Raw genomic sequence first — 72,089 nt, 5'->3', positions numbered from 1 at the left:
GGTGCAGTGCGGTGACGCAGTGGGTAGCATTGTTGCCTTAAAGCAAAAAGGTCGCTGGTTCAAGCCTTGGCTGGGTCAGTTGGCATTTCTGTGTGGAGTTTGCATGTTCTCCCCGTGTTCGCGTTGGTTTCCTCTGGGTGCTCCGGTTTCTCCCACAAGTCCAAAGACAGGTGGTATAGGTGAATTGGGTTAGCTAAATTGTCCGTAGTGTATGTGTGTGAATGAGTATGTATGGGTGTTTCCCAGTGATGGGTTGCAGCTGGAAGGGCATCCACTGTGTAAAACATATGCTGGATAAGTTGGTGGTTCATTCCGCTGTGTGGGAAGGGACTAAGCCGAAGAGAATATGAATGAATGTTCAAACGTTTGGAGAGCTCTCTGCGTATTACCAATAGTATTATAGTATTTAATTTTCTTTGAATATTAATTTATTTGTTTTGTTTTTATTGATTGCTTTATGTACTGTATGATGTTTTACTTGATTTTGTCTTCATGTTTCATAACTATAAACTAACCAGCTGTATATATATATTTTTTTATCTCTTTCAGTGTGGGCTTTGCATCTATTAAACAGAGATTCGATTTCAAAACAGGGTGAAAACATTAAGAAGAGGATATTTCATTCCGTTGACCTTGATTGTGAAGACAAATGAAGGAGTTTTTGATTATCCGTGACCCTGTGGGTGGAGAGGCACTACAACGCTCATCACTAGTCCATATTTTTTTTTTTGCATGGTGTTCTGCAGAGTATATCATATAAGTTTCAACAACAAAAAGTCAAATACTTCACATTAAAAAACTGTTTTTATACCTGTGCCTCTTCACCTTGGGTGAAGCCAAAGCAGACTGCAGATATGTTTCTTCTCCGTCTCCTGTTTTTCTTTTTTTAATCTCTATTTTATGTTCTGTAATTTGTCCATTGCACAGAACTCGAGTGTTGTCTAAAATCTTTCTTACTATACTCTTGTTTTGGTGGAATGCTATTCTTTGTGGCATGAGAGCTTTACAATTTTCTCAAGCGGCTTTCCATTCTGTCATTCGCTCTTTTCTAGTTCTCAATCTAGTGCGTGACATGCAGCATAAGAGGGAGGTTTACACTTGTTAGAAAAGATCATTGTGCTAAAAAGTACACTGAGAATTGTTAGATTAACAAGGACTGAATCCTTTCCGCCGGGACTTCTCAGGGTGGGCTTCTGACTCTCTTGAAATAGTGAAATTTCACTGTTCTTAATTTCACTAATTGCTTTGATAACTACTGACTTGAAGTCAGACTTTAGTCAAAGAAGTAATTTCACTGAGCGACCGCAAGTGTTGCATATGCTTGTTTGCATCATGCATGGCTTTTTTTGTACTGACCAGTATTCCCTGCTTGATTAAAAATAAATATACGGTCATCTCAGTTCATTTTGATCACACATGGCTTTAAATCTGCTGTTTCTTTGTGAGTTTTTGTATTACAGATTTTCTCTTTTCTTGCATTTAAAGATCTTTAAAATGTGGCTGTTATTTTCTCTATCTTTTTTTTTTTTTTGGTAATTATGTTAAGTAACTTATTTTGCTTGTACAAAAGTTGATATTTATTACCATTGTACATATGCCCTTATTTTTTATATATGTATATATCTACAGAAAATAAAAGTAGAGATCAGTTCATAGTGGGTCTTGTGCTTATATAAAGAACTGTTTGTTTGACTTTAAAATGCCACTGAAATGTCAAGTGCTATGTCTGTTTTAAATGCAAAATATAGTGGTTTTCCTATTGCCTCTGCTAAAAATATTTCCAGACTATTGTCCTTTCACACTTGCTGTCTTTGCTCGTAAATTACTACTTAGAGATCAAACAGAAAATGACCTATTTGAACATATTGGTAAATCATTTCTGGATATTTTTTTAAGGTTATTGTTATTTTGGTTATTAGGTTATTTTGAGGAATCTGGTTATTTACCCACTTTAAAGTGTATTGGTTTAAGTTTTGCTCAGGTCATTGAACACTATAATGGAACAGAAGGACATTCTAGTTCTCATTCTATTTGGGAAGGAATGTACTTGTTCAGCAAATAATATTTTATAGGAGCCAAGGAGGTGTCTAATGCTATTTCATGGATTCAGATTTTTTTACGCACAGCTAAAGCCTTTATTCTCTACACAAAAAAAAACCGTAATTTTACGATTTATAAAAAAAGAAAACGTAAAAAAAGCGGAGCTGAGGCAAATTAATGAATAAAAAGAGTGAGGCTGTGGTCAAATAATTAAATAAATGAAAAAAGTGCGACTGCTTAGAGCAACAGAGTCTGGAGCTAGGGACACCGGCCCTCGAGGTCAAAAAAACGGACCGACCCACTGGGAATTCTCCCGGTCCTCCCAATTAGCCAATCCGGGCCTGCGCGTCCATAGAGGCGGCAGAATAGAGAGGGCGGCGTCCGCGACACCTCCCTCACCACCTTCCTCACCAACCGCGTTCTCATCCGCGAATCCCCCGTCGTGATCGTCCTTTGCCAAGAGCGGCAGTTCAGCTTGCTCCGGCCCTGCCTTGAGGACACGCAGCAGGAGCCGCGTTCAGTCACACAAACGAATAACAGTAACTGACGTGCAAAAAAACATAACGACGCTATAGAACATGTTGTTGGTCTATAAAATGGGGAATATAACTAAAACACTTTTTCATCACAGAAGCTTGAGGTGTATCCTTCTCCGAAGACTGACTACATTGAGGTGTGTGTGTACAAGAAATGGCGTTTGCTTCTCACGCTGTTCGCGCTGAGATTCTTGCTCCCATAATGCAGTGCGTAACCGAAAATACGGGTAAAATTGCTGTAAAATGAAAATACGGAAAGTTCCTTCACAAATATACAGTAGTTTTCCCTGTATTTTTACGGATTTTTTTACAGTGAAGGGATGGCATAAAAACAATGGCATGGGGGAATGGCATATTCTTTAGGGGGAACTGTAAAAGATTTTAATGCTATATCAGCTTTAAATATTTCAGTATTTCCATTTTTTTGTCTTTAGCAGTTTTTCCCTGGTCTGACTGATTAGTACAGGCTAAAACATGACAACTATTGATCATTTTTAAACTGAACCGGGTCATTTCTGATCAATTAGTGTATACATATATGTGCTAATTTAGTATACTAAGTTGAAAACTCATAAATTAGCATGTTATAGCTCTGTTTCGAGCCTTTGCAAATAAACATGACAAAACTAGTAGCCTACAGATTTCTTATCTTCACAGAAAACGTAATAAATGAGACTATACAATGCAGATACCATAATTTGTACATTTTCAAAGGATAAATCCAACAAAGGCGAAAGTGGAAAAGATAATGGTATAATTCTCAAATTATGCTGAAGTGAGTGGCATACTTTTTTGAATATGAAGCTAGCCCGTGAAGCACATTCAAATGGTATTTTCCAAGCTGGTAGATGTTCTGCAGGCCTGATTTAAGCGCTTAAACACTAAGATAAGATTTAAGATGCTAATAAAAATAAGATTTTAATGCTATATCAGCTTTAAATATTTCAGTATTTCTATTTTACCTCTATTTTTCACATTAAACTTATATTTTGTGCTGGAATTTACACTTTTCTTCTGTGAACTGTAATCCCTGCCTACTTCTATTTGATTTGACATCGTTTTGGACAATCATCTTGACACTGAAATTTATACCAAAAAATGTAACTTGTAGTTGTTAATCTTTTTTTTTTTTGTCATCATAGCAACAAACAGAAAAGCCCAGCAAGTATTTTTTTGTTTTTAAAGATGTCTAATAGACATCTAATAAATGCCTAAACATAGTCTTCTTGGCTAAAACAAGGCTAAATTTGAGCTGTCAGTGAAAATCTAATAGACGTCTAAGAATAAACCAAAACTAGACTGGTCATTAAATAAACAGAAATGAATGACTACACATATAAAGTCTGTCTAATCTGTCTATTTGATGACTAGTTTAGTTTTTGGCTATTCTTAGACAGCTTAAATTTAGCCTTATTTTAGCCAAGCTGTCTACGTTTAGATGTCTATTAGACATCTATTAAACACAATTTTTTGCTAGGCAGAATCTAGGCATTGGATGATAAACGGTTTTAAGGTATACCGCGGTTTTGAAAAGTCAAGGTTTTAAAACCATTGAAATTTTCTGATACCAGTTCTAAGGTATTTGTAATTTCTTTTTTTTTTTTTTTTTTTTTTTACATGTTTTTTTAAAAATATTTTGAGTTTTTTAAGGGCAACAATAGAAAAGGACCCTCCACTTCACAAGTTACTGGTCAGTCCATGATTCAGGTAACATCTGAAAAACAACTCTCGTATAAACCAACATCCAGCAGGCTGTAGAGCTGAATAGTGCAGAGGCTTACTTTATATTCAAAGAAAAGAAAGATATCCAAATATGCCTTTTCAAGTTGAAAATAAATCTGTGTTTCTGAAACTAATTAAGACAGCAGAAGTCTATGACTTATCTAAATTAATTGGCCTGACATTTATTGTTTCAAAATATTTTAAATGTTAAAAAAATATATACTATGTTCAATGAGGGGGAAATTTGTTGTTTTTTTACCCAGACATTTAAAAAGAACATGTTTTTAGAGCAGTAATTACAATTAGGCATGGGCCAGTATAAGAATCTGACGGTATGATAACCTTGCATAAAAATATCACGGTTTCACAGTATCACGGTTTTGTGATTACTGCTCTAATATATATTCTTTTTAAATGCCTGGGTAAAAAAACAAAAACTTTTTTCCCCATTGAAAACAATATATTTTATTTTTTGAAAGATTTATAATATTTTGGAGCAGTAAACATGTCAATCTAAATAATTCTAATTAATCATTGAATCTTCATTTGTTTCAAAAACACTGATTTCTTTACAATTTAAAATGGCACCTTTGGATATTTATTCTGCTGGAGATACTGTTGTCCTAAAAAAATGTAAATAAAATTTTTTACACATACCTTAGGAATGGTATTACAGAAAATTTTGGCAGTTTTAAAACCTTGACTTTTCCAAACCGCTGTATACATTGAAAACGGTTATTGTCTTATGCCTAATTACAGTATCGTTATATCCTGGAACCGTCATATTTTTACCCAAGGTTATTATACCATCAGAATCTTATACCGGCCCATGCCTAGCAGAATACTCAATCTTTTTTGGAGACAATTTGTCAATGTCTATCCATTTTGAGGACTTTTTCCTCTGAATATTTATGGTAGTCGCAGCTGTGGTTTTGCTTACCTCAATGCTAACCTCATCACCACTAGCATAGTCTCTCTACAGCTCAGCATCTATATTTTCCCCCTTCATATTGTGCATCTAAACAAACCCTCACATGCACAGGTTATGGAGCAGCCACGTGCCGTACCGCAGACACAGCTGTGTGTGGATCAGCAGTCTGGATTGAGTGCATCATCAGTGTCTACACAGCTGGGTTTCTACTTCTAGAAGCATCTCTGAAGCATTATAGGTCACCAGTCAGAGCCGACTAGCAGAAGAGAGAGATCTTGAGGTAACCCTGTGTTAAACACAATTACTGACTATCCATACTTTTATTACATGAGCATAAATGGATTGGGAGTGGTGAAAAAATGACCTTCAGTTATGTAACCCTGCTCAATCCATTTATACTGTGGAAAAAATAAATGTTGCATGAATAATCTGAATATCTGGAAATGGTCAAATGGCTGGAAAGTATCTGGTTTCAATTGCGTTGACTGTCTGCTCACCATTAGAGTACTGTTACTGTTAGATGTACTGTGTGTTCAGTAGTATTTAGGATAATATTAATAATATTTAACATTCTGAGACTCAGAGTCTCTAGGCATCATCGTAGGACACCCGATCAACCTACCAACCTGTTCACTGTTTATGCTCTTACTTCCCTTCCCCTTCATCCCACTGTTCCCCTACCATCCCTACAATAAAGTCTAGCTCAAAAATGTGGTGTGGTCCATGCTGGTGAAAGCCCCCCTAAGCAATTTCTTTTTCAATTGTTTACTGAACAAACCATCATTATACAATAATTGGCCTAATTAAGTTACCTACTTAAGCCTTACATTTTTTTAGGACCAGTTTTGTCAGTCAAACTGCTGTCCCCAAAAATGTATAATAAAACGAAAGAATGTTTACCGAGTGACCCTGTAAAGTCATCTAACAAGCTCCCTGGACTATTCTGGCTCTGCTACCTTGAATCATTTGATAGATTTCCACGGTGTGTGTCTGCAGAAAGTTCAGCCAAACACTTCTGGCTCGGACAGACTGACCTCACACCAAACCCGTGCCAAGCTCTCTGCAGACATTCATCGCTCCATAGGGAACAGAGCTCTGAAATTTCCTCCAGGCCTGTTTCCTGAATGCACATTCTCTCACTGTTCCTCATTCAGAGCGCGTGCAGTACAGTAGCATCCGTCGGCTGCCAGGGTTGTTTTATAGGACTGACATTACAGCATCCTATTGATGGGGATAGCTAAAAATGATGATGATTGGGATTAACGTTTGCAGCTTTTTTATGTGGTACAAACCACTCCAGCCAGCTCAAGCTGTCTTGCCAGCTTCAGATTCACCTGCGCTACTTTTATTTACCGTGACTGTTGGTTGATGCAGCAGATACAGCATTAATCCACCTTCAAAATGTCTTCTGTTTTCAAGGACTGTCACAGCTTGCTAAGGCTTTCGCAGGCGAGATGCGTGGCACTTTAAAAATAACACTGCTTGCTAGACTCCTTTTTTTTTTGAACACTTTCCATAAAAATAATTGCATTAACTTGCATTTTGGATCTCTTTTTGTGTGTGTGTGTGTGTGTGTGTAGCAGAGGCGAGACCAACAGACTTCATTTGTGCATCTAATAAGTCTATCACAGCATGGATTTTATTTGAGCTTGAAACATTTGCATACTGTACATTCAGATGAAGAAATAAATTAACTTATTTTTTCATCACTCAGAATGGGTGCAAGAGCGTATTCACATATTCGCTCTTTATACTGACTTCAAGGCTTCCTGAATGTCGAGACTTTATTTCTGCAGTGCCCTGCTGGCATGAAGAATACATACTGGATTCTTTTCTGTTCGTGCTCCGTTCATTTATTTATCAAAGAACAAGCTTCATAGGATATGCACAAAGTGGCATTAATTATAAAGAAATGGTCCATTCAAAAATGAAAATGCTGTCAGTTTTAACCAGCCCTCCTGTTTGCAAATTCCTAGATGAAATGAGGATAAAAACAAAAGAAGGGCTCTGAATGACAACATTTTGATTTTCAATTCGGAAAAAAAGTCAGCAGTGATTAGTTTACAGAATGACACAAAAGAAAATGATGAGCATAAGATTGTTTATGTCTTAGTCCCTTTATTTATCTGGGGTCGCCACAGCAGAATGAACCGCCAACTTATCCAGCATATGTTTTTACGCAGCTGATGTTTCACTGGGAAACACCCATACACTCTCATTCACACACATACACTACAGACCATTTAGTTTAACCAATTCACCTACAGCGCATGTCTGTGTCTTTCTACTTATGGGGGAAACCGGAGCACCTGGAGGAAACCCATGCGAACACGGGGAGAACATTCAAACTAGGGTTGCACGGTTTACTAGTGATACTATGGCTCCAAAATACTGGCGGTGCCACTGTAGTTTGTAAACCTTACTATCATCATTAATGGTTTATCCACAAGAAAATTTTTGAAAAAAAACAGAAAAACCCATAGGGTTTTGGAAAAGTCATGGAAATTACATTAACATTTAGTCATTTAGCAGACATTTTTGTCCAAAGCGACTTAAGCTGCAGTCACACTAAAGCTTGTGCTTGCAAAATTCTGTCGTATGGCGCTGTGAAAAGGGGCGGGGTTAAACAATATGATTAGATATTGCTCCATATTTTCATTTTTTTATTTTAAATTATCTTCTATTGGTCACATGCAATCACCCGATGTGGTTTTGCTGATAAGAATTCACCAAGCTTGAAATTTCGAATGCAATGAAATGCGAAACTTGTCGCACGTACTCGCGTTTCTGGTCTGCCGCATGTCTATGGAGCGAAAAGTGCAGAGTGATTGTAGTTCTACCTACTATTACTAGTTTAACAAACTATTAAGATTCTCTAAAATTAGTTTGACAAATGTCTGTATGCTGGAATGGAGGTTAGTTGTTTTTACTTCTTTTCTTTTCTTGGCCAAAACATTATTAGTGCTGTGTAAGCATCATCTATTTTATATAAATTAAAACTATTGTGTGTTTTATGATATGCTGTAATAAATTTAAACGTTTCTTATGATTTACCATGTATGTATAAAAATTACATGAAACATTAGGTCATGAAAATTGACTTGAAAGTCCTTGTAGTAAAAATGTGTATGAACCCTTTTTTTAATAAATTGAGTTATGAATTACAGTATCGCAACACTACTTGGTATCACGATACTTCAGCTGCTATAGTATAGTGTAGTAAGATCAATTAATGGTATCGCGGCAACCCTAATGCAAACTCCACACAGAAATGCCAACTGACCCAGCCCAGGCTCGAACCAGTGAAATTCTTGTTGTGAGGTGACAACGATACCCACTGCACCACTGCAAATTTTGATGCAGATACAAATTGTTTTAAATTTTAAAGGGACAGTTCACCCATAAATGAAAATGTACCCTCTATTTCTCACCCTCAGGTGGATATAAATACACTAAAGAAAATATTTTTAAACAAAGCTGATCCATAGTGCGAAAAACAAATACTAACTTGACTTCTAGTAGATCATTTGGGAAAGTGGCAGAAGGTAGATTTTTTTTTTTTTGATGAATCGTCTGTTGAACTGCATCCCAATCATCACAAATACTGCAGAAGACCTATTGGAACCCGCATGGACCCAAGATTCTCACAGATATTAGTCAAGTTTGGTACAGGAAAAATCCTGATTTGGGGGCTTGTGAGAGATCTGCAGGGTGGATGGCAACATTAACAGCCTGAGGTATCAAGACATTTGTGCTGCCCATTACATTACAAACCACAGGAGAGGGCAAATTCTTCAGCAGGATAGTGCTCCTTCTCATACTTCAGCCTCCACATCAAAGTTCCTGAAAGCAAAGAAGGTCAAGGTGCTCCAGTATTGGCCAGCCCAGTCACAGGACATGAACATCAGTAAGCATGTCTGGGGTAAGATGGAGGAGGCATTGAAGAGGAAGCCAAAGAGTCTTGATGAACTCTGGGAGTCCTGCAAGAACGCTTTCTTTGCCATTCCAGATGACTTTATTAATGAGTTATTTGAGTCATTGCAGAGATGTATGGATGCAGTCCTCCAAGCTCATGGGAGTCATGCACAATATTCATTCTGTTTCCACTGCAGCACGACTTTATATTCTATACTGTACTTTATTTCTGTTGAGTAAACTAAGCAAAGTCAGAGCTTACTGTCCTAATTAAATAATTACAAATCAAGGCATGATCATATTTTATTTTGGTAAAATAAGCGTAATCTAGAGGTCTTTGTCTTTCATATACGCCACTTCTGATACCAAATGATCAACTAGAAGTCAAGTTATTATTTGTTGTTTCGAAAAATTAGATAGGCGACAAGACTTTTGTCAGCTAGTGTATATATTTAATTATTTGCGTGATCAACAAATGAGATTTTAAAGAAGGAAAGCTTTTAATTTTCAACAAATCACAAAAAAATTTTCGATCCTTTTATATCATCAGAAGAAATGGTTTGTCAGATGTGTTTTCTAAAGGTGTTTCACTCTTTAATGTCAAGGCAATGACTCACAGAAGAGTCTTTTGTCATTCTGTATTTTCTTGTTTTTGTTTTTTGGCCATGTGTTACAGCACATCTCCTGCCATCAATTGATAGGCCGTGATTTTTCATCTGGCGGCTGCTTCTCCTGCTAGATTACTCATTGCTGCAAATTTTCCTCATATTGTAGGCACATTTGCATTCATCCTTTTGTCCAAAGCTTGCAGTGCATACAAGCAGTACATTTTAATCAATATAAAAAACTCTTTGAATTTGAAACGATTTCAAACAGCACATACAGTCACACTTTATTTTGATGGTCCGTTTGTTGAATTTAAGTTACGTTGCATCTACATGGCAGCTAATTCTTATTAGATTATAAATAGACTGTTAGGTTGGGGTTGGTGTAAGTTGACATGTACTTGCAAAGTTTCTTATAGTCAGTTAAATGTCTGTTGAAGGAGCAGTATCAACAGATATTAAGCAGACAGTCTACTAATACTCAAATTGACCAAAAATAAAGTGTTACTGGACATCCAAGCCATCCATTTCTGCCTACCTGCGAAACTGCGTAATGTCAATTAGCTTACTAAAATCTGTCAAAGTAAGGCAAGGTGGCAGTCAATCGTAGGCAGCAAACATACGCATTCAAAGACACCAGACACTTTCTTCAGACATCCATCCACGCTTCGCTCAGTCTCTCATAAGAACACCTCCAGTCAAACAGAGCGAGGGTTTTTTCAAGATCACACGATTTATTTCCTTCGAGATTGAGGCTGTTTGCACTGCCTGCCGGAATATCTTAAGGAATAAATTATGACTGATCAGTTTCGTTTAAAGGAGCTTTTGATCTCGCACTCTGCAACCTCTAAACGGTGTCATTCTCTTGCACATAAACAGATAGCGAATGCAAATGTGCTGTTTGGTGGAAGACTATAATTACAAAGTGTCTAAATAACAGAAAGGGGAAATAATGTGATTATCTGCTCAGCTTTAAAAACCCTGCTAACAAGACAAAATATATCTGCGTATGTGTGTGTTTGTGTGTGCTAAAGTTAGAGGCAAGCTGCTAATAAGAAATCAAAGAGTCGTTCTGCAGCCCAGATTAATGCACAGACATCAAAGAATCGATGTGTGTGTGAAGGGGGGGGGGGGGGGGGTTGGATATAAGCTACAAGTTTTCAACAATATTTGACAGAATTGGGCTGCGCGGCAAGAATGCGTCAAAGAGACGGTGAGTCAGCCATAGCTGTCACTGGAGCCAAATTAGTAGATATCAGCGACGCTTATGGTGAAAGTCGATGCTAAACCAATTCTCTAATTTTGCATGATGTGTGTCAAGCCTTCCTGCACCGCCTTCTGTCACATCGCTAACTCTTAGACAAGTCGTGTCAATAAGATGCGCTTTGCAAGTTTGCTTTTTAAATGGCAAGCTGTCATTATATCAGCTTGGCTGTCAGATACTGTAGAGTTGGAGGACAACAAATCCCAACTGACAGTGCGAGTACAATGAAAATAAGAAAAATACAGCAATCCAGTATCATTTAATTGGTTTAAAATAATATTTTATAAAGTGTCCATTTAAAAGTCAGGGCATTCATATTTCAATTTTCAAAAACACAATTTGATTATAATATTTAAATGTGACCCTGGACCACAAATCGTATGGACCCTTTTTTACATTTCCGGGTTTCTCAGTAGCGGTAAGCATCATAGTTGGGTAAACTTAGAGTGCAGTGAATTGGAGAGTACAACAACAACAAAAATTCCCAACCCTATTTGCTGAAATAATAAAAGAAAAACTCCACGGTGTTGTTATCAAGACTTTCAGAAAAAGGAAAAAAAATTGTGTGAGACTGAACCGCAGCCAGAGGAGAAAATAATGTTAAATTTACTCTCAGCCCCACAGACGCTGCATTAGAAACGGTAATTATTTTTTGTAATTTGCAGCAAAGATGACATAATACATTCATGAATGCATTTGAATGTTCATACATTTTTAAAAATTGTGAATATTAAAAACGTTCAATGATTTGAGATTATGATGGCCGTTAAACGCGTCAAAACATTCTTGTGAAAAGGGTCCATTTTGCGGAGGTATATTTTTGGCAATTGAAATACCCAAAAAACTTTATTGGGAATAAAGATCATGTTCCATGAACATGTTTTGTATATTTTTCTACATTAAACAAAATTACTTTGCTTTTTGTTCAAACTACTGATTTCAAATAATCTTAAACAACACAATTCTTCAGTTGTTTTGTGGAGGGCAACTTAATTGATTGATGTTCAACCCACTCAAACTTTTAAAAAGGAATAAGTTAACCTAATTCCTTCATGTTGCCTCAACACAAGTCAATTGTGTGGAATCCAGCATTTCTACAGTGAATATTTCTGCTTCTTGTTCAAACTACTTATTTAAAGTTAGCTGAAACAATACAATTCTTGAAGTCATTCATGGGACCATCTAATTGTTTTATATTCCATCCACTTATATTTGAAATAAGTTTTACCTCAATAAGTTTTAACTTGTTTGTGTTCGGGCAACATTAAATGAAATTGTGAAACACAAAATGTTTTACATTGTACTGCAAATTTACCAAAAATACTTTCTTTGATTAGTAATGTGCATTGCTCCTTCACTTCGAAGGCAATTTTTTCCAGTATACATTTTTTAAGGATTTTTTAGTTATTCAAATAGTTGTATCTCAGCCAAATAGTGTCCTATCCTAACAAACCATACATCAATGGAAAGCTTATTTAATCAGCTTTCATGAATGAATTGTGAAATTATGAATCTCAGTTTAAAACAAATGCAACTGGTCACTAATATCTATTTTTCAGTGTGAAATACAAATAAATCCTCTAGATTTGTTCATTAGAAAATCATTTTAATCGTGATTTGATTTTCTAAAATTCAGTAAAATATTTTCACTGAAGTTCTATAACATTCAAATGTTTTTTTAAATTAAGTTTCATCTCTAAATTCAGTTCAATTAAATAAAAACCTGTCAAAATATCTATCTGAAAGTAATCTATGATTTCATTTTTAATATACTCATTTGTAGAAGTCATTTCATGCTGAATAGTGCAGTTTAATTTAATGAATCTATTTACATTCATGTTTATTTGTACATACAGTTGCAGAAAAACTGACTAAGCCGAAAAGAGAATGAATGAATACAATACTTTGTATTTTTTTCTATTTCCCAAGTGCTATGTAATGAAGAGAATATTTTCAACACGTTAACAAAATAAAACATAATAGCTATAATAACTAATTTTGAATAACAAGTTATTTATGTCTTTGCCATGACGTCAATACACAATATTATTTTGACATTTTAATATTATTTTGCAAGAGATAGAATTCAGCTTAAAGTGCATTTTTAAAAGCTTAACTAGTTTATGTTAAGCAAGTTAAGTAATTAAATAGGTTAAAAGTGATTGGATAAAAGAGGTTTGTTCTGTAGCCAGTCGAGAAAAAGAATTTCTTAAAGGGGCTAATAATATCAAACTTTTTCAAAATTATTATTTTTAGTTTTATTCCAGACAAACTAAATGGAAAAAGACTTTCTCCAGAAGAAAAATGTAATAGAAAATAATAATTAAATAATTAAAAATAAAAGGGACAATAATTTTGTCTTCAACTTCTTTTTAATTAAAAACATAACATTAAAAAATAATTTTATGTGACTCTCTAGTCTTGCAGTAAAAGAAATCCAAATATTACACAACCTGTATGCTTAAAAAAATGTATAGTGAAATCATGGACCATGAACCAAATATGAACCACAACAGTTTCCCAAAAGTACTTCAAATAAGGCTTGTTTCTGCAATGACATGAACAGAAAATACACAAGTATAGCACAGCCCCCTTTTTACCATTCCTTTTATATAAATTACATTCAAAAACACACTTTAAAATCTACGACCATAACAGTCCTCTTTATTTTGTGTAGTTATTTTTAAATCTGTTTCATCTCTGCTCTTCACTTTAACGTCTCCTGTGACCTTTGCTTGTATTTGTTTATGCCACTTATTTTTAGCAGCAAAGAATTAGCTTTGATTTTTCATGGCAAAGATAATGACGTCGGGGATGCACAGCAAACAATGGTGCTGTTAAGTCAAAAAAAGGTCAAACGAATATAAAACAACAAGAAAAAAAGCCATCTCTTATTAATTTTATATTTATGTCTGTAATAGCTCCTCATTATGAAATGTCAGTTCTCTAGAAAGCGTTTAAACTGACAGTGGTATTGCCTAAAGCTGCCTCCTGCATGTCCTGAAACACCTGGACCCTGTTTGTGGCTTTCAGCTCTCCATTCGACACAATCACACCAGAATGTCAGTCCATCCACCTGTCAGAGCTCATATCCGTGAGCCCTGACAGACCCTCGGGGGGGTTTTCTGCTCCGCGATCACTAAATGCTGCACATCTGGTAAGAGCCTCCGGCAGCTGCTGAAATATGCAGATCACATCATATGAATTGGCATCATCACTATCAATCATGTGTCCAAATAAGGGCTGGGCGATATAACAGAAATCTTATATCACGATATTAGTCATATCATAACAATATATACCACAGTACAGTAAATTTAGTCAATTGCAGTTTTTCTCAGTGGCTTTGGTGCATTTCTCACAACACTATTTACATTTGCACAACAGTTAATGCATTTCTTAAAACAATTATTACAAACCGCAAAACCTAGTTGATAACCTGCAAAAGCGTGTCACTTGCTCAAAATTGAGAGCTCATTCCTCAAAAGAAAGTATTGATGTCAATCAAAGTGTCAGTGTCATCAAGATGAAAAGTCCTGACACCATTGTTTATGAATAAGATAGTCATATGGCTTTATCATGTTTTCATTATGACTGTTTACTCTACATGTTTTCCAATGCAAAAAAGTCAGATTTTGGTGACACTTCCTGAAAATGCTCAAGACAGCACTGTATGCTATTTGCACAGCCATTTGAAAACTACAGTAAAGTTAGACATCACTGCATTTAGTGAGGTATCTGAGTACAAGGCACTGAACATGTGTGTTTCACATTTTTACTGCAGATGCTCTTTTCAAAAAGAATAAATACACCCTTATTTACAACAAACATAAACTTCATTTGGGTAGAGCTGTGCACAACTGTAAACAATATTGCAGTACATATTGGAACTGAACCTACAACCTACATATTTCTGTAATTCATTCATGAAATTGTTCAATTTAGAAGACATTTTCAGGGGAAAAAAAAAAGATTTAAAAAGTTTTATAAAATTAGCTTGACAGATTTTTGACAACTAGTTGAACATTTTTGTATGTAATGACTCAAGTGATGAAATGAGGGCTATTAGTTTTATACGGAATGACTATTCAGCATTAACAAGTTTAGTTAATTTTGACTGACATGACATAAGCGAATGATAATGTTATAAAACAGCCGAGAGTTGTATGAAAGCAATCGATGCATGTCCAAAAGCATTTGCAATTTGTTGGAAGGAAAGAGAATCTGCTACTATGATGTGCACAAATGACTAATTGTTTTGAGAAATGCATAAACTATTGTGCAAATGTAAATAGTGTTGTGAGAAATGCACCAAAGTGACTGAGAAAAACGAATAGTTTGTATACAGTAGTCGGCATAAATGAGTACGACCCATCACAGTTCAATTCAATTCAATTCACCTTTATTTGTATAGCGCTTATACAATGTAGATTGTGTCAAAGCAGCTTCACATAAAAGGTCACAGTAAATAGGAACTGTGTAGTTCAGTTTGTAGTGTTTAAGTTCAGTTCAGTTTTGCTCAGTTCAGTGTGGTTTAATAATCACTACTGAGAGTCCAAATACTGAAGAGCAAATCCAACGATGCGCAGCTCTACAGATCCTGAACCATGCAAGCCAGTGGTGACAGCGGAGAGGGAAAAAAAACTTCACTAAAGGCGGAAGTGAAGAAAAAAAAAAAACCTTGAGAGAAACCAGGCTCAGTTGGGCATGACCATTTTAATTTCTCCGCTGGCCAAACGTCTTGTGCAGAGCTGCAGTCTCAGTGGCGGAGGCTGGAAGCTGGCCTCAGCGAAGACTCGTCTGTCTCTGGAGCGTCACAGGAAACAGTCTAATGTTCTCCACTCTTCCATGACCATCGCAGTAGTTGCTCAGGATTCGGCCAGGTCCAGGATATGGAAACCTTGGGATCATCTCGTCGTTGGTCTTGGATCTAATCAGTGACTCTGCATAGTCTGAGGGCCTCGGGAAGAGTATCCCGAGGTGGAAATGGAGAATAAAGAAAATAATTAGCGTAGCTGATGTTCACAGTGTATATCAACAAGATGCATAACCTGTGTGGAAGCCCCCTAAGTGGTGCACTAAGTGTATGCTTTACTGAACAGATAGGTCTTTAATCTAGTTTTGAATTGGGAGAGTGTGTCTGAGCCTCGGACGTTATCAGGAAGGCTATTCCAGAGTTTAGGAGCTATAAATGAGAAGGCTCGACCTCCTTTACTCGACTTTGCTATTCTAGGTACTACCAGAAGCCCTGAGTTTTGAGACCTTAAAGAGCGAGTTGGATTGTAGCGAGACAGAAGGTTGGTTAAATAAACAGGAGCTAGATTATTTAAAGCTTTATATGTAAGAAGCAATATTTTAAAATCAATACGAAACTTAACAGGCAGCCAGTGTAAGGAGGATAAAATTGGGGTGATGTGATCAAATTTTCTAGACCTGGTTAGAACTCTGGCAGCTGCATTTTGTACTAATTGAAGTTTGTTAATAGAGGATGCTGGGCAGCCAGCAAACAGAGCATTACAGTAGTCCAGCCTAGAAGTCATAAAAGCATGGACTAGCTTTTCTGCATCTGAGATGGATAGCATACTTCGTAACTTAGCTATATTTCTCAGATGAAAGAAAGCAGTTTTTGTGACATGGGAAATATGATTTTTAAAAGTTAAATTGCTGTCTAATATGACACCCAGATCTTTTATAGTAGAACTAACGCTAACTTTGTATCCCTCTAATTGTAGGTCGAGTTGTGAGATCTGCTGTGTACAGGATTTAGGCCCAATAAGTAATAATTCTGTTTTGTCTGAGTTTAAGAGAACACAGACCTCTCTTTAAATCAATATTGTCTTTGCCAGTGGTTCTCAACTGGTTTGGCCATGGGACCCACATTTTTACATGGTCATCAAACCGCGACCCAAATTTTTAGGAACTATAATATAATTTTAGGAATTATAATTAATTTGTATTTTTTTTGCTAACAAGTAGTGACAGATAAAACATAAGAAAATCACCAAGACTTACAATTAAATAATATTTTATTGCTGTCATTAAACAAAATGTATCAAATTATAGAAATATTACAAGTAAAAACGCCAAATACTGTAAACAGGGTAAAGGAAAGGTTCAGTTACCATGAACTAAACTGAACTGTCAATAAAACATTAACACTGATTCTGTTGTACAGAACAAACCAGCAAATTACAGTAAAATTATTAAAATAATCATAACCATTTTACATAATAGCAATTATATTAGATTAGACAGCAATTATAAACATCTGTTTCCCTTAACAGTAATTTGGGAAGCTAATGAGATGACTGAGGATGTGCTTTACTCCTGACAAGAGTTTCAAAATTTGGGGTGATGGTAGACAGTGCTACCCGCATATCGTGCTCTATATCCAACCTGTTCCTTTGCTTTGACTTAAGCTGCACCAAGGAAGAGAAGTCACTTTCACACAAATACGTAGTGCTGAATTGTAAGATGGATTTGATCGCACGAGTGGCAAGGGACGGATACTGATGGGGAATTCATTGTGTCTTGATGAATTTCTGATTAATTTATTACTCTCATAGAGCACTTGCGTTCTGTTTCATGTGCGACTCATGATCATGCACACCTGCACACTCAGACATGCACCCACGTTCAGTTGCAATGACTTCCAAAATATGATGACCCTAAAATTGCCCGTGAACTTCAGCTGAACTAACAGTTGACAGCTCAAGGTACAGTGATCAAGATATATTGTTGAGCATTGTTTTTGCCGAATTGCCACATTTGAAGTAGGAAGGAAAGACCAGTGTTGGGCAAGCTACTTGAAAAATGTAGTGAGCTAAGCTATTAGCTACACTACTTAAAATGTAGCTTAACTATGCTAAAAGCTACACCCTGGAAAATGTAGCAAGCTAAGCTAAAAGCTACTTTGCAGAAGTAGCTTAGCTACATTTAAGCTATTTTTGCAATTATCCTTTTTAAATCGAAGCAACTTAAATTATTCATATCTTAGTGATCACTAAACCTGTCAGTGAATCATGTGAGGCAGAATTGTTCAGTTCAGTTATTTATTGTAAATAATATTGTACCAAACAGAAACAAATTATAGTATATAACAGCAAAAAACAAAAAATCCATTAAAACCAGTATAGTAAAGGGAAATATTTACAAATAAGCATTAAATTACACTAACTTACACATTAAAGTATTATTAATTACTATCATGAAATAATAGTAATTACCGTAGTATACTTTAGCCTTTACTACAGTAAATTATATATAACTCCTCTCCCTCAGTCATATTTCTATCAAGCAAGTTTCTCATGTCAGCCCTATGATTGATTTGTGACCAGAGCGAGAGGTGGCAGTAACGCACCAAAGTTTGTTGTCAACCATCGTAAAACAGGTAGAAGAAGAAATCGTCATTCTCGCCATCATATGGATTTACCTTCATCGGCTAGATACCGGCCTCACAGCTCCGTGAATTTTGGTGCTGTCACTTATTGATCTGCGTTTGGTAAATGTAACTTGTGTGGACGCTACTTAACTAAAAAAATTGCTTCGCTACTGAAAAGCTATTGGATTTATAAAGTAGCGACGCTACCGCCACACTACTGAGAAATGTAGTTAAGCTAGCGTGACGCTACTGCCCAACACAGGGAAAGACCTTAAATGGTCATAGATAGGATTCCTAAAAAAACCTGTGATTCAATTGGGGGTAAAAAAATTCATCAACTGGCCATGGGTAGGGAGCATCTGGGATATTTGAAATCCTATTAGGGGAGAAACTAATAGAGCTGTGCTAATGTGTAAATTTGGGTGGAGTGTTAAGACAAAAAAGGGTTTTTTAACTGTGTGCTAGCCTATACTCATCAGACACTGGAACGACCTCTCTCTGTTGTTACTGATGCTGTAACAATGACTAAAGACTTCAGAGATCTCAGACTTTGTTATTTTTTGAAAACTTTGACTTAGAAAATATTTTGCAGACCAGAACCTTTTTTCCACAGCAATACTCAGAAAGCACTTTGCGGCTCCTAAACTGAGCGGCTTACTTCACTGAACATATTTTTCAGTGTCTTATCACATGACAGCTCCACCAGCTGATTCTGGAATCAAGGCTTTCCATGTCGATTCCAAAGGGATCGGTTATCCACGGATCATCATCGTGTTTCTCGGGAAAGTAGTCATTAAACCGGACTTGCAGTTTGCAGAGATGTTTCATGATAGTTTTCTTCAGTACAAATTTTCCCACGGTATCTAACTGTTGTGTTTCATTGCAAGTGTTGGGAAACATGTCTAGTCTATTTTGTCCACAGTTCAATCTTCTTTTTGAATGCAGCAACCTTGTCATTCTGTTCAAAAATATTGTGCCCTCTCCCTTGCATTGACACGTTCAGTGTGTTGAACTGCTCGAACACATCAGCAAGATAAGCAACTCAGGCGAGCCAGATTTCATCATTGAATAGATCGGCATGAGGAGAGTTAAAGGCAGCGATTTCTGTTTTAGGTTTGTAAAACCTTGACAAAACTTTCCCCTTCGAGAGCCAACAAACTTTGGAGTGATACAACAGCTGTATGTGTTCAGAACCCAGACCTTTGCACAGATTTTTAAAACACCAGGAGGTTTTGGCACTTGTTTTTATGTAGTTCACGACTTGGACAACTTCTTTTAATGTCTCATCAAGCACTGGCACCATATTCTTTGCTGCTAATGATGCAAAATGCAGTGATTATACATTATTGGGGTATTTGTTGCTGTAATAGGCCTTTTTCACACTTCCTGGTTCCGGTAAGCGAAACGGCGTATCACAACATCCGGTCCCCATGCAACGGAGTAAGATAAAATAGCAGAGTCGTCTCGTCGCTGTTATTGCAGCGTTCCCGGCTGCTCCAGCTTTAAAAAAAAACGACATCCTTACCTCAATTTCCACGAAAAGACAAAGGACGTGAAATTTTACGTGTCAAACTGTATGGTTGTCGCACGCGCATTTCAAAATAAAAGTCCGATTTAAGCAAAATAAGTTAAAAATGAAACTTTTGTTGTTTTTTTTGACCACACATACTCCCACTGAAAATGTAAACACTGGTCTATGCTATATGAGCAATATCACATGAGTAGCAGTGCGATTTGGCTGTATATAAAATAAATATTAAACAACTAAATAGTCAAACATTTATAAGTAAATTAGAAAAACAAACATAGTTTAAAAGGAATGAAGAATAAATTTGATTTAAAACAATCTAATATTTTTTTAACAGTTAACACAAAAACATGATTCAAATTCGTCTGAAAAAAAAATTATACATCTGATTAAACACTCAGAACTATGTAAATTAGTTTAAAAGAATAATATAACATTTCTTAAAATATGTCAATAAATGATGATAATAAAAAATAAAATCCCACACTGCTTTCATAAAATGTGGGGAAAAAATTATAGCTTAAAAGTTTTAAAAGACTTTTTGGATGGTTGCTTGCACACGGAGGATGACCATAATTGAAGGTCCATCCATGACATCTAAAAACAAATGAAAACAACTGCTCCGCAAAATCATGCCAAACAGTACTAATTTGCTGTTATATTGCAAGAATGATGCTTGCCGTAAATGAAATATTTTCAGGACATCTGGTTACTTTTGAATGTGGATCAACGGCTAAACATGTTTTGGCCTGCACACTGATGTAATTATGGCATCTACCAGCAGGGGCTGAAGCACACCAGCCAAACCAATGTGAGATGTGCCACCAGTGTGCAATGTGCCAGCAGAAAACCCATTGAGTTTTTATTGAAAGCAGAAAAGAGAGATGTCTACGTTCTACTCTATGACTGCCACAATAAGGCAGTATGCAGAGAAGATTGTTGCTTTTCATAATAAGACACTACAGCCAGAAACATTGTTTATTATTATGATTTTCCAACATTTGGCTTTTCTTAAAGTGTTTTTTGTCCAATGTAAGGAAAAAATCCACAATATACAATTAAGTTATATTCTTTATTATAGCATAATTTATTTTGTCACACTTATTTTGTTTTGAGTTATTTTTAAGTGTTCAGGTTAGGACTGCACGAGATTGGAAAAATATTACATTGCAATATTTTGTTTTGCTGCTATATGTATTACAGTTTATATATGCTATATATAATTACAGTCACATAAAAATATGATGGAGCAAAAAAAAAGTGAAATCAACAGTGCTTTATGGTTATTTCAGGAGTCTAACAGTATTCGAATACAGAAATCGAACAATCAAACAGAATAACACGGTCATTAAAAAAATAATTTACATAATATAAAATAAATTTTAAAAAGAATATAAAAATAATATCTTTATATTTTAATATTTAATAAATAATATAAGGCCTCATGGTGGTGCAGTGGGTTGCACAATCGCCTCACTGCAAGAAGATCGCTGGTTCACATCAGTTGGCATTTCTGTGTGGAGTTGCGAATTCTCCCTGTGTTCGCGTGGGTTTCCTCCGGGTGCTCTGGTTTCCCCCACAAGTTCAAAAATATGCGGTACAGGTGAATTGGATAGGCTATATTGTCTGTAGTGTATGTGTGTGAATGAGTGTGTATGGATGATTCCCAGTGATGTTTCAGCTGGAAGGGCATCCGCTGTGTAAAACATATGCTGGATAAGTTGGCGGTTCATTCTGCTGTGTGCACAATTTTCAGTAAAGTTTCCCCCCCCCCCCCCCCCCCCCCCCCAAAAAAAAATGTTTATTATCTTTCTTGCTCTCTCTGGTGTATTTTCAGAATTACTGAGCTATGAAAAAATAATAACTTTAAAAATACTTTGCCTAGGAATATAGTTGAAATCAGAATTATTAAGCGTTTGATTTTTTTTCTTTTTAAATATTTCCCAAATTATGTTTAACAGAGGAAGGAGTTTAAAAACAGTAAAAACAATAAATTAAAAAAAAAAAATTTTAAGGTCAAAATTATTATCCCCTTTAAGTTATATTTTTTTCAACAGTCTACAGAACAAACCATCGTTATACAATAACTTGCCTAATTACCCTAACCTGCCTAGTTAACCTAATTAACCTAGTTAAGCCTTTAAATGTCACTTTAAGCTGTATAGAAGTGTCTTGAAAAATATCTAGTCAAATATTATTTACTGTCATCATGGCAAAGATAAAATAAATCAGTTATTAGAGATGAGTTATTAAAACTATCATGTGTAAAATGTGTTGAAAAAATCTTCTTTCTGTCAAACAGAAATTGGGGAAAAAATAAACAGGGGGCTAATAATTCTGACTTCAACTGTATATTGGTGTATATTATTGAAATAATGCCACATTTGCAGATTAAAACCAAACATTTTAGAAAACCTGTTGCAAAAACAATGTTTGCAATTCCTTAAGTAATCATTAATGGTGATAACCTTTTTCTTATTCTCTACTTCATCTCGGGAAAAAAATGACATTTTTTTCAGTACACTTTACAAAATATCTTTCATGTTTATAATTTTTTTTTATTATTGCACAAACCTTCAGGCACATACATACAACAACACAATATAACAGGTGAACGTAAAAAATTCTAAAATAATAATGGTAAAAAATTAAAAAACAAAATCCACCCTTTCCCAATGATGGGTTGCGGCTGAAAGGGGCATCCACTGCGTAAAGCATGTGCTGGATAAGTTGCCGGTTCATTCAGCTGGGGCGACCCCAGATTAATAAAGGTACAAAGCCGAAAAGAAAATGAATGAATGATAAAATCCATCCATAAAGCATAATGTACAGCATTTTCTACAACCTATGATTTTAAGAATTAACAGGGGAATCAATAAAACTATTATAATAATTGGTACATCTCAGATTTGTTTGCTTTTCAACAATTTCACAGTAGAAATCAAATATTCTAAATCAATATTGGCAAATCTAAATTTATTGGCAAATATCTGTTTGTGTATGTGAAATTTTGACAATAAAATTTGTTACCAATGCTTGTTACACTTTATAAAGCATCTCCGTTGAAGTACACATACCGTGACAGTTTCCGTAAACTTAAATGTGATTGGCCATTTTAAAGCACGTGACGCCTTTCCTCAAACCTCATTGGCTGATTCATATGACCAAGGATCTTTGCCAGATGGACCGTCAGATGCGTTAGAACTTGTAGTGCTCCCTCACGTCCTGGAAATATATAATCAAAACACATTTAAAATGCTGTAATATATAGACTCAAATGTCTTTGAGGTTATCAACTGTAAAAATAAGTCGTTTATTTTAAGCTACCAAGGTGTTTTCGGGTTCCTTCAAGGCGGAAGGATATTTGCGCCGTTTTAACGTGCGGTAAGGAGCGAAGTTTGAACATCTCAGCACAATACAAACAATCGTTTATTTTTTACTTATTGAATGAAACATACCGCAGAGTTGTAGTTACGCTAACCCTTGTAGTGCTTTATAAACCATTAGTTATTATTCGTTGCACTGCTTTGTAAACTAACCGAGATAAAATGTAATATTAAAGTAACTTACATGTTGTACACATCGCTGGCCTGATGTTAACAGATGTACATAACGTGTTACAGTAAATCTCTGCTATGCAGGATTGTAATATCTTTTGATATATTACTATATGTTTTGACTGTGTCTCATGTTCATTTCATTTATTTATTTAGATTTCATATGCAGTGGAGTCGAGCATGAATGTCACTGAAGCCATGGACAGCAGACCAGCACTTGCAGACTTGTCTCCCTCTCAGCAGAACACTGAAGCTGGAGATGTGGATTTCTCCAAACTCACCCCTTTACAGTTTGGCATATCAACAGACAGTTTCTTGCCGTCCTCTAAAAGTAAAGGTTAGCAACATTAAAGTAGATATAATGATGTCTTGCCTCATGAGCTAAATTAAAATGACATATTGATAAGGGCTGCACAATATAGAAAAAATCTAACATTGCGATATTTTGTTATTCTGTGATATGAATATAATTCCACCAGATGACTTGAATATCTCTATTTGGAAAGAATTGATCATTTTAGATTGATTTGGGATGATTCTGCAGTGAGAGTGCATCTGCATGAAATCTAATAAACAATCTATAAGTACAATAAAAAAAATATACAAATGAAATTAACAGTGTTTTATTGTTTTCCGAGTCTAACAGTATTCAAGTACAGTCATTGAATAATAAAGATAAAAATAATTCAATAAAATTAATCATTAAAGTTACAATTTCTTATCCCTGAGTGCTACTGAAATCATTATACAGCCACAGGCTGTTAAAACACATGCAACTGATGAATTATAATACAAACTCAACATTGCACATCCTGCGATGTAACTATTGCGGTTGATCACATTCACGATTCACATTCACAATACATTATGATGTATTGTGCAGCCCTAATATTGAGTTTTTACAACGTAAATAAGAAATTTTTCATTTAGTTATGGCATTTTATTATTGCTGTTGAATTACATTTTCTTTGTGCTTTATGTTATTCTGCATCATTTTATCTGTTTGCTTTTTTTATGTCAGTGAAGCATATTCAATTAATTTGAAAGAGCCTTGTTTGTCTACTGTTTTATCTCCTCAGATAAGTCCAGAGTGGCTCAGCTGAAAGCTAGGAGGAGATCCACGATTGGGCTTCGGGGATCTCCAGAAACGAACTCGCTCATCTGCTTCAGAGCCAGACAAGCTGCAAAAACTCCTCCCCAAACACCACAGGTAAATCCATAGGGTAGCACAGCTGCTTTTGCTTCAGGACCAGTGTTTTACATTATACATCAAATAGTGACTAAACACGAAAGTGTTTGTCAAATAAAAACATTTAAGCATGAACATTACTATGTAGACACATTTTTTTAAATTGTCTTCTCCTGAATTTTGTATTCATTAAGTATAGTAAGTCATATTACCAACTCTCAGACGTTTGTGAAAAAATAAAACAGATTTTATTGGATGCATAGGCTTTAACATCAAAACGCATAATGGATTAGGGCTGCACAATATATCGTTTCATCATCAATATCGCAATGTGGGAGTCAGCAATAGTCGCATCGCAGGATCTGCAATGTAGTTGGGATTATAATTGAACAGGCATAGTTAACGACATATTGGAGTCATTTCAACTTTTAACCTTAGAGTGAAAGTTTATTATTTGCATATGTTTTAAGGCCAGTGACTGTGTAAGCATTTCAAGCTAATTTAAGCCATTTGGGCACAGCAAATTAAACATTTATAGATGGTAATTGTAGATTTATACAAATATTTACCTGATGAAAACGATACAGTGCTGTTATTGGTATTATTATTATACAGTGGTTATTTAATTTGTGTTGCTAAATACTGTTTGACTCTCCAGAAAATCATAAATAAGTGTTTATTTGTATCTGTTGAATTTAGCTTTGCTTTTTTTATTATTATTATATTTACATTTTTATCATATTTAAATAAATTTGGCAGATTTGCTCCCCTACAGAATCGTCCAAATTGATCTAAAATTATGAATTCTTTACAAGAATTCAAGTCATCTGGTAAATTGCATTTATATCGATTTTTCCAAAATCGTCCACATATTCATATATACACAGAGTTGAAGTCAGAATTATTAGCCCCCCTTTCTGGAGAAAGTCTTGTTTGTTTTATTTCGGCTAGAAGAAAAGCAGTTTTTTATTTTTTTTATGAACCATTTTAAGGTCAATATCATTAGCCCCTTTAAGCTATATATTTTTTCAATAGTCTACAGAACAAACCATCATTATACAGTAACTTGCCTAATTACTGTAACCTGCCTAGTTAACCTAATTAACCTAGTTAAGCCTTTAAATGTCACTTTAAGCTGTATAGAGGTGTCTTGAAAAATATCTAGTCAAATATTATTTACTGTCATCATGGCAAAGATTAAATTAATCAGTTATTAGAAATGAGTTATTAAAACTATTATATTTAGAAATGTGTTGGAAAAAAAAAAACTTCTCTCCATTAAACAAAAATAGGGGGACAAAATAAACAGGGAGACTAATAATTCTGACTTCAACTGTCTGTGTGTGTATATGTATATGTGTGTATATAATGTTCTTCTTGAACATTAGTCTAATAAGACTATTAGTTTAATTAAAAGTTTAATTAATTTAAAAATATTAGTGTATCTCTGAAAACAGTAAAAAGTTGATCACAAAAAAACCTTAAACTCAATTATGCTCTTTTCCAAATTTTGTATTGGAGTCCTCTTAAAATGGGTTTATAGCTTTTGTTTTCTTGGTTTACTTTGCAGCATCAGCTCTTTTCTCTTGTCCTACAGTCTCTAAACACCTTGTAAGAGTCAGACGGAAATAACAGCTGTAATCATTTCAGCTCCTAGGGAGTTCCTTAGCATTTGTTTATGCAGTGGTACAAACAGCACTGTTAATGTTGGTTTTACAGTGTTAATTACCATGTCCTTGTCATTTGGGGTGCACGCAAAGTAGATTTGTTTATTCAGGATAGAAAACATCATATTTTAGCAACAACATAATGGCATAATGACACAAACCAAACATATACATTGGCTGTGTCCGAAATCGCCCACTAGTCGAGTAGGTACTACATTTGAATTGTAATTTTCTACACCACCGTTAGAAAAGTACATTCTATATATTATGAATATGAGTAGTATGAATGGAATTTAAACATACTACATCCACATTTTGTCATGATCACCTGACCTAACTGTGTCAGTTGCATACTGTTTATTACATACTATATAGTTGGCAAATATGTGATTTTGGATGCAGCCAGTGTTTTTCAGGGTGGGCCACAGTAGACAGTGGTTGCATACAGCCAGCAAATGCAAATTTGCCATGAATCTATGTTAGTTGCATCTCTTACATTTTGGCTCGTAGACCTGTTCACAAACAGCATTACATACTAGATTAAAGGTAACATAAGAAGCACTTTATTTGATCAAATTTAGTTAGAATCTTTAGAATTCATGATTCTATTGTCAATTGCGTTTTCATCACTCTTTTGACCCACCACATGTTTTTAAAGTGTGTACCGCATTGATAATTATCATTATTATCATGATGAAAGTTGTTGTTTGTGCTTTTCTTTCTTTATTCACTGTAAGCATGTGTTCTGTCCTCATGAAGCTTTTACAGGGGAGTCCTTTTCTTTCACGCTGTGACTCTCTGAAGAAAAAGATGGCTGCTTTCCAGTGTCTGATGGAGGACGATGAGGAGAAGGATGAATGGAAGAAAAATGAGGAGAATGAGAGTGCAAAAAGCACTTTGGCTAAAGATTCCCAGAACGGTCAGTCTCTCCTCAAGCTGCTGATTGTTGCCAACATAAAACCGAATTTTTTAAAGATGCATGCTTCTAGGACCAGATGGAATTATTAAGTAAATTAAAAGAACGTCATATTGTCATTGCTTGCCATTTCCAGCTAATAGAACCTATTCAGAATAGAAAGGCGCCGTAATAAATTTAATGCAATTTGATTTCTTCCATTGATCCCTGTTAAAGCGCAGCAGGATGATTTGCAGAATAAATCAAATGACGCTTATGAGCTTTTGAATAAATATGTTTACATTTCAAAGGGCTTTCAGTGTTAATAAAAAGATTGGAAAAGCTTATCCAGTCATCCAATCTTCCAGTCAAAATAATCTGTGATGCTTTCAGGTTTTGACATTATGATTATTTAAGTTTATTCAAATGTAAACAAGACAATTAAGGCAAAGCATTAGGCCGTTACACGCAAACTGCTTCATGACTGTCGACTCAAGTGGACTACATGCGTGACAGGTGGGGAAGAGATACATTTACTGTAATTAAACTGTTAGTAAAAATTAACATTTTGTCATTTATTTGTTGCAAACCTTAAGTTTAAATAATTCGTTTAGTTTAAGTTTCTTCAATTAAACACAAAAGAAGATATTTTGAAGAAGGCTGCAAATAACTATTGACTCCCATAGTATTTGTTTTCCTACTATGGATGTTAGTGTTTACAGGTTTTCAGCTTTCTTCAAAATATATTATTTTGTGTTTAGCAGAAGGAAAGAGACTTATTAAGGTTTGGAACCACTTGAGGGAGAGTAAATAGTGAGTAATTTTTTATGTTTTTGGTGAGTGATCCCTTTATCTAAATACCAATTTACACAGCATTCCTTAAAGGGCTCCTGTTTTAGCCTTTTGACAAGATGTAAAATAAGTCTTCAGAATGTTGCCGATGTTTCAGGTCAAAATACCCATCAGATTATTTATTATACCCTGTTGAAAATGACATTTTTTGGGTCAGAGGGAATTGTAGCTGATTTTGCACCTGTTCCTTTAGATCAGTAGTCTCAACTTTGGTCCTCTGGCCCCCCTGCCCTGCACATTTTGGCTGTTTCTCAATATGCGTGCTACGGCGATCTTGCGTCCTTGTGTTCACGTATAAAGTCATCATCAACTGCCATGGTTCCATTTCAAAACTCAAGAACGGGGGATGTGTGAGTTCCTGGTTGTGTTTTTGATATCGTCGGTGCAGACTTAAGTGCAAAACGTGCTTGAAAATCCCAAAAGGTGAAATCTGCGGAACATGAATTATGTTACTCAAAAAGTTCAAAAGTCAAAAACAAAATGTACAAATTACTGCTTTTGAAGTGCAATTGGATCAAAGAAAGTTGGAACAGATCTTTTAATCCCAGTTTCTTTGCCAATCCTATCTTAAGGACATGGATCAGTATCGGTGGGCAGTGAACACTATTATGCTATGTTATGTTTTGATGGGCATAAAAATGGCTGGAATTTGGATCATATTTTAACATCAGGAAATTTTTTAAAAGAGACTTGTGTTTTTTCACTCTAATATGACTGTGGACACACTATACTTGAATACATTTCTCTCCAAACAGCTTACCAATGTGGATTTTGCATGAAAGGTGGTTTTTAAATCACCAATGAGCTTGTTATTTGTGACTGGCACTAAATTTGCTCAGGTTCATTTTTATGTGAAGGCACAATGAGTCTTTGCTGTTTCCGCTCGGTGTATACATCCACTTCCAGACAGCGTTTGAAGTCCTTTTTAAACATCACCTCTAATTATCGCAATTCATAATGTCAGTTTAGAAGGCTGGATGCTGGGCAATTTTATATATGAACTGGCATATTTCAAAGTTCATGAGCAGCTGTTTTTCTTTCACTTTCTGTGTTAGAAGCAGGATTTAGTCTTTCATGCTGTGGGATCAATAACATGACTCAAATAATCAGTTCTGCAGAATTTTCTCTCTATTGCTTTCATGCAAAATGAATATAGATTAATTAGCATAATTTGATTTAATATAATTTATTATTAGTGCTTAAACTAATGGATAGTTTACACATGTTGATATATTAAGTTGTGTACAATTGTTGATTTCACGCCTACTCTTGTTTGTAATGGTTTGCTCTGCCTTTATTGGACTGTTTGAAGTTATATTACAAGATATGAAAGTGAAAGAAAGATGCAGCAACAAATTTGTTATGCTGCTTGAGAATTCAGTAAACATCATTAATTAGAAAGAAACCGGAGTCAATTTATTGCACGATAGTAGAGATATTTCACCTAAAAATCAAAAAGTACTCACTATTTATTCATAATCAAGTGACTCCAAACCTTTGAGTTTTGTTCTTCTAGTTAACATAAAAGAAGATATTTTGAAGAAAACTATAACCATTTACTTCCATAATAGGAAAACTGCTACTAATGTGCTTGTCAATAGTTACAGGTCTCCAACATGTTTCAAAATATCTTCTTTTGTGTTTAACAGAAGAAAGAAGCTCATAAAGGTTTGAACCAAGTAAACGATGACAGAATAAAATGTTTTGGGGTGAGCTATTTATTTAAATGGACATTTTGTAACTGATTAGTTTAGGCCTGCCACAATAATCAGTATATTGACTTGTCGTTCAATACTTGAAGATGACCTCAATCATTTTTGCCACAATTTTGGTGACAATATATCGGACACCAAATATATATATATATTCACCAAAACGAAAAGAAACATGCTTCATCACAAAAACACTCCGTAATCCACACAAAATGCTATTGAAACCCATTTTCGGATTGCAAATTACTGTTGTAAAGGTTGTAAACACTGTAAACGGAAGTTCTAAACATTCTACCGGAAGACGCTGGTCACTATGGCACCCTACATGCAGTAGCCAAGAGAAAGGTCTATAATTGTAACGTGTAGGGGTGTGAATCTACACTGGTCTCACGGTTTGGTTCGGTAACGATTATCATGCCATCGATTCGGTTCAATTCGATTTCTCGGTGCATTGACAATGCTTTCCATACATAATTAGATTTTTTCTTCACAGCACAATATCTATATATTATTTGTAATACAATTTTGTTCTTTAATACAGCAGTAAGATATATGAACTGTTCCCTTAATTTGACCCGCTCAAAGAAAACACTCTTTCTGAATGTATCAAACAAAACTCCAATAAATGCACAAAAGACTGCATGAGCATTAATAGCAAATAAACTAATGTAAATATTATCCTGCTTGCTTTTTGAGCGCTGACAGGCGAGGTCTTACACCCCTATGATTGGTTACTGTCTTCACCTGCTCAACAGAAAGGGCTGTGATTGGCTTTAAAAAATGAAAGCGCTGTTCACCGATGGCGGGAAGAACAGCCGCGGTTACAGTCTTTATGCGCGTAATGCGCAGTTATCACAGGTAATCCGTAATAGACACAGTGGAGAAAACTCGCACCACAGGCATGCTTGTGTCAGGATCCACAAGTATCGCTTTAACAGCCAAGAGGAGAGGAAAAGTTACCTCATAAACACGCCAGCGGGTCAGCAAAGTGAGAGAGAGAGGGAGAGATGGAGTTTTACAGCATTTCTCCGTAGTTCTGAAATAGCAGCTTGTGTGCTGTGCTGCCTTCATTGTCAATGAAAGACTGTCCAGAAAACTCACAAGCAGTTGAATTGTGCACAATTATCCACCTTTTAAGTACTAAGAGCGCTATTTACTCGCCCTCGCCTCCTTCGCCGTAGTATTCTACTGCGACATCACACATAGGAGATAAATGACGTCAGTACGTAATAACCGGTTATGATCTATTACTGAACCGATATCGATAATTTTGACACCTCTAGTAACAAGTAATGATGCAGCACATAAATAATCTATCGGAGTAAAAGTATTAAACTCCTTGAAAATATGTACTGAAGTAAAAGTGGAAATAGGAGAAAAAAAAACAATACTCCAGTAGAGTACAGAGACAGCCTTTTAGTACTTAAGTACAGTAGTGAAGTAGTTCTACTTCGTTACTATACATCTTTGCTAATTTGACAATAGTCTGCACAACTCTTTTTAAAAATAAATATACTGCCTCACCTTGTCATTTTTCAAATTTCTGTGAAACCACTTTAACTGATGGAACAGATACTGAGGTAAAATATGTTGTGTTTTGCTCTAATTTTCGCACTTAAAAAAATATTAAATAAAAAATTAACTATTTAATATGTAACATTAATGTGTTACTAATTAGTGTATTAAAAATATCTTAATCTTATTTAGTCGAGTGTTCTGCCACATCGCCAGCCTTACTAGCATGACATATTTTCAAAGTATCATCTTGTGTAATTATGTAGTTAAAGTGATCTCTTTCTGCTACTGTCTGTTCTGTAGGAAAGGAAAACACACCGACAACACCGAGCCCACCCATTTCAATGTCGCCTCCTGCCTCTAAGAAACGCTGCTGGGCCCCACCAGGGGAGTGTGAGGACAAGATTACCAAGACGCCACTCCCCAACCCCACAGCTTCAACACAGCAGGACCGAGGGGTAATCCTCAGCATTTATTCTTCCATATTTGATAATCGATCCAGTTTATGATCTGTTAAATGGCCATTAGCAGACAATCAGGCACAGGTAAAAGTGCTTAGAAGGCAACTAATGGATGCTGTGTTAACTCGAGCAGGCTTTGCGGTCCACATTATTAGTCTGGTGGTGTATTTGCTGTCAGCAGTGTGTTGTTTTGTTTTTCTGTGCATGAAGGTTAAATGTACCGGGTCTCAAAGCCAGAGGCCTCTATCGGATGTGGATTCAGATGCAAAGAATGAGCTTCTTTCTTTACCCATGCTGTCAAAACCAGATATTAAGCCAGCAGGTAAGACAAATGTTGGAGTGTTTGAAAATCTTTTAAAATGCAGTGTTTTTAGCATTATGTCTTCAGTGTCCTTCAGGAATCATTGTAAAAGGCTGATTTGTCACTCAAGAAGTGTTTCTTGTTATCAAAGCTGAAAACAAGTTGTGCTGCTTGCTTTTTATCATTCCCAAGTAGCTCAAAAAATGAACCGTTCACACACAATGTTTGTTTGACATTGTGTGCGTGTTTAACTTCCACTCTGATAACTGATAATTTCCTCTTATGTTAAAGGAATAGATCACCCAACCATCAAAACTTACTCTGTATTATTCACCCTGAAGTGGTTATAAACCTTTCAGTTTCTTTATTCTGTTGAACACAAAATATATTTTGAAGAAAGCTGAAAAGCTGTAGCCATTAACAATGGTTACAGCTTTTCAGCTTTCTTCAAAACATCTCCTTCTACGTTCAACAGACTTGGACATTTTAAACTAAACACACTTCAGCTCCCTGCCTCTTTAGAAAAATTAAAGAAGCCCATAATCAATATGGATTAAGGACATCGGAAGAAAGGAGCAGCTCATCCCAATGTATATAGACAACAATATCTGGATATAAGAAACCAATATTTTCTACACTCACCAATATTTACAGATGGTTCAAAGGTGGAAAATGGCGTAGCAGCAGCAATGTTGACTGGACAACAACGTTATGGATTCAGTCTGCCTAAAGAATGCTCAATATTCACAGCTGAATCCTGTGCTTTACTTTTAGCATTGGAATGCATAGAAAATGTCCAACAAAAGAACTCCATTATTTTTACAGACTCCAAATCATGCCTCCAAGTGATAGAATCTTCAAAAAATGATCATCCTTTAATTTATAGTTTTTTCACGAAAGTTCAGCACCTACAAAACCAGTTTTATCTCATAATTTTTTGCTGGGTTCCAGGACAAATTGGGCTTTCAGGAAATGAGCAAGCAACTGCTAAAGATGCTTTGAAGCAAGTGGTAAACAAATGCCAAGTTCCTCCTTCAGAGATGAGACCTTTTATCAACGTTTACATTTTAAATAAGTGGCAAGAGGAGTGGGATGCATTAGAAAATATTAAATTGTATGAAAACCAACCTGAAATCTCAAACAGTGTTTTAAGACATTTTAAGACTAGATTTGATCAAGTGATTTTTACCAGATGTCGAATTGGACATACAATGTTAACCCACGCCTTTTTGCTTAAAGATGAAGACCCCACTCAATGTTTGTACTGTACAACTCCCCTTACTGAAAAACGCTTTTTACTGGACTGTCCTGCTTTCAATGATTCCAGAAGACATTTTTATGAAATGAACTCCCTTAAGGACGTTTTTAACAAAGTGTCACCAGAAATTTTTTTAGAATTCTTATCATGTATTAATACTAAAAATCTTATTTATGTGTTCATTTGTTTGTTGTTTTTAATTGTATCTTTATTATTGAAATATTCATGCCATAAAAATAGCCTTGGTATCTGGCATGGCATTGAAAAAAAATACATTACATTTACGTTCAACAGAAGACAGACACTTAAACTGGTTTGAAGCAATTGCAGGGAAAGTAAACGATGACCGTTTAATTTAATTTATTTTATTTTTATTTTTTTGCAATGTATCCCTTTACCCACGTGAAACCTTGTCATAATTTAGCTTTTTATCACAACGGGACTTTCATAGAGAACTGGAATAAATATTAGAGAGTTAAAATTTGAAAAAACATTGTAATGTGTATTTATATAGCGCATTTATTATGTATGGCCATACACTTGAAGTGCTTCACAATCATGAGGGTGAGGGGTCTCTCCACACCACCACCAGTGAGCAGCATCCACTTGGATGATGTGACTGCAGCCACAACACAATGGGGCCAGTGCGTTCACCACACAATAGCTATTGGTGGAGTGGAGGGACCGTGATAGAGCCAATTCAGTGGATGGGGATGATTGGGAAGCTCTGATGGAAGGAATTTGGCCAGGACACTGGGGTTAAATCCCTACTTTTTATGAGAAGTGCCATGGGATTTTTAATGACCCCAGATAGTCAGGACCTCGCTTTAATATCCCATCCGAAAGATGGCGCTTACTGACAGTATAGTGTCCCCTTTACTTTGCTTTACTTCTGAAACTTTTCACATCATATTATTTAGTGCAGAAAAATAAAACATTGCTATATCAGATTTTTCCAATGTCATGCACCTAAATTCCACAGAACAACAACATATACTACTATGACAAAGATCACATCAGGTATAGATTATCTGCTTTATTCAGTGTTAAATGCTACCACTGTGATTTTTATAAAAATCACAGTGGTAGCATATAAAAATACCATTTTATATGAAATTTATTACATACAGTAGCAGATAGCTCACCTCAGATCTTGAAAGTAAAATAACTAATGATAGCAGACAGTTTGAAAATGAAAGTCCGAACTGAGATTAAGTGCAAACCAATAACATCAGTCACTGAGTAGCCTATTAATAATGTTAAAGAGGTTTAATAAGTATTAAATAGATAAGAAGCCTTCACCGTTTTGCTGGAAGTACAGTAGCTGTTATGTAAATGTTTCTGTCGTGTTGCACCACTTTTGGTGCAGGCAGACAAATTGCTGGTCGCTGGAATTTTGTTTTGTCAAATGTGTTGTTGGGACACTGTGTTGTGATGTGCATTTGAATTCTGCATTAATTAATTCTAATGTCAGTAGCTCTGGGAAGTTCATAATGAGAACTGTCGAGGGCTAAATGTGATTATAAATCATGGTATGATCTTTTAAACCATTTATTTATTGTTCATTTTCTTACATATTCTGAAGTCATAGTTTTTATTTATTTTTAACAGATGAAAACGTGGTCTCCTCTGTATGCAAGAAGAAGCGTGTTCGTTTTGGGGCTCCACTGTCTCCAGAGTTCTTTGACAAAGCTCTTCCTCCCAGTACACCACTGCAGAAAGGAGGCACCCCAAGGTGTCCTCCATCATCTACTGGTCCTAAACGCTCTCTGCTAAAGACACCTCAAAGATGTGAGCCCTCTCTTCCCCAACCTGACTTCAATAGCCCACAAAGCAATGGAGCCTCTCCTGTCCTGGTTATTGACAGACGCAGCACCGGCCTGCTGTACAGTGATGAAGTATTTGAAGAGATTGAAAAGGTTTGACACTTACCAGCTTCTCCAAACTAGCTAGTGTTTTGTATCATACATCTTGCTTAGGGTGTTTGTGGATCTTTAAAAAGTCTAAAATCCATAGTGAAAAAATAATTAATAATAATTTGTCTTAATGTTTTAATTTCATGTTTCAGAGGTCTTAAAAATGCAATCATTTGCAATCAACCCAAAAAAGAAGATTTTGTTTTGAAATCTGCTTAAATCTCTTTGTCTGTCATCACACAGAACAACATAGGTGGAACCAAAGTCCATTTTTAGTCTTTGGCGGAACCTAATAAAATACGTGCTAAGAGGATTTTGTTTAAGTAATTAACGTTTGCAGGAATTTCACATACATAAACAGAGTTAGTGAAAATTTTGTTCTAAAATAGCTTGTAACAGCTGCGCCAACCTGTGAGTTAACAAATGAAGAACTAGAGATGCACAGATTGACCAGCCAAGGACTGTAATCTGCCGATATTTTTTATTTACTTATTTTTGCATGAACGGCTTCACTGATTACCAGTGCACAAAGACGCCAACAGATACTCACAGCTATATATAACGTGTAGTTAGCTTTGTTTCCATCCAAAACTGCAAATTAACTTTATGCACAAAACTGGATTATCGCATAAAAGATGTGCAAATAAAGCAGCGTTTCCATCCAACGAGTCAAAGTGAACAAAATCGTCACTTCCTGATTAACTGGCACCAAATATCAACAGTAAAAACTGAGTTTGCTAATTAATAACAAACTAACACTAATACTGAAATGGGGACAGCTTGTTAGAATGACCAAAAGAACAGTTCAGATGTTTTACAGTGTGTTCAACCTGCTGGTTTGTCCGTTCACACACATTTTTATCATAACATTATCTCCTATAGTAAAATCACATGAATTTTTTTTTAATGTGCACACTGGACTTTGTTCAGTTTCTATTGCAGTTTATGCACATCTTTTCTTATAGAATAAAAAGTTTATACTACTCAGTTATGCACATGTTTTTTATGCGCATCTTGGTGTTTCCATCAACCGTTTTTTATCCGCATATCCAAAATGCACATAAAAACAGGTGGATGGAAATGTAGCTAGTGCTGTCGAGTTGTTTCCGCAGTGTGAAAGTGGCACTATGTTATTATGTTGTTATTCAAGCTATTTTTAAAATGTTTGCTGCATGATTAAAAAAAATTCTAGGAGACATCAGTCTTAATTGTTAAATAGAGAAAACATCACGTCAAAGTTGTCAGCTAATGCTTTACCGGAACAGGATCAAACAAAATCAGACAATAAGTAACTATACAGAGTGTCTTAATCTTAAAATGTCTTAAATTTCAAAAACTACATTTTAGGCCTTAAAAATTCACTGAAAAATGTCACAGAAGTGTTGTGTTGAAGGTCTTAAATTCTTTTAAACAAGTCTTAATTTAGATTTTTTGACGAAGTAAAGCTATTCAGTCGGGCCAACATTCATCCAATGACCAACAATTCATCTCAATAAAACCTTATTTTTTATATTTAAGTTTTTTTATTGCAAAGAGATACAATTCACAACAGCAAATTCCCCAAATTGAATTCCCTAATTAAGGGGAAAAAAATAAAAACAATTACATGATTTCTAATGATAATACTGGGCCATTAGAAAAAAGTCTTGGTCTGTAACCCTTTATAAGTCTAGAATTCCATTTTTAATGGTAAATTTGACTTTATAAAACCTGCACAAACCCTGCTATAAAACAGTGATAAAAATCTATACAAAAAATATATTATGTTTAATTTAGTAATAGGTATAAGTTATTGAACTCTGTTTTGTTAGTGTTGTAATTGCAGTTTTGGGGGAACTGATGTGAAATTTTTAGTATGAATTTTTTTGTTATTGTTATTTTAACATTAATAATAATGTTTTCAGTTTTTTCACACTTTATATGTATATTACAGTGGAAAGCATGGTCATTAGTTGTGCTGTGTGCTTTTTTTTTTTGTAAATTCTGTACTATAATTCTGTGTGGTATTTAAAAGTCTTAAATATAACTTTTAGAAACCTGTAGATAGCCTGCTTGCTGTATTTCACTTTTGTTCACCACCTGTTTTATTTTAAAACACTTCTGTTTTTTTTAGTTGATGGTGATTTTTATGCCTTTTCCCTTTTGTCTGTGTCTCTTTTTAGATCAGTTTTCCCATTTTGGAGGAAGAGTCTCCCTCAAACCAGCTCCCAGGAAAATGGAAAGGTGAGTTGTGAAACGATTTTCAGCAGAAGAAAGTTTTGGAGAAAGTTTTTCTTCTGTTTGAATTCTAATCATGTATCTAAAACTGTAGATGCACTCTTTGCTGAGGACACATGGAAGCCCCAGGCTGAAGAAACCGAAGTTATGAACGCTGCTTTTCAAGAGGAAGAGGATGTACCGTCAAATGTACAGACAGGGGATGAGCTGCCGTGTACCACTGATAATCAGCCACTGGCTCTCTCTGGTGAGTTAAACTTATTTTCTTCCCTGTTTTTTTCCTGCTCTTTTTCAGCTTTAGTAAATAGATGCACATTTTTATTTCTGCTTTCAGTTTATGCAAGTCTAAGCTTCTTTTAATACATTTGCAACACATTTTTAAGCAAAATATATAAAATATGTATGATATGTATGAGTATGATGATCAGTTAGTTGTCTACTGATTGGATACACAAAACATTTCTTTACAAAAATCAACCAACGCCAAATATACAATCCCAAATCAGAAAAGCTTGGGACAGTATGGAAAAAGCAAAAAAAAAAAAAAAAGTAATGTGAAAATTTACTTTGTCTTGTATTTCATTGCAGACAGTACAACAACCTTTAAATAATGTGCTTCTCATGTTTTTTCAAAAATAAAAACTTACCAATACCAATTTTGTCTCTTGCAATATCAAATATCTTGCAAAAATAAAATATCAAAAAAGTTGGGAGAGGAGCAATTTAAGGCTAGTAATCAGGTAAATTGGTTAATTAATGATGTGATTTGAAACACCGCATCAAGAATCCTCATTCATGTATAAGCGATATCACCACATGGGCTCAGGACTACTTTGTCAAGTACCACAATACATAGTTACATCCACACATCCCAGTAAAAACATACTGTTTCAAAAGGAAGCCCTATGTTAACAGTGTCCAGAAGCACCATCGAAATCTCTGGCCTTGGATACATCTGGGATGGACAATCACACAGCGGAAATATGTACTGTGGTCAGATGAAATGGTATTTCAGGTATTTTTTTAGAAGAAATGGACACTGTGCTCCAGACCAAAGAAGAAAAGGATCATCCAGTCTTTTACCAGCAACAAGTCTTAACGCCAGGGTCTGTCATGCTATGGGGTTGTGCTGTCCTGACCTGTCTCCAATAGAGAATCTGTTGACTTGTTTGCAGGAAGAATGGGACAAAATTACACCTGTAACGCTTCATAACTTGGTGTCTTAATGTCTTTTAAGTGTTGTGAAAAGGGATGGCAACATTACAAACATTACTTTTTTTAAATGTGTTACAAGAACACATTGGATTACATGTTTATTTTGGAAAAAAAAAATCATGAGGAGCGAATTAAATAATGTTTGTTTGTTGTCTGCAATGAAATACAAGTCTAAGTAAGTTTATAAATCACTACTTACTTTTGTATTTGCATTCTCCGTACTGTCCCAACTTTTTCTGATTTGGGCTTGTACTTTAAGTTCCTGTTGAGCTTCAGATGCCCATCTGTGACCATTGTTCTCATCCAAAATCTCTATTGTTTAATGCATGTATGGATTTTAATTCTACTTGCCTATGTGTTGTTCATAAACACTATCTAGTGTAAATATAATATTTAAATCACTCTGTCTGTTAGGGTTAAAGTCCCCAAGAAATCAAAACAAACCAGTTTTATGGTGAACAATTCACCTGTGCATGTCATTAAGGGAAAAAAAATGTTTGCCCTTTTAATCATTAATTGAAATCTGAAAATATACTTCCTGTTTGTTTTCAGTTAAATTGTCAGTATATCATGGCCGTGGCTAACATATTTAACCATACTGCTTCAACTGTCAGTTTTGACAACGAACAGAAATGGTGAGTCGCAGCGGCCAAACGACAGTTTATTTCGGAGAGTGAGCGACCTCCGGTGACCTCCGTCAACACGAGCGACAGCGACTGTTGGCGACCAGGTGGGCGTGTCAAGTGACGCAACAAAGTTGAGAATCCTTCAACTTTATGCAAATAAAGATTGACTTTCTTGAGCGACAGCCAGTAGGAGCACCAGCAGAGCTCACGTGATCCTCTCTCAGCTCACTCAGAGGCCGGTTGTATTTGTGCTGTGTATACCTACACACCCCTGCAATTAAAGAGGACCGCCACCCAGAGCGACAGGCAGCTACAAAACCGCTGCTAGTCTGAATGAGGCATAAGAGTGTAAATATTCTAAACAACATTTTCAGTTACTTAGGGCACTAGCATACACCCGGCGCAATAAGGTGCAAGATGTGTTTGCCCTGAAGTGTTGCTCTTTTCAGACCAATGCAACCTTAATTTTCCCATTTTTTTTTTTAAATGGGAAATCCATTTGCGCCACTTAATGGACTCAAAGATACAATTTTTACATTAAAGCCTCATTTAAGACTCTTAAAGGAATAGGAGATGAGACTCTGATTGGTTTATTCTCAAAACCCATAAATCATTAAGAGAATAAGCACAACCCTGTTAGACCATGCGCCGTGGCGCAAAGCGTATTTTTCTGTCTTTAAAATAGCAAAAGTGCATTCGAACCCGCCCTTAATGCTTTTGTGCCCTGCGCTTTAGACTTTGCGCCTAGATTGGTAAAATAGAGCCCTTGGTCTTGTTGGGTTCAAGTAAATCTATATTATGTCAAAAAATTGCACTTGCTCCTGATTATAAATGCCTGATTCTGAGGATAATTTAAACTGTGATTGTTGAACAGATTTTATTACTTAGCTGTAAGACTCTTATATACTAATTAAATGTGTATGGAAATAGAATATCATGCCAGTATGTTTAGCTATTCAGTATATAATTGCTTTAGCTTGTAATGTATGACTCATGTTTCTTATTTAGCAGTAGAGGCGGCAATCTCAGAAAAGACACTTTCATCCAACTCTAGCACTGAAGCAACTCGCTCTCGCGGTAGAAAAAGAAAGGTGAGCTCTCATATCTGTACATCACTACTTTCAAACTCTTCCTTTTGATGGATTCAGCTATTACTGTTTTATATAATTCTACACACACAGAGAATCAGACAGATATATGGATTTCTGGATAGCTAGATGGATATTTTAAGATAATTTACTATTAGAAGTTCATTAAAGTAATAGCTTATCCAAAAATGTTAACTCTGGCATCATTTAGTCTCCAAAAGGTTTAGTGTTCCAACCCTTAGATTTTTTTTTTTTAATTATTTTAATTTTTTTTATGTACACGATGAATTACTTGAATTAACCTGTCGTAGTAATTATATTGTTGCTGTGGTACGACACAACTGTAGTAATAAACAAATGATTCAACAGGCTTCAGTTTTCTGTGCTATAATTATACTTTGCATTCATTAACAAAGAGTTGCACACATTAATCACTTTACTATGTGGTTCAAAACATGTTTATTATAAATTACTATAGTTTTTTTTTTTTTTAAATGTTGATATCTTCCTGACATCACGAAATAACAGATAAAAGCATTCAAAAGCGTGGACGCATAGTCTACATTATTATTTATTTATTTTTGTAATCGTCTAGTTTTGCTCATACAAGGGCATTTCTTTTTTGCCGGTAGATGAACTTTATATCAACAAACATTCTCTGCTGCTGCTCATCTTGATGTTAAAGTTACGGTTGTTTAGTCTTCCGAAACGGCAGTAAAGACTTGGATTATTGTGAAATAAAACAGAGATTTCATTGCAGCGATTACACAGCAGGGTACGTTATTTATATTATCCTGAATTTTTTTTTATACATTTGGTGGTGTTAGTATCTGATTTTTATATAACACATTAACATATTTATACACATAGCTAGACCTGTGTATAGTCTTTGTTGGTGCTGTCAAACAAATCGCTTTCAAAATATGTTTGCACACATGGATGTATTGAATAAATGTTTATTACATGCCACCTGTTCTTTCCCCCCTTTATGAGCAAAAACTTTTGAAAATCCGTAAAAGCTGTTCGGCATTTCTTATTTTGGCTGACTTAAACAATTATAAACAACACAAAAAATAAACATTTTGATGTTCTGATAGCGGTTCCCATGTAGAAGAATCACTTCCTGCCCTCCATCTGAATTTTGCACTGCATCAATGATGTCAAGTGAAAACAACCTATAGTATTTTTTTTATAAAATGGAAGTCAATCTTTGTGTGTGCGTGTTTAACGCAATAAACTAACTCGTAAAGGTTTGGAAACACTTAAGGGAAAGTAAATAGTGAGCTTATTTTCTTTATTTTAATCTGGCAGTCAAACATTTTGTTGTTGCATTATTGTTTCAAATGTTATTATCAGCATATTTCACCTTTATTTTACCTTCCTTTTTAACATCCTAAAACTTTATATGTTAGAAATTTTAAGATTTCCAGTGTGCCTTCAAGGCTTTGAATTTAATAGCATCAAACGGATATAATTTGAGTCATCCAGCTCAATTCTGTTCTTCTGTTTCAGCAACCAGCAGAGAATGAGCCTGAGAAAAGGAGAAGCTCACGTACAGCAGCAGCTTCTGCTTCAGGAAAGATGAAGGTATGAAGCTTAAGAAGTGGATTTATACTTTTATAAGTCAAGCTGACGTGTGATGAGTCTGGGTGAACGGGAGCTTTTTAAGCTCTGATTATTAACGCTCGAATCAAACTGACACTGAGCCTGAAATAATAACACTAATGTGGCTTGGACTTAGCATTTAATATAAAAATAGCATCGTGCATGATTTCAGATGTCTGGAGCTTGTTTGTGTCCGTGTTCATCACTACAGCTTTTTTACTTTCAGAAAACGTCAGGAGCAAAAAGAACATTTGGAAATAAAGAGGTGGATCGGTCTCTCTATGGGAAAAGAGACTATGCCTCAAAAAACCCTCTGCTCAGCCCCATATTTGAGACAGCATCTACCAGTCTCAACATCACACCAACACAGAACCAATCAGGAAAAATAGCAGGTATTCTTGTCTTAAAGGTCTCATAAAGTTTTATGAAAAAAAAGTTTATTTAGATGTTACTTTCAGTCTGTTAGATTTAAGGATAACTATTAGCTAGTATCTGACATGCCTCGCCCCCTCAGTTTGTCACAGGGGCATGAATGAAAGTTAAACTGCTGAACTGCAGTTAAAGTTGAAAAATTAAAAATGAACCACCCAAATTAACATGAAAAGCAGTGAGGTTAATCTATGTATGTGCTATGACCTTAAAGAGCTCATATTATACATTAAAAAGGGTCATAATTTGGTTTTTAGAGTCTCGAACAAAAACCTGATATGCATGCAGGGTCACACTTTGATTGTCTTATAATATGTATTTATGCTTACCTAATTATCTCAGCGACTCCCATATGATTTGTTCAGTAATTCATTTGTTCCCAAACCACTCCTTAGCGCGAAGCTAATCTACACTGATTGGACCGATGACAGCCTGTTGCGATTGGTCGACAGCATTCAGCGTGAGACAGAGTGAAATGCACAGCACGGCTTATCAACACTATTGAAGTAGTCAGAGTGCAAAGTGTATGTGTGAGCATACCTGCCAACACTCCTGTTTTTCCTGGGAGTCTCCTGTATTTCAGACCCATCTCTAGCCACCCACCCATTTTGTTATTTATCCCAGAAAACCCAGTCCTCAGCATTTTGGTACGGTCTGTGAAATCCCCGGGTCGCCAACTTTGGTATAGGATCCAATCGCAGTGGCCGCCTAAAACACGCTTCATAGTAGTACTAACAACACAGTAAACAGTACCCAGTTCTCAACAGTGTTATTCAGACATCTCACCCCTAAACCTAAAAGTAAAAGTCTCCAAAATTTTCAGGGACAGATGTTGGCAGGTAAGTGTGTAAACCCAAAGCAATTAAGCACCAGCATATTGCTCTATTCTTAACCGTAAGTAAAAACAGCGACAGACATTCAGTATTAATCCACACAGTGGCAAAAGCTGAACTATTTTAAACCTTGACCGCTGCACGTGTGTAAGAACAGCTGACGGTGGCCATAGCAACGACAAACGGCAGTGGAACGCGCGCTCACAAACGCATTTACATCCGTAAACAAAGCGGCAAACGTCGCGTTTTCAATGTGGTTTAGACGCGATATGAGAATATAAAGAGTTAACGTGATACTCTTATGAAATGGAGGAAGAAACTGATCCATGATCCACAGATCCATGTACTGATGAAGTCCCTTACAACAATTCTCTTTTCTGGTGCTTCCTTTAACAAACAACCGACGAATGCCCTGTTGTAAGCATGTAGATTCCAGGAGCACTCGAACAGCACAAGGCTATAATGCTGAGGAATTTTTGCAAAAATAAATCTCACCCACTGACTCTTCACAGTTTCATATTTGGGTAGAGAAAATAACACAAATTTTCCCTCACACTTCCAATAATATCAAGCTGAGCACAGCATCTTTATGACTTGATTCAACCAGGATCTGCTACAGTGTTTGTCTTCCTCTTTTTCTTTGCTATTGTTTTTGTGGGCGGGGCCGCAGCTTTCAATTTTCCCAGGTTTGCATGCGGAACGATTGAGCGGGGCTTAAGTTTCGTATCGATGTCACACCGAAATGGCTAAAGACTCGTTATCAAGATGATTCATTTGAAGCACTAGGAGTCAGCTCTTTTATAGATGAATCAATAGTTTTAAACACTTTCAGATTTAAGCCTTAGCTGGATATTTCACTTCACTTAGAGCTGTGTTACACACTACATGGAAGGTCGTTCTCAAAAACTCACAATAGGGGCCCTTAAAAAAAATGTGATAATAAAAGGAACATTCAAAATGCAACTGATGTAAACACCTTTACATGTAAATACCTTTTATCTAAGCAACTTAATTATTGTCTTATTCAGATTAAGGCAAATAATTTGATTACTGATGTCCATTTAAATATAATCATTGACCGATAAAGCAAAGTGCTATTTTCTGTTTTTTAAGGGGGGAAGCTACTGTATATTCCACCCTCTGTTCGTTTTTTAGTTGAGATTATCGCAAACATCGAAAAAAAAAAACCTGCACATTTCAAAGCACTTCACGGGACCTTTAAATGAATGATTCATGTTCTTGTTTGATCTTGAAGAATTAGCCTGATAAAGATTGTCATTTGATTTTACAACCCAGAGCAAAAGAATGCAGCTGTTATTGACCTTATTCTTCAATGCGGAAGTGTGCTCGTTTTTGCGATTTTCGTTTAGAACTTCTGTTTCCTATGGGAGAAATGACTAGGTATAATAAACGGCAAAAATGGTTCGACTACTTGCTCTACAAACAAGTGTGTTCATGACTATACATAAAAACCACAAAAATATAATAAGAAAATATCAGTTTACAACATCAACCAGCATAATGAGCTGTTTTTAATGTCTAAAAATGCATGGAAGTGAATGAGACCGGAAGTCTTGAGGCAAAAGTATTCAAATGGCTGCGCCCGCTCGTATGTGAAGAATAAGGTCAATAGCAGACAGCTGAATTATTTTAGTGATTTCAACCACTAATGTAAAAGTTTCAATTTCTTTGCACAGATGGAGACCAAGATAGGATTCAGACACCCAGTGTTCCCCAGAGCAAGACACTTCGTCCCATGGTAAGTCTGGGAACTGCCTGTACATGGACCAATGAGTCACCGAGCTCCATTGTGACAGACTCGGATATAAACGTGACTTGTTTGGAACACCAGGGTGTTACAGGAAGACAAAACCCAAGGTCAAAAACCTCTAAAACTAAACGTGACTCAGGAAGGCCTATGCGTCAGCGTCGTAGCTCAGGTGCAGCCAAGATAAAAAAGCTTGACAATCCAGCTTTTGACTCAACTACTGAATCAGATGCTGAAACTGGGGAGCAAGACACAGAGAGCCAAAAGTCAACTGAATCAGCAGGTATGAGCCCAATGTACCATCATGAGTGCTCCGAGAAGGGGGCAACTGAGGAATTAATGAGCTGTGAGGAAGCAAACGAAGACTCTGTGACCACTGAGAGGCTAGAACAGAAGACACCCAGCAATAAAAGACCTGGACAGGGTCAAAAGGTGCAGAAAAGTCCTTATGTAATGATCAATGTTCTAAAGGAAGTAGACGATATGGCTCTTTCTGAGGGCATTGCATTAGAGAGCAATGCTGGACCCGCAGAGCCTGATTTGGCCCCCTGGCAGCAGGCAGACTTCAACATCGATGACATCCTGAAGCCTGTGGGGAAGAGCCGAGGTTCTGTGCGGCGCAGCTTGAGAAACCGAAGGAGCATGGATCTGCAGGCTGTGGGTCTGGCCTGGGTGGATCACACCTCACCAGAGCTGGTTAAAGCAAGTCGGAGGAGGACACGTGGAAGACTCAGTGGTGTTTCTGAACCAATTATCCCTCAAGCTTCTGAAGAGCCAATAACAAACTTGCGAGAGTAACTGGCCTCCATCCACTGGTGTCAGTTTAAAGGAACACTTGATGTTTTTTCTAGAAATAGGCTCATTTTACTAGTAGCCTAGAGTTGAGCAGTTGAGTATTACCATTTTTTAAATCAATTTAGATAATCTCTGGGTCTGGTGGGACTACTTTTAACCTAGATTAGCATAGATCATTCAATTGGATTCGACCATTTGCTTAAAAAAAGGTTTTGATAATTGTCCTACATGTACTAGGACCACAGTGTAACTATGGAATTATATTGTAGTACAAAGTTTCTTGATTATTTTGCCGGAATTCGAGCATAGTTGCTAGTGATGTTGACCTCGTAAATAGCTATTGACCTTAGTACGTAATATGTCTACAGAATAGTCAAATTTTAAATAGGAAAATTGAGATTTTTTTTTTTGCTAATGGTCTAATCCGATTCAAGGATCTATGCTTAACTAAATGACAAGTGCTCCTGCCAGACCCAAAGATCAGTTGAATGGTTTTAAATATGGTACAACTCGGCTGTTTAACTATAGGGAACTAAAATGAGCCTTTAACCAAAAAAAGTGCAGCGTTCTTTTAATGATCATATTATAAATGAAATTTTAATGCTTTTCTTTTTGCATATTAATTGTTTTAACATTATATTGGTTCTTTAAGGTTTTTAGTGTTTACAGATCACTCCTCACTCTTAAGAAGATTTCATAATTGTTAGATTACTTCTGCTCATTAAATCTTCTCTTGGATGAGTGCTGCTGTTTGAAGGTGATTTCCCTGTGGTAATTATTTAGTTTTACATAAACACCAATCCGTTTGCTTGGAAAATCTTTTAATTTATTTATTTTTTTTTTATAAATTTACCTGCTTGACACAGTAATACAATTTAGTAATACAGTACCATGTTTTAGGGCTGCACGATATTGGAAAAAATCTGACATTGCGATATTTCATTTTTCTGCGATTTATATTTTACTATATGAAAACAATTTCAACATATGGCTTGAATAGCTCTATTTGGAAAGAAGTCATTCACTTAGATTGACTGGGGTGATTTTATAAGTGTGTAAATCATGTATAAAAAATATTTTCAATAGAGCAATGAAATAAACAGTGTATTTATAAAGTCAAATAAACAGTGCTTTATGATATCCGCAGGGTCAAACAGTATTCAGGTACAGAAATTGTATAGCATTCATTGTATTGATTCAGTAAAAGTCTTGCTTTAAACTCTCTTGACATGCCTTTAAAACACATGCAAATGATAAAGTTTCACTCTAATGCTTATACTTTACTACGACTCCACAAATGTCATCTATTCTTAACTACAATACCAACTCAACATTGCACATCCTCCAATGTGACTATTGCGAATACACACATTACAATATCGATGCTGAAGCGATATATTGTGCAGCCCTACCATGTTTGCATTCAAATGTTCAGGCAAGTTGTCATTCACAGGTGTCATTTGCAGCACTTGAGAGATGTTTTATGAGGCTTACTTTACATATTACATAGATAAATGTTAGGAAAACATGTCTGGATCATTTCACCTCAAAAACCTGAGAAAACATTATATTTTTGTTACCTGTTGTAAGGATTCAATCATTCAGTTATTAATTCAAAGTCATTCAGTTCTTTATTCTTTTTTTATTCCCATTTCTAACAAAACTTTCCCCTTTTTTTGTTCTAAAAGGGATGGTTCACCCAAATCTGGAATTGTTAATCCTTATGCACTGTTGGGAATGTTTTCATCCACTCTGGGGTGATTTTGAGTCTTATTGTTTCAGCTAGCAGAATGATTTTTGCTGACAAATCATATTTTGACACATATTTTGAGAAATTCTTTGATTTGAAAAAAAAAAAAAAAAAAACAACAACAATACACTGGATGACTTGACTTACCCATTTGTTATTTGTTAACACCCACTAAATTAAACTGCAATAAAAATGCATCAGATAAATATATACATTTTTCATTTATTTATTTATTTATTTTTCAAAATTTATTTGCATTAATCTGTTAATCAACCTCAGTCCTGATCAAAACTACTAAATTGCTTAGAAAATTACAGGATTTTAACTCTTTAATTGCCAAGTTCACAAATGATGTCACTGATTTGGTAAAAAAAAAAAAAAAAAAAATGGAATTGAACACAAAAAAGTTAATGTGGATTGGATTTTTACATTTTATTAGTCTTGAACATGTGAAACAACATTGCCTTTGCATTATTTTTGATTAATTTTCACTTTTTTCTTCATAATTTACTGTTGGTGGCTGTTTTTGCCTCATTGACTTTCATTAGAACCACTTTTTTATTACAAAAGCATGAAACCATATAATCAAGCATTTTTGATTGTGTTTTTCCCTGTTGAGAGGTCAAATTTTTAATTTTTACTGTTGATCATCACTTGACATCATTAACCCTTTTAGATGGGCCTGTGTAAATAAATGCATAGTTTCTAGATTTTATATGAAGTATAACAGCAAAATAAAGTGTGTTTGTGTGTCTGTGAGAGTGACCTTTAAGCACTTTGATGTGTCTGAGCAAATCAAAAAGCATCTCAGCTCTCAGAACTACAAGGAGTAAACAAAAACAAAGACTATTTATGCACCATCAAATGTGATTATAATGGAAGTCACTAGGGCAAAAACAGCCACCAACAGTAAATTAGAGAGAAAAAAAATGAATATCTAACAATGCATCAAAGCCAATGTTACTAATCGTTCACATGTCCAAGACTAATAAACATTTACATTTAGTCATTTAGCAGACGTTTTTATCCAAAGCGACTTACAAATGAGGACAAGGAAGCAATTTACACAACTATAAGAGCAACAGTGAATAAGTGCTATAGACAAGTTTCATGTGTGTAAAGTCTAAGAAGCAAAGCATTTGAAATTTTTTTTTTTTTTTTTTTTTTTTGAAAGAGAGCACAGTTAGTGGTATAGCCAGAGAGGCAATTACAGTTTAGGAAGGAAAGTGGAGACTAAAAAGTTGAGTTTTTAGTCGTTTCTTGAAGACACCAAGTGACTCTGCTGTTCTGATGTAGTTAGGGAGTTCATTCCACCAACTGGGCAGATTATAATATTAATAAAGGAATAAAAATCCAGTCCACAATTACTTTTTATATTGAAAATGTCTTTTTGTGTTTTTTATTTTTTGTTTATTTTATTTATTTTTTACCAAATCAGTGACATCATTTGTGATCTTGGCAAACAATTCAATAGTTTTGACCAGGACTGAGGTTGATTAACAGATTTATGCAAACAAATGTGAACAATCTGATGCATTTTTACAGCAGTTTAATTTAGTGCATGTTTTCATCCCAAACATAACAAAAGAGTAGTAAATTTGAGCAGTGCACAATAATAATTCCTTACATTTATATAGTGCTTTTCTGGACACTCAAAGCACTTTACACATTGGGGGTAATCTCCTTATCCACCACCAGTGTGCAGCATCCACCTGGACGATGTGACTGTAGCCATATTGCGCCAGACCGCACACCAGCTGATTGGTGGAGAGGAGCCAATTATGATATGGGGATGGTTAGAAGGCCATGATGAACAGAATCCAGTGGGCAAATTTGGCCAGGATGCCAGGGTTAAACCCCTACTTTTTTTCGAAGGACATCCTGGGTTTTTTAATGACCACAGAGAGTCAGGACCTTGGTTTAGCGTCTCATCCGAAAGACGGACAAGGTTTAAGCATTAATTTACTTGCCCTTCACTTGTTACAAACCTGATTTTTTTTTTTTTTTTGTAAAACACAAAAGAAGATATTTTTTATGTTGAAAACCTGTAACCATTGACTTCCGTAGTCTTTGTTTTTCCTACTCTGAAACATTTTTCTAAATTTCTTCTTTTTTGTGTTAATCAGAAAAAACAAACTCAAAGTTTTGAAACCACTCGAGGGCGAGTAAATAGTAAGTACATTTCATTTTTGGCTGAACTATCCCTTTAAATAATATTTATTTAGGATTTTTGGGGAAAAACAGTATGTCCAGACATGTTGATATCATTCAAGAAGTTCACTCGCATTAGAATTACATACATCAGTCAGTTACTCTCAAAACAGTTTGTAATGGGAGCAGCGTTTCAGCATGCTTTTGAAGCCTGATATACTTCGTAAGGTTTAAACTGACACTCTTCACAGTTGTACGTTGCACCTGTAATTGCAGGTCATGCTGCGAAAGAGCTAGCTGTGTTTAAAGCTAATGGAACATTCAGAGAAATGTCTTGAGTGAACAGCGCACAATAGCACTTCACCAGAATTATTTACTACAATTAAATTTATTTACCATTTCAGTGTCTCAACACAACTGTCAATACTTCTAACCAAGCTGGAAATAATTACTCTAGCCATCTGCAGCAGATCATCATAATTCATCTGTGTTTGTTTATTAGCACACACATGATGTTTTATGTGAATCAATCCTCGGCAGTGCTGCTGTAGTGTGTCCATGGGAGAAATAGCACTGCAACAGCGTTTAAATATTAATGTCCTGTAGACCTTCTCCAATTTCAGAGATCCAGAGGCATTATATGAACATGGACTTACACCTGTGCTTCATGTGATCGAGGGCTTATAACAAATCGTTCTTTTCCCAGTGTAGCTTAACATTTGGTTTTATTTAGTTCAATGGGTTTAAAATCGTATTTCATACTGGGTTTAGGCTTTCTTCAGCTTTTTAAAAGAACACTGCCATCTAGTGGAGGTATTACGTTAGACCTTCACATGCTCATACAGGGCATTCATACTTTCTGCACTCATTCTGATAGACTGTTGTGTGCTTGGATCATTAATGATTCATTTTGACCAATAGTTTGTGAATATAATGTCTTTATTATGAGTAAAAATTCTGTGGCCCTTAACCTGCTACGATAAATCAGTGATAACCTAAATGTCAAAAAATAAATATGACACTAAGGTAAGCACTAATTTGATTAGTGGATTATGCTGTGCATTTACAGGAGATAGATAGATAAATAGACAGTCAGACAGGCAACCTGACAAAAGTCTTGTTGCCTGTCCAAGTTTTAGTTTTAGGGACAGCAAATAATAACTTGACTTCTAGTTGATTATTTGGTATTAAAGTGGCTTATATGAAAGGCAAAGGCCTCTAGATTGTGTTGATTTTACCAAAATAAAATATGATCTTGATTTGTAATTATTTAATTAGGACAGTAAGCTCTGAATGTGCTTAGACAAAAGTCTTGTCACTTAACAGAAATAATGTACAGTATAAAATATAAAGTCTTGATGCAGTGGAGAAAGAATGAATATTGTGTATGACTCCCATGAGCTTGGAGGACTGCATCCATACATCTCTGCAGTGACTTTGATAACTAAATTAATAAACTCATCTGGAATGGCAAAGAAAGCGTTCTTGCAGGACTCCCAGTGTTCATCAAGAGTCTTTGGACTCCTCTTTAATACCTCCTCCTTCGTCTTACCCCAGACATGCTCAATAATGTTCATGTCTAGTCACTGGGCTGGCCAATCCAGGAGCACTTTGACTTCTTTTGCTTTCAGGAACTTTGATGTGAAGTATGAGAAGGAGCGCTATCCTGCTGAAGAATTTGCCCTCTCCTGTGGTTTGTAATGTAATGGGCAGCACAAATATCTTAATACTTCAGGCTGTTGATGTTTCCATCTACTCTGCAGATCTCTCTCACGCCCCCATACTGAATGTAACCCCAAACCATGATTTTTCCTTCACCAAACTTGACTGATATCTTTGAGAATCTTGAGTCCATGCCGGTTCCAACTTGTTGCTCTTACTACTGGGAACGATGACAAGATTTTGCCAGGTAGAGTAGGTAACAGACAAAATGGAGGTTTGCACTTAGTTGCACTTAAATGCCAGTTTGCACTTAGTTATGGGGGATTACTGTCCATCACTGTCGGGATGTCCTCTGATGCTAAATGTTTTCATGCTCATGTGAAAGCAGGGTGATGGCCCAAACCTAAAGCCATTACATGCCAAAATAAGAAAAGTACATTTTTATTTCTTGCCGATTTTCTCTGTCACTTTCAAGATGCAGCCATTGCAAGACTGCAAGTGCACACGAAGTGTCATTTGAGTTTGGGCCACTGTCATTAGGTCATTATAGCTAAAAATTCATTGTATGAGTCAAAAATTATGTTCCAATCTGAATCCTCAGATTACAGATATTCAAATAATTGTATCTCCACCAAATTTGATCCCATCCTAGCAACATTTGTTAATTAACACATCTCAATGGAAGGATTATTCATTCAGCTTTCGTATGATGTATAAATCTCAATTTCCAAAAATTGACACACTTTCTTTTGATTCAGGGTCACAAATATTCTTCCCCAGTTTTGTTTGTTATTATTTTTGTTGGTGAAATAAAAAAGGAAGGCGTTTAATATGTAACGCACTCAGTGTTAACTTCTTCCTAAAGGGCATAGTCCATCACCCAAAAATGTACTCACCCTCCACCTGTTTCAACCCTGTTTGAGTTTCTTTATAGTTTAGTTTCAATAGTTCACCTAAAAACAATACTCATCATCCACTCGGTCCAACCTTGTTTGAGATTATTCTGTTGAACACAAAGGAAGGTAAAACGAAGAAAGTTAGGGAAAAAAATAAAGCAACCATTGACTTCCATAATATTTGTTGTTCATATTGTAGATGTCAATGCCAGTTTTTTCCAATATTCTTCAGACTATCTAGTTTTGTGTTGAACTGTCAAATTTTCAGATCCAGCAATAACGATATTAATTCAGACAATAAATATCATACACCCCAGCTTTGGACAGAGAGAGTTATTTTCATTTACAAAAATTGTGTGACGAAGACTATTATACAAGGTGTGCCAATCTAAAAAATAGCATGTATCACATCACACTTTCAGTTCACATATTATCTTATAATTTATACCAGTGGTCTCAAACTCAAGTCCTGGAGGGCCGCAGCTCTGCACAGTTTAGCTCCAACCACCTCCAACTCACACGTTTAATAGTCTCTAGTAGTCTTGAACACCTTGGTTAGTTGAATCAGCTGTGTTTGATTAGGGTTGGAGCAAAACTGCAGAGCTGTGGCCCTCCAGGAATTGAGTTTGAGACCTATGATCCATACATGTTTATGCCTTTGAGTTTAGTTGAATACAAAAGAATATATTTGGGAAAATGCTGGTGTGTGGGACCCATCAACCTCCATAGTAGGAAAAATAACCTTTAATCTTCAACATATCTTTTGTTTTTAACAGGAGAGAAAGATTTTAAACAAGAGAAGGGTGAGTAAATGATGACATCATTTTATTTTTGGGGTGAACTATCCCTTTAAATGCTCCGGTTTCCCCCACAGTCCAAAGACTTGAGTATAGGTGAATTGAATAAGATAAATTGGCCGTAGTGTATGGGTGTGAATGCAGAAGTGTATGGGTGTTTCCCAGTGATGGGTTGCAGCTGAAAGGGTGTCCGCTGTGTAAAACATATGCTGGATAAGTTGGCGGTTCATTCTGCTGTGGCGACCCCTGATTAGTAAAGGGACTAAACCGAAAATAAAATAAAAGAATGAATCCCTTTAAATTGAATAGGGTAACTAAGGTCTACTGGTAGTGGATGTTGGCGTTCCCTTGACATTAATTGCCCATCATGGTTGTGTTTGCGTGTGCACCAGTGTTGGGGTTAAAACGATTTTGCGAAGTTTTTTTTTTTTTTTTTTTGGCGTGTGAAGGAGGGAAACCCCTCTCCCCCATCCCGCAGGCCCAGAGAAGGCAGCTTAGCACCAGAACAATAGGGTCCTTTGACCAAATTGAGGCCCTTAAGACATGTGGCCTCTTGTCACCGTGGCAACACCCCCTGCCCCCCTCCACAGAACAACCTATGAGCTGACAGCTGGAGAGAGAGAGAGACGAACAAAAATGAGTCCGTCTCATTGAGCCTCCCAACTCTCTCCACTTTGTTCTGCTCCATTATTTTCTCGCCTACACTCGTGCTTAGCGTTGAGCGCCTGTCCCCGTCTTCCTTTTATTTGTTAATAATGCATCCATTTCAGATCCCTTATCGCCTATCATCCCCTCCATCTTTAACTAGATCCTTAACAGAAAGCCTCATGCAACATTGATGATCAGCGTCTCGTACCCCTATTAGATATAAGCGGTCCCAGGTCAAACGTTTGAGCTGGTGGGCTGGATATTTACGCTGTCCAAGTGTCATCTGCTGCGTCGCTGAATTATTCACAATGTGTGTTTCTTGTCTGTTCTGTTGGACGTAACTGTCACTTTCATTACTGTATCTCGGTTATTTTCACAAGAACCACTATTGACAGTTTGAAGATAGTTTGCTAAGCAAGAAGAAGTTAGATAAACTACAGTTCATCCGGAAAGTATTCATAGTGCTTTACTTTTTCCAAATTTTTTTGTTACAGCCTTATTCCAAAATAGACATGGGACGATAACCGTTTTCAAGGTATACCGCGGTTTGGAAAAGTAAAAGTTTTAAAACCCCAACATATTCTGTAATACCGTTCCTAAGGTATGTGTAAGATTTTTTAATTCACTTTTTTTTGTTTTGTTTTTTAGGACAACAGTATCTCCAGCAGAAAAAATATCCAAAGATGCTGTTTTAAATTGTAAAGAAATCTGCGTTTTTGAAACTAACGAAGACAGCAGAAGTCAATGACTCATTGTAATTATTTTTGCCTGACATGTTTACTGCTCCTAAATATCTTAAATAGTTCTAAAAATATATTGTTTTCAAAGGGGAAAAAAGTTTTAGTTTTTTAACCAGACATTTAAAAATAATATATTTTAGAGCAGGAATCACAATACTGTGATACCGTGAAACCCTGATATTTTTATCTAAGGTTATCATACTGTCAGAGTCTTATACCGGCCCATGCCTATTCCAAAATGGATTAAATTAATTTATTTCCTTAAAAATTCTACACACAATACCCCATAATGACAATGTGAAAAAAAGATTTTTTGGAAATTGTTGCAAATTTATTTAAAAAAAAAAAAAAAACTGAAAAATCACATGTACATCAGTATTCACACCCTTTGCTGTGAAGCTCTAAATTGAGCTCAGGTACACTCTGTTTCCACTGATCATTCTTGAGATGTTTCAGCAGCTTAATTGGAGTTCACCTGTGGTAAATTCAGTTGATTGGACATGATTTGAAATGGCGTACACCTGTCTATAAAAGGTCCCAGGGTTGACAGTACATGTCAAAGCACAAACCAAAAATGAAGACAAAGGAATTGTCTGTAGACCTCCAAGACAGATTTGTCTCAAGGCACAAGGCTGGAGAAGGTTACAGAAACATTTCTGCTGCTCTGAAAGTTCATCATCCGTAAGTGGAAGATGTTTGGAACCACCAGGACTCTTCTTAGAGCTGGCTGGCCATCAAAGCTGAGTGATCAGGGGAGAAGGGCCTTAGTCAAGGAGGTGATCAATAACCTGATGGTCACTCTCTCTGAGCTCCAACGTTCTTCTGTGGAGAGAAGAGAACCTTACAGAAGGACAACCATCTGTGCAGCAGTCCACCAATCAGGCCTGTATGGTAGAGTGGCCAGACGGAAGCCACTCCTGCCTGGAATTTGTCAAAAGGCATCTGAAGGACTTTCAGACCATTAGAAACTAAATTCTCTCCTCTGATGAGACTAAAATTGAACTCTTTGGAGCGAATGCCAGACGTTACGTTTGGAGAAAACGAGGCACTGCTCATCACCAGGCTAATACCATCCCTACAGTGAAGCATGGTGGTGGCAGCAGGAACTGGAAAACTAGTCAGGATAGAGGGAAAGATGAATGCAGCATTGTACAGAGACATCCTGAATGAAACCCTGCTTCAGAGTGCTCTTGACCTCAGACTGAGGCGACGGTTCATCTTTCAGCAGGACAATGACCCAAAGCACACCGCCAAAATATCAATGAAGTGGCTGTGAATAATTTAGTACAAGTGATTTTTCAGGTTTTTTATTTTTAATAAATTTGCAACAATTTCAAAAACTCTTTTTTCACATTGTCATGATGGGGTATGGTGTGTGGAATTTTGAGTAAATAAATGAATTGAATCCATTTTTTTAAAAAGCCTGTAACATAAAAAAAGTGGAAAAACTGAAGCGCTATGAACACTTTCCGGATGAACTGTATATGTACAGCGAGGAAAATAAGTGTTGAACGTATCATGTTTTTTCCTGGAAATAATATTTCTTAAGGAGCTGTTAACAGGAAGCTCTTAACATGGGTCACATCTATCAACTCTGATGTTTATTTTGTATTTTCTATTGGATTCAGATCAGGTGATTGGCTGGGCCATTCTACAGCTTGATTTTTTTCTCTGAACCATTTGAGAGTTTCCTTGGCTGTGTTTTGAATCTTTGTCTTGCTGAAATGTCCATTTTTAAATGTCCAGTTTAAGTGGTTTGAAACAATATATTGTATAGTAGGTTATGTATAAGGAATTTAATCTGTAACAACAGAAAAGGCTCTGGCAGTTTATTAGTAAGTATTTTCAACACCAAAACAGACTATTTTCAAACTCACTTCAAACTATTAAAATGTCAATAAAAGTTAAATTTTCAACATCAAAAGTCGTCGGAGGAAAGATCAAGGTCCCATGATGCAATTCAAAATCATAAATGAACGGCAAAAAGGTTGACTCACAAAATATGGAAAACTAGCACTTTTACTAGTTCAGAAAAGAAACTGTTCACTTTCTGTTTATTACATGCAAAACTTATAATAGCTCGTTTTTGGAAAAAATACAGAAATCCCGCATTTTGGACAATGATTGCGGGAATTGTCTCATTGTTCGGCTTTAGAAAAATTTACGTATATAGTCAAGAGAAAACCTGAAAAGTTTTTCAAAATTTTGGGATCCCTTTGTAGGTTTCCTGAAGGAAGCTGATACAAATCTTTTCTCTGTATAACTTGTATTACCTGCTATTGATATACCGTGGTTGTTATACGATGTATCTTTATATTGTATGTTTAAGTACATGCATTTACTTATATGTTTGTATAGTTTTATTATTTTTTTTATGTATTTCTTGGATTTTTTATTTATTATTATGATTATTGTTTTGTATGTTTGGTTTTGATTTTTTTATGTTAAAAGCAACTAAAATCAATAGAGCGTGTGAAAAAAAAGAGAAAGAGAAATAAGAGTTTGTTGAAAAAAAATAATAACAATAATAATATGGAAAATTATTAAAATAAAAAAAATTATTAAAATGACTAAAATCAGACAGTGTTAAAAAAAATGTAAGAGAAGGAAAAGTTTGTTGAAAAAAAAAGTATGGAAAATGGGAAATATGGAAAACTGTTTCATTTACGTTAATTTTTATAGTGTAGCCAGCATAAAAAAAGAATAATTTTGCTGCTCATTTAAACTTATTGTTTAAAATGAGGTGAAACACAATTCTTGTATTTATTTATTTGACAATTTGTTTGTTCATTAATTAAGTTAACTTAATTATTGTTGTTGGGACAACATGAGGGAAGTGTGTTGGTGTAGTGAATCAGTAGTTTCCACCATGCTTTGTGTCTGGGATTGCATTAAGAGAGGAAAATGTTGACAATAAGAGTAATTTTAGGTGTTTTAAGTGAAAGACTTGTTAGAATTGAATCTTCGTTGTTTTGAAGGTTTAGAAGAGTTTCAACTAAGTTTTGAGGTTACTGCCTTGCACTTGCTTTTGTTGCTTGTTCAAACTACTTATTTAAAATGAGTTGAAATACAATTCCTAATTCTTTAAGGGGGGCAACGTAATTAGTTCATGTTTACTCCACTTAAATTTGTAAAAATGATTAAGTTAATTAAATCAGTCTGTGTTGGGACAACATTAAGGAAAGGTGTGAAAGCCTGGATATTTTACTGTGTGGGGAAGAGTATAGCAGCCATATTTGGGGTGTTGGCATTTTTTTTTTTAACAAGATTATAGTTGGTTGCTTCTGTTGCCGTAACTGCTAATGCTAGTCCTGACATTAGTTTCAGTCTACAGTAAGCACTATTAAAGCAGTTAAGCTTTTGAATTGCAACGAAGTGATTGACATTAATTGAGTAAACATTGACATTAATAAGAGTAAGCTGTGTAACACACAATATTATTCACAAGGTAAATAAATAGAAAAGGATTTGACACAATTGATTCAAAATAAAGTTTGCTCTTGAGTAGAATTACTGCAATTAATTTGAGTGAAAACGTGTCATAATAAAATTTCCATCAAATATTTAATTTTTTGTGTGATTTGAACAATAACTAGATGTTCTTATTTATTACTGATGCTCAGAACAACATAGCAACATGCTAATCCTAACACCTCCCATACATGTACAAGTAATCTCATTGTTTTTGCTTTTGTTTCGTTTCGTTTTCTCTTGTTTATTGTTAGACCTGCTGTAGAACATTTTTCTCCTATTTTGTACAGGTGTTTTTCTTCTTTCCCTAAATGTCCTTGTTTGTCTTGATGGAAAAGCAAAAAAACAACAACATAGCAACAATCAAGAAACAACCCCCCCCCCCAAAAAACTAACAACTGCATAGAAACAGAGAACATCCTAACAACTGCCTATAGCAACACTTTATCAACCACTTGGAATTACCTAACAGCAGCCCAAATGTTAGGTAGGATACCCTAGCAACTGCCATGGTGAGTATTACTTCTATTTCTTCATAAAATGATCGTGTGTTTTATTCTTAGTTTTTAGTTAGCCACATTTTCGTTATTTGATATTTAATTGTGCATGCCCATTTCTGTCTTCTGCCATCATATCTCTCTTAAAAATGGAATAACACTTTTAAAATATAATCTATAAATGTGCTTTTTTTGTATGTTAGTTACATTTTACTAGAATTTGTGTAATTTTTTGTTCAAACAACATCTGTATATGAGGAAGAAAAATCTAAAGTTATAAGTTTGAATAAAATGTTAGTTTGGATATATTCTCTAAACTACTGATGAGATTCTAGCATGTTTATAATTATTCATATACAATATGATACCAAAGGTTTACTTAAGAAGATTTATAAAATCAATATTGTGTTGAATAATATTGTATTGTATTGTTGTATAGTATTGTTTTTCAGTCACTTTAATCAAAATAATGACTTTAATAAATAGTGATTTAATAAATAATCATCTTCTGTGGAAGAAAAACTAAATTGCAATATTTTTATTTAAATTTTGGTGGGAAAAGATGTTATGAGAACAAAATATTTTACTCAAATCCATATGGATAGATGTATGTATGTTTGTAATTAGTCCATAAAGTGGTAGTTAATGGGGTACTGATGCATTTCCAATTGAAACTGAATATTGAACAGGGGCGGGGCTTTCTTTTTTGCACATCATTCCCTCATAGCAAATTAATAGTAAGAGGGGCGTGGTTAAGAATATTGTGGCTGATGCCGTCAAACTGACATCTTCAGAAAAGTACCTCCACTCCAAACGCAGAAGCAATTGTCAGACTTTGATTGAAGATTACCAAAACAAAATAAAATTGCATGGATTAATTGTTCATCTAAAAGGACATTCTACCAGAAACATACATTTTCACTTATAAAATTGTAACAGGGCCTGACCTTTAGGCCCTTAGCTTAGCCCTGCCCTAATTCTCTTTAGCTTGAAGGCGTAGGGCTAAGGGGAAGGGCTAGATGCCCCTTGAAAGAGATTTTTCAGGAGCACACTTGAAACCCGGATGCACCAGCTACAATGGCAGCATGGCTGCACACGGAAGTCAGGAGATGCACAAATTAGTATTTTTTGTCATTATACTGCTATAATGTTAATGTTGTTTTCGTGTGTTTACATGGATAAATATGGCCACGGTGTAAATGCACAGAACAGTTACGATCTTATTGCCACATTATATTGATATAATAACATGATACCGTTCCCTTCAGTGACTTCCTGAAGATAAATGCCAAAAAATAACGCAACTAGAAAAACTACAGCATTCGCCATCGTCGATCTCAAACGAAGTAAGAGATCGTGATGACATATAATGACGTGTGCAGGTGTCGTAGCGGTGTCCCATTTCTTAGGGGTAAATTTTGAAGCCCTGTTTCCTCACACTCTCTTCACACACTGTTTCAAGGGCCAAGGGTAAGGGTACGGGTAAAAAAATTGAATTGGGATTGGGCCTTAAATTTTATATATGACTATACAGGTATAAATCATGCAATTCAATAATAGAACGCATCCTTGATCACTGTCAGCTTCTTCTCCATCAAATGATGTCACTTCCTCTGAGTCTTAGCCTAAAAGGTGTATTGCACACATTTTATGTTAAATTTAATGCAAATGTGACAGGACTGACAGAAACATGGAGATAATTGTGAAGTAGTATTTATTTGTAGAATTTATTTATAATTTCATGTTTTTAGTCAATTAATGTAAACGATAACAACTTAAACTTGCTATATCTAAAGTGTTTTTTTCTAAATAACAGGTAAAATAAAATATTTTCAATTGGACTGAGGACAAGGACAATGAGATTTGTAAAGTAATGACATGTTCCTTTACAGAACAACTCACAGAAATCAACATTCAGTCCATTTTAGAATTTTTTGGGGGGATGAAAAACTTTTTATTCACTGTATTTATGTTTTATTTCTGGGACAGATAATGAACGTTTCTGGTGGGATGTTCCTGAAGTATAACAATGTGCGCTAGCATAAATAAACATTGTAAATTTTAATTTCGCACAGACTTTAATGTTCATTCTTGCATAGAGTATTTCTATCTGACATTTACCTGTTTCCTACCTTTCACAGAATGCAGGCCTACTCCTTCAGGAGTGGTATGGGGTTAAATGTCTTGCTAGAGGCCACAATGCTGCGATAACACAGAGAAACATCTGAAGAACTCTCCAGGAGACCAAGCACCCCTACTTTTGGAACCTACAAAGTTAGTGTTTGCAGCCCAAAGATCCCGGATCATTAGTTTCCCAGCAGCCCAAAGGATCCGAAACAGCAGGGCTGCCAGTCTGTGCTGTGTTTATCTCTTTGAAATGTGCTCTCTTTACGTCAAATCATATTCCTTGGCCTGTGAGCGAGTACCTGAGTACGTGAGGAGGAGGATGTGCTCGCAGTGTCTCTCCATTGGGACGGACTTCAGTAGAGGGATGTGGAACCCATGCCTGCTGCTCCATTATTAATGAAGCGTTGAGTCCTCGGCACACTCGTTCACTGCTGCTACTGCCGCTGCCGAAAAATGACAATGTAGGAACTTTGAGCTCTCCAGCTGCTGCAAAAGATGTCTCCATATGACTGGTTTTGTTTGCTGGGATAATATCAGTGCCAGTATTTGATGGTTTTTGAGAGGGAGTTTTCATGTTATAGACCATTTTGAGGGATGTAAACAAAAACAATGGCCCCAACGTACTTCTGTTTTACATTTGTAATTTCTATAGCTTCCGAGAATCCAAAAAGAGACACACATTGATAAATAATGTTATTATAGCTGCTTTAATATTAAGTTAGGATTGAGTTGCCTCTTGTTACAGTTATGAAACAGTTATAACGAGCTACTGTAACAAGCAGGAAATGTGCATGGGCCAATGACATGACCACATTGAAATGGTCTGTACTGTAGGTACTGTAAAGAATAGTCGACGTTTAGTTATCGAGATTGTTGTTGATTATTTTACAGTATTGCACTGCATCTAACAAACTGTTCCTAATCAGATTCATTCATTCATTTTCCTCCGGCTTAGTCTCTATTACAGAGGTCGCCATAGCAAAATGAACCGCCAACTATTCCAGCATATGTTTTACGCAGCGGATGCCCATCCAGCCGCAACCCAGTACTGAGAGACAACCATACACACTCATTTACACACACACACACACACACACACACACACACACACACAATATGGCCAATTTAGTTTATTCAATTGACCTATAGCGCATGTCTTTGGACTGTGGGGGAAACCCGAGCAAACATGGGGAGAGCATGCAAACTCCACACAGAAATGCCAACTGGTCCAGCTGGGCGTCGAATCAGTGAACTGCTTGCTGTGAGGCGACAGTGCTAACCACTGAGCCACCGTGCCGTCACCTAATCAAATTCATTCAAGGAAAAATTAACCTAAATTTAAAAAATGGCCTGTTATTTTACTTTCTGTAAATGTAGGTGAATTTATTAGAACATCAAAGTAGTGTTGAGATGATTACCAGTTTCGAAACCGTGGTAAGTTTTCAGACATTTAATGTTACCATATTAAATGTTCATTACCATTAAAACCGTAATTTGAAAACGCACTGTAAATCCCGTAACATAGTTAATCATGCTGCAATGTAAATGGATGTTTCTAAATATTTGTATATATAATTTAAGTATATTGTATTCCTGCCATTGTGTGTTGCACACTATTGAGAAAACTGATGAAGTTTGACTTCACAAAATTAAATAGCAAAATCAGTAAGAAAAATCAGGTATTAGGTATTAATATATATATTAAGTACAAATTAGGTATTTTCGCAACATAGGCTCATTCTGAAAACATAGCCCTATATACATTACTGGAGATCGGGAATTATGTAGCCAGAAGTGTGTATGGCTGCATTTCGTCTTTAAAACAAACGCTAGAGTGCAGTATGATGCTGTTCCTTTTCATGCTTACTAGCTGACCGCTTACCTCCGTTTGGACGGCTATCCTGCTGTTTGTCCAGTAGCTCGACATGTACGTTGCCAGACTTGAGATGCAGAAAGGAGTTGATCACAACGACGGGGTTCGAGTTCGGCAAAGAACGATTCCAGAAAGCGGGTAAGACAAAAACAGAAGCTAAAAGATCAAATAAGCAATTGGACAACAGGGTGTGAATGTGGTAAAATCTGACAGCGTGGTAAAAAATCAGGGGAGGACTTTCTTTTTATGGATTGCTTTTCAAAACTCTCGGTTGGGTTTAGGGAAGTGGGTGGGCGGGTCAATTGGAGCTTTTGAAAACACTATTAAGCTGCGGTCACATTGGGCTTTGTGTGTGCGAAATTCTGTCGTACTGCTCTGCGAAAAGGGGCGGGATTAAACAAGATGATTAGACATTAAAAAAAGAGCGATTGCTCCATGTTTTAAATTTTTGTCCAGAGAGGTCCAGTTTTGATCCTCGATTTGTCTCACGCAGTCAAGTGACGCGATTTCGCAGGTCAGAGTTCACCAAGCTTGAACTTTGCACCGCAGCGACCTGCGAAACTTAGCGCATGACCTTGCGTTTCAGGTCTGATGCATTCGCGTGCGTATGAATGGAAGTCTATGGGAGGAAAAGCCCAGTGTGACCGTAGATTTTGTTGGCTTTAGGGAAGGAGAAGGATGGGTCAGTCAGTCAGTCGACAGCGGCCTCCGATGGATTTATGCGAGAACAGCAGGCGTGAATGGCATTTGCGAGAGAAATCGAGATCTTAAAAAGCATACACAGCGGCCTCTATTGGATTCGCAAAAACAAAATCTGCAAACAAGCATAGCTGCTGGGATGTATTTGGTGTATTTTGGTGTATTTGGAAAATTATATAGCGGTACATTTTCAGAATGAAGCTGGGTTGTATTTTTGTCAAATTGGTGGTAAACAAGGTAATCATGTAGTTTTCCAAGTGCAGGTTTAACAAACAAAAATCAAATGTATCCATAAAACACACAAAAGTGTACATGAAATATCATTCAAACAGCAAATACAAAATGCAAGGATCCATGTTTATGTTGTTTACATCAAAATTGCATGAATTTTATTTGTTTGTATATTTTCAGATACAAAACTTGGTGCAGTGCCTGAAGTGTGTGACACTTATTTTTCAGGTATTTTTTCTCTGTGATAATCTTGATAACCATGATGAATGGGGTATATGCACAGCTAGTGTTTTTCAGCCAATGATAGACTCTCAATTTCATAACGTTCCTTTTACAGCATCAATAATGTAATGTAATTAAAACATAATCAGTTTAATAGACTTAAGCATTCATTTAGTTGTTCAAGCATAAAACGAGATGAAAGATTGTGTAACTGCTAGCGCCGTCAGGATCAGCAGGCGAGTGCAGAAACCCCATTGAAAATACTGGGGTAAAATAAACTGTCGTAATTTAAAGACATGGTGGGGAAAAATGAAATATAATGCAGTATTTCCTGTCCGGTCTGAGACCCACTTCATATTGTATATTTATCAGACAGTGAAGATCACAGATTTTTTTGAAAAATCCAACCTTAAACGTGGCAATTTTATAATGGAAAGAGAGTTCACCATAAGTGCTGAGGCTGGCTGGCTGAAATTAAACATCTGTGTGCATGTAGCCCATTTGGTCACTATTACCTTGATATGAAGTTTTCATCACATTTTAACATCAAATACCATTTTTAGCTGAAACTGTAGGCCTTAAAAACTTAAGAGTCAAAAAACGTGAATTCCTGTGCATGGCTCCTGTTGAAACACTGCTCTTATGAAGTGATACAATCAGTCTGCGCAAAAAAAAAATCAACAAAAGCATCAGTACAAGCTTTCTGTCCCATTATGACATACAAAACATTGGGAATCTGTAAAAATCCTTCCCAATTTTTGATATCTTCCTGACTGAGATTGTGAACATTTTGATCAACAATACAACATGTGTGCAACTGAAAGTTTTACCAAACTTTGCCACATTGTTACCATCACATAGACAATATAATCCACTCTAAAACTACTATAAAACAAACATTCAAACCCCTTTACACATTTCAAGACAAAATTATAATCAAAAAATTGGCTCCATTCACTTCCATTGTATTCCTCTCAATGTCACAACACGATTCCTGTTGATTGAAATGAGCTTTCAACCAAGATTATTATTATTATCTTTAAACTCTTAGCATCTAGTTTATTGCTTTAGGATGGATTCTCTTCCAGAGGCCTGGTTGTAATGAGGTCATTTGGAAGTTTTTCTGTTGCTTTTGACAAAACATGAAAGTGTATCTGATTACAGCACAATTAGTTGAGCGCTCCCTGTGGAGTAAATGAACCAGGGTTAAGCAGTGATGTCATGAGTTTGTAGCGGGGTGGCCAGCTTGCAATGAGCAGAGGCAGATTGATGTATTAGATTAGTGACTGTCCGAGGTCAAAGGTCATGCGGTCCCGGGCTAAAGTGTCTGTGCTGTGAGGAGATCTAAAGATTAACTATCAAAACACAAGCCAGAGCAGCCATTCCCAGACTGCATGTCAATTACTACAATGAAAACATTCCCCTGTGACAAGAACGCCTGCATTATTAGCCTGAAATATTGTTCTGTGAACTAGATACCAGTCTATGAATAAACAAATGCTATGTTAAATGACAATTTATCAAGACAATTCAGAAAACAGCAAAGCTGTCTCTGTGTCCTGGAAACTGGACGATAATTCAATAACCGTAATTCATTTTCCGTGTACTGTCGAAGCTGATTTTATTTCATTTGAGACGCTGCCCTCGTATTTTACAGCTTTTTTTGTTTACTCACTGAGCAGGAATGATAAATAACCACAATCAGTCAGTCGTCGTAATGCATTTCGGCTATTTCTGTCAGGATGTAATCATATTTGGATTTGTACTATTGAATTAAAGACACTTCTCACTGACTCTTAACTTCAATTTCATGCCGATTAGTCTCATTAGACTGACAGGGTCTTATATCAGAGTGCCAGAGCTGATATAATGAGCGGCAGAAAGCAGTATTGGGGGTAACATGATTCTGACTGCTACACTTAAACATACCTAAATAATCAAGAATCCTCTAAACAATCAAGTTAAGTTCATCCTGGAGGAATATGAACAAAACCTTTCAAAAAACTTTTCAAAACTCTAAATTGAACGTTTAGATGAAGTCAGTGAGGCGTGTTTTTACACACAAATTTAGTTTGTTGCAGATGTTTGTCATGGTTGCTGGTTCATTTCCGAATAGATTATAAAATTTTACTCTGTTTATAAAACTTTGTATGACCTTGCGCCACCGTATCTTTCCATTCTGATCACTATTAAGGGCCAAACTCGATCACTTAGATTAAATTCCGACTGCCATCTATTGCAAATACTTCGATATCGTCTCAAATGCAGGGGCGATAGAGCCTTTGCAGTTGTGGGTCCGAAACTATGGAATAAGTTACCATTAAAAATCAGAATAGCACCCAGTCTATCTATTTTTAAATCAATGCTAAAGACTTATCTTTTTTTGAGTGCATTTAACACTCCTTAATGGTGGTTTCAGGCTATACTAAATTGATTCTTTCTTGGAAATTTATACTGTTGTTACTATTGTTTGATATTGTTGTTTTTATTGTAGTGTATTTGCTGTTTTTATCTGCTACTGATAGAAATTTGATTTGATTTGATGGTGTTTGTGGATGGTAGGTGAATGCTGCTTACTAATTCTTTCAGATGAGACGTTAAATCCCATGACACTTCTCGTAAAGAGTAGGGGTGTAACCCCGGTGTCCTGGCCAAATTCCCTCCATTGGCCCTTACCCCTTACGTTCCCACTCATCCCCATCAAGTGAATTGGCTCCATCACTGTCTCTCCACTCCACCAATAGCTGGTGTGTGGTGAGCGCACTGGCGCCTTTGTCCTGTGGCTGATGTCGCATCATTCAAGTGGATTCTGCACGCTGGTGGTGATACAGAGAGACACCCTCATGATTGTGAAGCACTTTGGTTGTATGGCCATACACAATAAATGCGCTATATAAATACACATTACACATTACATAATTCACCTCAATTCTCATTCATTCATTTTCATCCATTTTTCCGGGGCCGGGTCGTGGGGGCAGCAAACTCAATGAGAACCTCAGACTTTTCTCTCCCCAGACACTTCTTCCAGCTCCTCGGAGGGTTGCAGAGGCGTTCCCAGGCCAGCCAAGAGACATAGTCCCTCTAGCATGTCCTGGGTCTTCCCCAAGGCCTCCTTCTGGTTGGACATGCCTGGAAAACCTGCCTAGGAGGCATCCGAAACAGATGCCCGAGCCACCTCAGCTGACTTCTCATGATGTGGAGGAGCAGCGGCTCTACTCCTGGGTGACAGCTCCTCCTGGGTGACAGAGCTCCTCACCCTATCTATAAAGGTACGCCCTGCCACCCTGCAAAGAAAACACATTTCAGCCACTTGTATGCGAGATCTTGTCCTTTTGGTTATGACCCAAAGCTCATGACCATAGGTGAGATTAGGAATGTAGATTGACTGGTAAATTGAGAGCTTTGCCTTTCCGTTCAGCTCCTTCTTTACCACAACAGACCGGTACATCGACCGCATTACTGCTGCAACAATCCATCTGTCAATCTCACATTCCATCCTGCCCTCACTCATGAACAAATAGATACTTGAACACCTCCACCTGGGGCAAGGACTTTCCTCTAACCTGGAGATGGCAAACCACCTTTTTCCAGTGGCGCACCATGGCCTCGGACTTGGAGGTGCTGATTCTCATCCCAGCCACGTCACACTGAGTAGCAAACCACCCCAATGAATGCTGAAGGTCCATGTTTGAAGCCAACAGAACAACATCGTCTGCGATTAACAGAGATGAAATCCTGTGGTCCCCAAAGCGGACCCCCTCCAGCCCAGGCTGCGCATAAAATTTCTGTCCCTAAAAATTTTGAACAGAATTGGTGACAAAGGACAGCCCTGCCGGGGTCTCCCTCAATTCTCAATGGCATAAATTTGCCAATGTGCTGAAAACATTCCTTTAAGATTGTAGTCCATATTAACATGATATCATCCCGTAGACCAGCATCATGATAGCATCCCGACACTGCATGTTTTGGATGTCTTCTTTGTCTGTCACACCCATTACAGGTCTTTCAGTCTCTGCTACTAAGCTGATGATATGAATTAGGTATGTTTAATTAAGGAAACAAGAAAAAATGTGCAAAGCTGGTGGTCCTCCAGGATCATGGTTGAGAATCACTGCTGCAGATTTGCCAACTGCGCATACATGATGTGAATATCTGTTTCCAGCACATCCCAAAGTCAATCAATGAAGATCTAATGACTGTGAAGGCCATTTGAGTGTAGTGATCTTACTGTCATGTGAGAAACCATTGGAGCTTTGTGAGAAAGCATGTTTTCTAGAAGGAAATGGCCATAACAAAATGGGCACCCTGTAGTCCTAAAGTGGGTGGACAAGGTCTATCCATTCAGAACTTTGAAATCTACATACTTTAACCCTTGTGTACTGTTCAAACTTATTACCCTTTTCGTATGTTGGTGGCTGTTTTTGGCCCATTGGCCTCCATTATAATGACATTTTTCGAATGCAAAGTCATGACAGTATATAATCATGATTTGTAGATTGTTACAAAACCTCCTGTTTTCCCTGTTGGGAATAGGTAAGCTGAGGAATATTATTCTATTTACTGTGTGTATTGTTTAATTGTTTTGTTTAATTTTTCAAAGCATTTTCCTAAAATGTCCCTCAGATCTGTCACCAAAATTCATTTCATTTGCTGAAACACAGAGAAAGCTGTGGCCAAATTAAAACTTAAAATCACTCCTGAGTGGATGAAAACATTCCCAACAGCACATGTTTAAATTATTGTTAGGCTGAATTAATCAATAAACAGTTCCCAAAATGCACTGTAAATTCAATGTCATCCATGCTCATGTTAATCTGTCTCTTTTTCCTTATTCTGAGGTTCACACAATCATTGATCTGGCCCGTATCCAGAGCTGTCATGAGCCAAAGGTGCAAGACTGATTCAAGACGAGTCTCTGCCTGGTGACCTATTTGGACCTGCACCTTCTCCCCAATGGATGCTCATCGCTGTCAGACGCCCAGACTGCAACTCTACCCAAGATGGCTGGCCAGAGGAGAACTTAAGTACTTGACATCTTGAAGGGCATAGCTTTGAAAACGACATGATAGATCAAATAAATGTCATACTCCACTGTGAAGTTTTAAAGGATCACTTCACTTTTTTTGTAAATAGACTTTACAACACCTCTAGAGGGTAACAGTTGAGTTTTACCATTTTTGTAATGTATTCAGCTGATCTCTGGGTTTGTCAAGAGCACTTTTCAATTTTTTTTAGTTGTATTGCAGGCCCAATGATATTACTGCATAATATCATTGTCCCTGCTGTAGCCGTGGTACAGCTGCAAAGTTCCCTTCATCATTATGCTAAAATGAGAGTGTAGTTCCTAGCAATATCAACCTGAAAAATACCAACTTTTCATTTTCAGTCAGTCTTAGTACATGATGTAACAACAGAATAGTCAGGCAATAAATAGAAATGTTTTTTAGGAGATGCTTCTTATTTAATCTAAATCAATGATTTATGCTAAGCTAAGCTAAAAGTGCTTCCACCAGACCGGGAGTTCAGCTGAATGAATTCAAAAACGGTAAAACTCAACCGTTTTATTCTAGTTGACTTGTAAAATAGAGTGTTTCTTAGGTATTACATTTTGACAAGTGCTTTGAGGGTACAGTGTATCATCATGTGACTTCAGAGGTCAAAAACGGCATCCATTTCCAGCAAAAAACAAAGATGGGTCAGGATGCACTCTGATGAGCTCTTAAGGGAAATAGACAGTAACAGCTCCAACTTTGGAGGTCTGTCTGAAGGAGTGTGAGAGAAGGCAGAAGGAGGGGGCGTCCTACACTCACAGCCAAAACAGGAGAGAGGGAGGAGGATGAGTGAGAATGAGAGAGAGGCACACATTGTCTACTAAGCTTAAAAGAAGAAATATCCACCAATAGCCCCTGCAGGAATGTCTGAAGGTCTTAGGTTGCATTGTTGTCTGCAGTGTATCCTGCCCTGTAAACATATACTACACTCTGAATAGTGTCACGTGACCCTGCGAAGAACATGGAAGTTTATGTCTCGGCTTTCATTCACCTATTGGAATAATGTAAACTAACAAACTCAGAGCCAAGAACTTTTCAGGAAGAGAGGTTTTTTTTTATGAATCTGATGGTGGGCTGTCAGGGGGCCAAGAGTTTCATGACTTCTTTTCCTTGCTCTCACTGCCCTGTAACTTGAGCTATTGCTCCTTTGAGAGTACTCACACAATAGCTGAGGGAAAATGCTTTACATTGCAAGCTTACATTATCATGCTTTCCTCTATGAACTCATTTGATTAGTTTTTAGGTAGAAAGGAAGAAAGTTTTTAGGAAGAAAGAAAGAAAGAAAGAAAGAAAGAAAGAAAGAAAGAGAAAAAAACAGAGATTTACCAGTTTGGAAAATGTTATGAAGCCATTTTTAAAGCTTCTAAACAGTGTGGCCCTGATCTGAATTCCTGATCTGAATTCAATTGAGATGCTGTGGCGTGACTTTAAAATATAGATAACGCTTGAAAACCTTTGAATGTTGTTGAATTACAATTTTTCAAAAATGAGTGGGCCAAAATGACTTCAGAGTTTGATCATCAAATATTAGTCAGAGATAAACACGTCTTGCCATCTTTAAATGAAGGTTTTATTATTAAAGGAAATCAAAATCCAAAACTACAAAAGACTATGTGAAAAAGTGTTTGCCCCCTGTTAAAATATAACTTAACCCTGGTTTATCACACCTGAGTTCAATTTCTCTAGCAACACCCATGCGACACCCACCTGTTCGTAATCAAGAAATCTCTTTAATAGGACCTGCCTGACAAAGAGAAAGTAGACCAAAAGATCCTCAAAAGCTAGATATGCCGAGATCCAAATAAAACAAAAGACAAAGGAGAAAGAAACAAACTGAGATTTACCAGTCTGGAAAATGTTTTAAAGCCATTTCTAAAGCTTCTAAACAATGTGGCCTAGTCAATGTTCTGACCTAAATCAAATTGAGATGCTCTGGCATGACCTTAAAATGCAGTTAATGGTCAAGGACCTTTGAATGTCGCTGAATTGCAACAGTTTTAACAACAGAAATGAGTGGGCCAAAATTACTTCACAATTTGATCATCAAACAAATTTAAATTATAGTCAGAGGTAAAAGCATCCTTCTATCTTTAAATGGTTTTATTATTGAGGGAAATCAAAATCCAAAACTACATAGCATTGTGTGAAAAAAGGGTTTGCCCCGTTCAAATATATCACCTGTATTTATCATACCTGTGTTCAATTCCTGTAGCAATGCCCATGCAACACCTGTTCGCAATCAGAAAATCTCTTAAATAGGACCTTCCTGTCAAAGAGAAAGTAGACCAAAAGATCCTCAAAAGATAGACATCATGTCAAGATCCAAATAAATTAAAAGATAAAAGAAAAAGAAAATAACTGAGGTTTACCAGTCTGGAAAAGGTTATAAAGCCATTTCTAAAGCTTCTAAACAGTGTGGCCTAGTTAAAGTCCTGATCTGAATCCAATTAAGATTCTGTGGCATGACCTTAAAATGCAATTATTGCTCGAAAATTTATTTCAGTGAGACTAATTTATTTCAGTGCATTAAACATAATTTGGGAGGGTTTTAGCTTTTCAAATGAACTATTTCTAACACCAATTGATTAATTCAAAGTCAGGTTAATAACAGGTGTTTCTATAAAATAGGAGTGTAATAATTCTGTAAGTCTGGATCCAACTAATTCTCTATGTAAAAAAGTGACCTTATATCACACAGTTAAATGAGCACTGTTAGGCTTATTTTACAACTCGCATAGAGTTAAACTGTTGAGCTTTATCATTTTTCAATACATTAGCATCTCGCAAAAAAAATGACCAGAGTTTTAATAACTGTCCAATTTGAAGCTTGACTCTATTGTTGTTAGCGAGATGCTGCTGGTCTAACCCGATTCAATGATCTATGCTAAGTTAAGCTATGGTAAAACTCAATGTAATGTAGGAGTCTTCTAAAATTAACCAATTTCCCCCCAAAAAAAATTAAGTCAGGAAAAAAAAGTGGTGTTCCTTTAAACGTTTCTGTGTCTATTCATTCAGAAATATGTCATTACAAACTAAAACGAGTTGCGATGTTAAGTTAACAACCACACAAAAATCACAGTCTGCTTCACTCACAGAATTGTGGATCATTTCTTCAGAGGCAGACATGAACAGCAGTCCTGCAGGCCGGCAGAAGTACACTCATACTTGAATGATGAGTGCACTTCTGTGCACTTGAGGGATTGAGAAGGAAAAACAGAACTAAAGTAAAGTGTCAGAAAGATCCTGCTGAAGCTGCTCTCTGCTTAGAGGCTTTGGGTTGGAAAGTATCTGTAGTGGTTTGGATGAGGCAGAGGTGTTTGAATTGAGTTAAGAGTGAGGTGGAGGAGGATAGGGTGTCTCAAGCAGGCCAGACTTCACTTTCAAGAGCACTAGTTTTAACTGGATAGATTGGAGGTAAATGTCGATTTAACTTCCATGCAGGGGCGAACT

The 72,089-nt window shown here is 36.2% G+C and overlaps 2 protein-coding genes across 3 annotated transcripts in view; both read left to right on the top strand.

Annotated features, from left to right (window-relative positions):
• sema4c (sema domain, immunoglobulin domain (Ig), transmembrane domain (TM) and short cytoplasmic domain, (semaphorin) 4C) overlaps positions 1-1,653 on the top strand; it is a 119,329-nt gene extending 117,676 nt beyond the window's left edge. Inside the window, exon 16 of the mRNA XM_056457444.1 lies at positions 550-1,653. The gene's annotated coding sequence lies outside the window, so the exon portion shown is untranslated. The remainder of the gene's footprint in view (positions 1-549) is intronic.
• Positions 1,654-23,111: 21,458 nt separating this feature from the next.
• On the top strand, positions 23,112-46,629 carry cdca2 (cell division cycle associated 2). 2 transcript variants are annotated; one of them, XM_056457443.1, is made up of 13 exons: positions 23,112-23,306; positions 23,636-23,816; positions 24,559-24,689; positions 27,095-27,254; positions 31,613-31,767; positions 31,981-32,092; positions 34,941-35,248; positions 37,408-37,468; positions 37,557-37,709; positions 40,315-40,394; positions 41,904-41,978; positions 42,223-42,388; positions 44,956-46,629. In XM_056457443.1, exons 2-13 carry the CDS (start codon positions 23,660-23,662, stop codon positions 45,822-45,824), a joined length of 2,427 nt encoding a protein of 808 aa, XP_056313418.1. In that variant the 5' UTR covers positions 23,112-23,306; positions 23,636-23,659; the 3' UTR covers positions 45,825-46,629. The 2 variants fall into 2 exon arrangements, with proteins under 2 accessions (XP_056313418.1, XP_056313417.1); XM_056457442.1 differs by having other exon boundaries at positions 40,312-40,394.
• Positions 46,630-72,089: the final 25,460 nt, after the last annotated feature.

The sequence above is a fragment of the Danio aesculapii genome, chromosome 5 (genome assembly GCF_903798145.1).
Source record: "Danio aesculapii chromosome 5, fDanAes4.1, whole genome shotgun sequence".
Lineage (NCBI taxonomy): Eukaryota > Metazoa > Chordata > Actinopteri > Cypriniformes > Danionidae > Danio > Danio aesculapii.
Note: the sequence above shows the minus strand (reverse complement) of the source record. Positions and strands in the feature narration are given on the sequence as shown.

What these genes read in the sequence shown, in the direction of transcription:
- cdca2 (XM_056457442.1), top strand. Translation starts at nt 23,660, where the DNA reads ATGAATGTCACTGAAGCCATGGACAGCAGACCAGCACTTGCAGACTTG. An exon ending in CTCCTCCCCAAACACCACAG is followed by an intron (nt 24,690 to 27,094) that starts GTAAATCCATAG and finishes GTCCTCATGAAG; the next exon opens with CTTTTACAGGGGAGTCCTTT. An exon ending in CAACACAGCAGGACCGAGGG is followed by an intron (nt 31,768 to 31,980) that starts GTAATCCTCAGC and finishes CTGTGCATGAAG; the next exon opens with GTTAAATGTACCGGGTCTCA.